The 60,948-nt window shown below is 41.2% G+C and overlaps 2 protein-coding genes across 2 annotated transcripts; one reads left to right on the forward strand and one right to left on the reverse strand.

Annotated features, from left to right (window-relative positions):
- Positions 1-12,867: 12,867 nt before the first annotated feature.
- On the forward strand, positions 12,868-15,242 carry LOC147899146 (uncharacterized). The gene has a single exon (XM_087378032.1). It carries the CDS (start codon positions 13,056-13,058, stop codon positions 15,078-15,080), a length of 2,025 nt encoding a protein of 674 aa, XP_087234158.1. The 5' UTR covers positions 12,868-13,055; the 3' UTR covers positions 15,081-15,242.
- Positions 15,243-35,268: 20,026 nt separating this feature from the next.
- On the reverse strand, positions 35,269-60,629 carry LOC147899147 (EAP30/Vps36 family protein). Its single transcript, XM_087378190.1, has 7 exons — positions 59,626-60,629; positions 57,250-57,453; positions 36,567-36,660; positions 36,426-36,483; positions 36,022-36,091; positions 35,767-35,902; positions 35,269-35,658 (listed from the first exon to the last, which is right to left on the reverse strand). Exons 1-7 carry the CDS (start codon positions 60,265-60,267, stop codon positions 35,564-35,566), a joined length of 1,299 nt encoding a protein of 432 aa, XP_087234316.1. The 5' UTR covers positions 60,268-60,629; the 3' UTR covers positions 35,269-35,563.
- Positions 60,630-60,948: the final 319 nt, after the last annotated feature.

Genomic DNA, 60,948 nt, shown 5'->3' on the forward strand with positions numbered 1-60,948 from the left:
TGGTGGGAAGGACTTACTTAGTCCTGGATTCTGGAGACTAGCACACTATTTCAACCCAGACAGAAGATGTTGCAGAGCAGTAGGATTATTGGGACCATGATATAGAGTATACATAGCTTGCATGCAGAGCTGCACTTGAGCGTATATATGCACAGCGAGTTCCTGGCTAACTCAGTCTTGGAAATTCATTCCCTACAATAGGAATTAAACTTTGAAAAGCTTGTGGCATCGTCATGAGCTGGTGCCTTGACCTCCCTGGCATTTTCTTACTAGGTCCTTGTTGAAGTAGGAAGGTAACGAATACTTGTGGATACATCTTCCTTGGCAAACTTCTTGCTTAGCATGCATGGCCACACCTTTCTGCCATGAAGCATTTGTTCCCTATACTCAGATGTGAGGGCTACAGTAGAGTAGCAGGCATTGTAAACTCTTGATAGTGTATTAAATCCATGAGGATGGTAGATTCCGTATCTGTTGAGAGTTGTGGTGCCATGAGCACATGTAGAGCAAAGGTATGAGCAAAGGGCAAGCTGCCACATGGCATGGAGGAGATATCCCACATGTGAGCAAGCAAATGGATGTAAGTACCCTCACCTATAAAAGGGAGGTTTATTTGAAGGAATATCAATCAAGCACTTTGCACTATCTCAAGATTCTCTTTATGAGTCCAAGCTAATCTATCTTGGAACCTAATTGACTTGAGGTACATGTCATGAGCACTCTCTTCATCATGTTTGCACTTAGGTTGCATCCTCCTTAGATTAGTGTTGTATTAGGATTTTGTCTCATGACTAGGAGAGCTCAATCCCCCGACTTGTCATGGTATCAGAGCAGGTTTAGCTATGTCTAGATTAGTTTCAGGTTCTTCAAAGTCTTGAGAGATTTCCGTTGAGAGATTTGTCTTCTCCTTAGAAAGAGGTTTAGGTCCATTTTGTTTGAGTGTGTTTTCGGTGACAGTATATTAGAAAGAAAGCAAGAGCTTGTGGAGCAGCCCCAAAGCTTGTAAGCAGCCAAACAGCTGACTCCATCTCCTACGATCTCCAACGGTTGTCTTTGTATGGCGACATCAAAGAAGATCTCTATTTGCAGCAGCTCGAGTATTTTCAAGTTCCTGGACAAGAACACAGCCTTTGTTTATTTGTTTGAAATCGTAGCTCGGTTGGCTCTTGTGAGTTATTTGTAGTGTTCTTCCTCCTAAGCCTCTAGCATCAGTGGTTGCCCACAAGAGATCCAGCACCGAGAGACCACCCGGCTTCCTAGTCTCCATCATCTCTCTACACAAGTGACTTCCTGACAGAAGGCAGATCTCCAAGGACCTACCGGCTCTTCTTCTCTAAGAGACTCTAGTCTTCTCTATAGCCGGCCCTCCTGCAACCAAGCTCCTACAACAGCACCTTCAAAACCTTTAGAACCAGCAGCGCCAGCTACCACCACAAATGTGAAGCCAACGAAGGCCGACCTCCCGCTCCTCCATGGGCTGTAGCTCCCTGAGCCCCAGCAACTCCAAGCCTCACAAGCCGGCCCGACCTTACAGTGGCTCCAAGCGTCTTGCCAAGCCTCTCCGTCGAGCCAATCTCTAAACCTACGACCTTCAACTAGACAGAGCCTCTCCTTCACAAGCGACGCCTCTACAAACTACTGACAACGCTCAGCGACTACAGCTACGACCTTCCACAGTTCCAGCTCCACCAAGCCTAAGCTAACTCCAACAACCATGGACAGCCTCCATCGACCCGGCTCAACACTCTACCTAAAGCTACACAACTGAAGCCTCTCTTGCATCATGGGCTCACGGGATGACTACCGACGACCAACGAGCGCCTCCTCGACGAACCTCTGCCATCAAGCTTCCGACAACCATAGCAGCAGTTCCTTATCAACCAGCTCCTCCAATCGATCTCCACCAGCCACGACGACATCCTCATTACATCGCAGACGAGATCTCTGCTGAATTATCTCTTCACAAAGTCCTAATGTCTCCACAATTGACACGTGTCAAAGATAAAACTTAATCACAGCTAGGGGTGGTTTAGTTAGTAGGGTTAGGTTCACTTACTTGGATCATAGTTAGGTTTGAACTCTGGGTTAATTCAGTTTAGTTAAAAGTGTGCCACGTGGCATAGGGCTACCTCAGCACAGTAAACTCTTGCCAAGCACAATTTTCAAGTTGCATGTGAATAGCCTATGACACATCATCAAGGGCCCTCTTCTTCACAAAAACTTCAACAAGCCATAACTTGCAATCCAGGAAGAATTTGCTTATGCTCCAAAAAGGAAAAGTGATCGTCTTTTCAAGCTCTATGCACCTATCAGATCAGAATCATTGTATGCAATTAGACACTGCCAATATTGAAAGAAATCAATTGGTAAGACCTTTGCAACAAATGAAAAAGCAACACATGAATGTAGAAAGAATGCCCAAAGCACAAGTGCATGAGATGACCATAGCAGAAAGCATGGCATCCACACACAAAGCATCAAGGCACATGGAAGTACAAAGCATCATGCATGAAGCTACATCAAGTGAAGAACCAAACGCCATCGACATGAAGCATTGAAAAACAAAAACCTTGCCAACCTTGCCTATGTTTTTGTAAATCAAGCCTGACCACCTGAGAGTAGCTATGAAAGCACCCAGGGGAGGTATTGACATGTAAACCACACTTGACCACCTTAAGTAGCAATGTATGCACTAAGGGGAGGTGATGGAATGTAACTCACATCTGACCACCTTGCAGTAGCCAAAGGATCATGGCACCAAGGGGAGGTGTTGAGAGTTGTGGTGCCATGAGCACATGTAGAGCAAAGGTATGAGCAACAGGGATGTTTTTATCGAAGCTATGCTTATATATTAATATAAAATCTTGGCGAAAGTTATCGAGATAGTTTTTTTAGTTTCACAATATTTGTATAATAGATTACACTTTTATATATTTTCTTTTGAATTTAGAGGAAAAAGTTGTAAATTATGGCGAAACTTTAAAATTTTTCTCATAAAAGTTTCAAATCTTGGCGAATTTTCAAACCTTTATTTTTATCAAGGCATACAAACTTTCGACACCAATATAAAAGTTTCGCTTCTTAACGAAACTAATAGGAAAAAATCATCCATGATGAGCAAAGGGCAAGCTGCCACATGGCATGGAGGAGATATCCCACATGTGAGAAAGCAAATGGATGTAAGTACCCTCACCTATAAAAGGAAGGTTCATTTGAAGGAATATCAATCAAGCACTTTGCATTATCTCAAGATTCTCTTTATGAGTCCACGCTAATCTATCTTGGAACCTAATTGACTTGAGGTACATGTCATGAGCACTCTCTTCATCATGTTTGCACTTAGGTTGCATCCTCCTTAGATTAGTGTTGTATTAGGATTTTGTCTCATGACTAGGAGAGCTCGATCCCCCGATTTGTCAATATCGCCCTCTAGGTCTCCACATATGTCCCATGCTAAAACTAACAATGTCATGCTTTTACTCTGTAGTATGAGTTTACTTACTGCCTGGCACTTGCTGGAATGCAACTTGACCTTTATAAAGATACATCAATGTTATCAACTCTCGATGATCCATATCCTTGCTAGCAAAGCATGGCGACACTTTGTCATTTTGAGTTCCCCTGATTATATCTTTTCTTTCAGAGATTATGTACAAGGGACGAATATGTAAACGTTAGAACTCAGATCTTCCTACTTGCACATGAGGCATCATATAAGCATTAGAACTCGAATCTTCCTACTTGCACATGAGGTATCATGTAAGCGTTAGAACTCGGATCTTCCTACTTGCACATGAGGTATCATGCTTTGGATAATCTGCCTGATAGATCATTTGTGCATTTCGTGTTTTGTATATGTTAACATTGTGTGGAAGGAGCGGATAACATGGCAAAGCCGAGTATGACTTTTATTCCCTATTCTTTTTCATCCTTAGTGCAATAATTGAAATAGCCAGACATATTAATGTATGCAAATTTTCATAATTTTTTTGGATCAGTAAAGGGGCACGAAAATAATGATATCCCTTTGGAATTTTTAAAGAAGGAATGTTTATAAGGGGACTTATGTATTAATTGCCTTGACCTATGACATAATTTTTAACTTGTCAAAGTTTTCTATTTTGTCCATGGGCATTACATGCAAAGGAACTAGATGAAGGACCTTACAAGCGCATGTTAGAGGCATGTTTGAGACCATATGCCTTAAGAGTTGAAGTTTGAAGCTTTAGTATATTCATGTCACACACTTATGACATAGTATTTTATGGGAAAATATCAGGAAGTTTTCTACATCGATTTGGCATATAAACACTGATAAAAGTAGGTTCTCCATAGAAAAACATTTAATAGGTGGATGGACTTAAAATGGTGATGGGAGCTATACATTTTCAAGATTACTCATGTAGGAAAATGGAGGAAGATCCCCTTGAGAACGTTTACACTTATAATTTTTTACACTGTGCTACACTTGGCATGTTCTTGGACAACAATCTCACTTATGGTTTGAGGTTGCTTCCTTGGGAAATCTCCTTTATGGTTTGAGGTTGATACCTCCCTTCCAAGTAGGTTGAATTTCGAATTAGACTTTCCCTTATGGTTACATGCCTTTCCAAGTAGTGTGGGAAGCATGGATTTCAGCAAGACTATGTTTAATAAGGATGCTTTTTATCTGGTATATGTATGTATAAGTATTTTTTAATGATTTGATTAAATAGAGGTGCATCCTCATCATTAAATATTGAGAAACTGCTAATGGCATAACAGGCATATGAGGTAAAAATCTTTGTTTTGTTTAGGACTTGGAATAGAAAAAGATGGAGTCTTGCTATATAATCTTTGAATGTAGACTCTTTGGGCTATTTGCTACTCAGTTTCTACTGCATTACGATAACCTTGGATAGTCCCTTTATTTGTTAGGCTCCCTTATATGCATTTTTATGCAGGGATGCACGTTCTATGGTGCTGGCAGAAAAGGTGGCACATTGGCTAGCCTAATGGAAAGGAGCATTTTCATTGATTACCCTTGAGCTAGGTTAATGCAAAAGGAGCATTTTCATTAATCCTTGATATAGTGATATATCTTATGGTCTCTTTGGTCATTAACTCCTCGTACATCTTACTTGTTTGCTTTATGCCATTCTCCATGGGCAAGTTTTAAGGGTCATTATTTTGAGGCTCCCATTAGCACTCCTTGGGGAATTTCTCGCAGAGCATTTGCTAAGTGGTTATTCATTATAAAATGCTAACTTTTGATCCTCTCAGGAACTTTACCTCACTTTGATGTGTACTTAGAGTTAATTGTAATGTTGAGAAATGGAAAATCCAAACAGCAGAATTGGAAACTCGCAATAGGAGATCAAGGGAAGCTATACGTACATTGAGGTTGTAATTGGATTTTTTAACCTTGGACATTCCCTTGGACTTGGTTGAAACACACAATTTTATGATTCACTTGAGACTTCCAGTTATTACTTGGATTACTCTAGCATTTTATAAAATATTTCTTTACTTGGAATCATCAACCATTTTATAAACACTTCTTTAATGTTATAAATGCCAACTGCTTCAAGGATGCCAAGATTTTATTAATGCTAATCTTGATTGAGTGACAGGGATAACAACTGTGTGCCGGCATTGAAGCCTGGGTACCACTTCAAAAATTTTTTATCCTAACTTTCATTTTGTTTGTGATGGTGCCAGGTCAGTCGGCATACCTCTCCATCAAGTTTGCATTAGAAAATCTAAGGCATGAAGACACGGTGTTAGCAACTTCGAGGAGCACTCTACAATGGATTTTCTCCAAGTACTGCTAAATAAGATTGAACTCTCTATTAGGGACTAATCATCTGTATCATTGTACTTTCTGCAATGTACTGATATAAATGAGAGTATAATAATTGACTCTCACTTTGACACCTTGTTAAGAGAAATGGTATGATATGAATTATTGTCACTTATGCGGTATTGAGAGGTTGGTTATTAATGGACTACTCTCACTAGGTGTTTGAAAAGGACAATAGTAGATGTTTGCAATTGGTTTACTTTGACATTGAAAATTGGTCTAGTAGTATAGTAGGATAGATGTTTGATAGGATAAACACACACTTGTATATCCATTGTAAGATAAGGAAAATCTTACGACTAATGGCTATACTTGGATTGACCTATTTCGGTTGATTGAAGTTTTAAGCCTGATTGTGGCACGAGGATTATGGGACCAAACCCTTTCCTTAGTTTCTATGCCATGATGCTTGGACCAACTTCAAGTTATTGGATGCATCCAATGGAAGATTGACAAAGAGATGCAATTCCTCTTCACATATTTGATATTCACATGAAGTCTCCATATGGCAGAGGTAATCTATCTAGAAGCTCAGAATGTTAATTATCATTAGAAGCATGTTATTTTGATACTTGGGACTGATACCCTCGACCAACTGGTCAACCATCTTACACTGGATACAATCTATGATTATCCCCAACCTATTAGTCTAAGGACTCTTCCATGACTATGGAAAGTGGACCACCCTCCACCGACTGGTTAGAGAGGATTGATACGTTCTTACTTTTCACTTACTGGTTAGAAAGGATTAATGAGACACTCGTATATCCATTTAAGTTTATGTTTTAGTTTATGACTTAATCTAGGGCAGTAGTCTGACCCAATCCATTGTGATGGGCAGACTACTGCCCTCACTTGGATTGTGTGTCAAACCTACGGGAATGCGGTCTGTGGGAAACACACACACACTTTGGGGATCCTTGTGTGCTTCACGATTGTCAACATACTGATGGACCATAAAGGTTGAAAATCATATTGAAGCCTTTCATAAAGAATATGATGTCCCACTTATGCACAGGCTTAGTCCCAGGAAGGTTATCACATCCTATAGGACTTGACAATACTTGTTATTATTGTTTTCTCCATAATGCTTTTTATTATTGATCATGGTACTAGCATAGTGGAATTAATCGAGGAACATGGCCAAGCCATTATTGATTTATTATTATGAACTTTACCCACTAATAGAGAAAAGTTATAGGGCTTATTATGCTTTAAAACACGTAATTATTACTAATAGGTGCCTTTATTTTATACCTAGGGGGTGAGAAAGAAATTGTCCTATAGGAATGAGATAAGACAAAAAGACCATGAATATTTGACAATTGGTCATGAAAAGGTTCCCCACTATGTCATTAATATGGAGGAAGGACATAACCTAGGCGCCCTAAGGAATATCCTAAGGTTTAGCTTGGACCACAAGAGGTACTACCATAGATAATGATGCACTAGAGAACTACCTTGAGAAATGGAGCATTGATGAGGAGAAGATCTCGAAGGTAGATATCTCCATGTGAACACAAGCAGAAAAATGGACTATATACATCCCATATGATTACATGAATTAATAGTTTGTTTTAATGAGGAACAGATTTAGGATGATAGAGGGGAGATATTAGATTTTTACTTTCACACTATACTTTATAATCTATGCTTTGGATCCCCTTGAAGTACATCTTCCCCTTTGGAATTGAATGCATGGGGATGTACATCTTCCCCTCCCTGCCAACCGCAAGAATGTCCATTGTAACACTCTAAACTGGGTTTTCGTTCCAATTTCCTCACAGGGACTGGCTGTTCATGGGAGCTTGAACACTTTGAACTTTCTAGTATGTCCATTGTACCACTTTGAGTAGGAGATGGAGTTGAGGAGCAGCTCGATCGCACACTTGGTGGATTTTTATCGTTCCTACTACGACTAAAATTCGAGTGTCCACTACGAAAATTCAAGTGCTCAAGCTTGAGTATATCTCTCAAAAGATCAGTGCCATTCCACTCAATTTTACATAGACCACTCGCTATACATAGACAATTATATATGGTTTACACGATCTAGGTTCCCTTTGAGCTCTCCTCATAGCAAGTTTTCAAGAGCATGCTCAAAGCGCCTGCCCTTGGAATCTGTCGGAGCAGTGAAGCAGAGCCGAGAATTTTGTCTACCGTTCAGACATTAGTCTCGCACGGATTTTGTTTACTGTTCTGACCCTGAGGATTCACTAGGCTTCACTGGACCGAGGGAAACTTGTCTAGGGAGGGCATCCCAAAATTTCAAGAGTTTGTTGGGTGGTCGTCTTCTTCTAAAATATAGTCTCCTTCCCTTTGGAAATATTTTTTTGAAAACTTCATGGTAGAAACTAGTGAGGTTCATTTTGCTGTATGGAATTTTTAGAAGGAGCAACAAATGAATTGCTTAGCTCCCCCACAATGGAAGGGACAATTATGGTCGTAAGGAACCTTTTGTCACACTGCCCTGCATTGTCATTTGCCCTTAAACCCAGTACTAAAATGGTTGAGGAAAGGCTCTTTGTTAATAGCGAGAAGAGGGCCTTCATCTTGGTGAGGGTCATGTCTATATGCCTAGTGGCCATCTTGTCGATTGTCTTAGAAGAAGTTCCATAATTTCTTTTGTACTATGACTCCTTACCACTGTATTACTTAGGAATAGTTCGAGGAGCAGGCAGCTTCGCATAGCTTCGGTATTAAATTTTGCAGTGACAAATGACTGTCATTTTTAGACTTGCTGCCTCAAAATTTGAGGTCGATAATAGCCAAAATTGGCAAGACAGAGAATGGAAAGCCTTGACGGCTCTTCTTTCATGCTTTGGTGGATTTAGAGATACCTTGGAATCACTCACGAACTATGGAGATAGCTACAGACTTAGACTATGGATATAGCTAAAGACTTAGGCATTTTAGAGTCCCTTTATTGATTCTTTGTTTCATATTAACATGAGTTTATTTATGGCACTATTTAGTGATAGTTTCCAAAAACTTAGTTTATTGAGAAAAGGAAATTAGATCTCCCTTTAATAATTTAAAATTATTGGTTTTCAAGAGCCATTCGAACACTTTTAAAGAGGGGTGAGTTTATATGGATGTTTATGGTCCCCAAGGATGTCTCAAAATGGGGGACAAGTAACCATGGACCTTTCTACCTCTTAGGAATGGGTATCTGTGAGGCAAGTTGCCATGGATATCTATGCATCTTAATTGGGACAACTTTTTACTAAATTTTCGCTGGATGTTTTACACTTGGAAAGGGCTTACTATGCCAAAAGAAAAGAAACTTCAGTTCCTTTAGGACAATTATTCACTATTGTATTTCAAAAATTAGAAAGGGAACAAGAATTGAATTATCTTGCATTTGTTGAGAACTTTGCATTATCTTGCATTTGTTGAGAACTTGGAATTGATAAGTATATGCAAGTGGGGCAAGTTTATTATGTTAAGAGGGAAATTTCACTCTTAATCACTCTCTTACTACAATTTGCTACTTGGGAATCATACACTTGCACTAAGGCACCCTTTTACTTGGGATTCCTACACTTTAGACATGAAGTCCATTGCTTGAAAAGAAGAGTATAAAGATGGCATTTCCTTTATTGTAGAGATTGATGACTTTGTTAGATTTAGGATTTGGATGACTTTGGTAGGATTGTATTTTGCAAAAGTACCTTTGGAATTCCCCTTGGGAATTTATTTCATTTTCTTTGTTGAGGGACAAGTACCAAGGTTAAGGAGGCATTAAGCCTAAATATTGATAATTGGGATTTTATAACACCTCATTTTCAAGGTATTTTCCATTGTTATAATTTTGATGTATGCATAAATTCAATTATGATACTGGTAATTGGAAAATTCCAACAGTAAATCAAGAAAAGGTGTAAGTATACTAAGGTTATATCTAGATTTTTCGACCTTGGGAATTCCCTTGGACTTGGTTGGAACTCCCATATTTATGGTTTATTTGAGATTCCCACTTATTACTTGGATTTTACTAACATTTTATATACATTTCTTCATATCTTTAATTGCCCACCTCTGATTACTATTGAATAGTAAAATTTGATTATGCTAATCTAGATCGACTGACATGGATAACAATTGTGTGCCGGCATTGAAGCCTGCAGTCCCACAATTCATAGTGTACATGTTCTAACGTGCTATGTTTGTGGATGGATGCAGGTGAGTCGGCATACCTCTCCATCAGATTTGCATTGAAAATTATATGGCAAAAAGATGGTGTTGGCAACTTCGAAGCGTACTCTACATCAGATTATCTCCAAGTATTATTAAATATGATTGAACATTCTATTGGAGACTAGCCATCAATATTGTTGTACTTTTTGCAATGTTGTGACATGAATATGAGTATAGAAATTGACTTTCACTTTGTAGCTTTGTCAAAAGGAACGATATTATATGAATTATTCTCACTTAGGCAGTATTAAGAGAGTGGTTAACAATGGATTACTCTCATTAAGTGTTTGAAAAGGGCAAGAGTGGATGTTTGCAATTGATTTATTTTGACATTGGAAATTGGTCTAGTAGTGTAGTAGGATAGTTGTTTGATAGGCAAAACACAAACACACACACACGCACACACATTGAGAGAGAGAAAGAGAGTGGTTGCACTGATAGGCATGCATCAACTATTTTATTTTGAGCCTAATATACAAATACTATGGGCACTATGCATTATGCTAACATATAATCGCTAGGGAAGGAACGCCCAAAAGCATGCTTCAGTTCGCAAAGAGAATGCTTGTATAGAAGTACCTAGAATAAGAAAACAAAAAAATGTGTGTTGGTTTTCTAATTGTGTGCATGTCATTGGTACATGCGTGTAGGCATATTAAAATGTGTGTTGTGACCACTACCATTCAAGAAAAGAGTTCTTCAAAAGTATGCACAAAAAAATTCCTTTTGAAGCTTAAAAAACAATGTTAAATTTCAATATGCAACTTTCAATGTCACATATAAGGTCCCCTACCCTTGAAGAATGGATTTTTTAAATAAATTCAAGAGATTACTTAAAAAGCCTTGTAAAAAGTTTATTAACTTTCAACACTCAACTTTCAATGTTACATCTAAGGTTTCCTACCCATGAAGAATGGATTTCTTTAATAAATTCAAGATATGATTTGAGAATACAAATACTTTGGGCACTATGCATTATACTAATAAATAATCACTAACATATAATTTGAGAAGCCTTTAAAAAATTTACTCTAGAAGCTTTAGAAATCTATTCAAAAAAAATATCAACATCACCAACTTGATGTGTAGGTGGTGGAGGGGATGTCCCTATAAGAAATCAATTTGAAAAGCATTATATATATATGTATATATATATATATATATATGTATGTGTGTGTGTGTGTGTGTGTGTGTGTGTGTAACGTCCCATATTTTGAATGCTATCACTTAGGTTTCAGCCACTCATATTTAACATTAAAAACAGTTTTTCCTTTCAACACTCAATCTTCATTCAGCCAAATCTAAGGACCCATAGCCATCAATAATATATATGTTTTAAACTCATATCGAAGGCCACGTATATTCTAAAAACTATAGAAATCAATTTGAGAAACCTCTTAGAATAATTATAAAGAGTTTTTAACAATTTGCTTTAGAAGCTATAAAAATGATTTGAGAATCCCTTTCAACATATGCTCTAAAAGCTTTAAGATGATTTTTGCTTTTGAAATTTTAGAGCAACACATGTGTGTGTCTTGGGCGGGGGGGATGTGTGCATGCGTGTGTGTGCTTTTACTCAGTGGTACCCATGAAGAAAAGAACTTGAGAAGCCTTTAAGATCCCCTATCAGAATACTTTTTAAAAAAAAGATCTTTAAAATACATTTCTTTAGGAGCTTTAAAAATAATTTCCACTTTCAACAATCAACTTTCGTTATAAGTCAGATCTAAGGTCCCCTACCCATCAAGAATATATATTTTTTAAACATAATTTCAAGAGCTTTAGAAATCAATTTGAGCAACCTTTAAATAATTAGAAACCAAATTTATTTGAAAATTCTTAAAAATGAATATAAAACTTTATTAAAGAAATTGCTCTAGAAGCTTGAAAGACAAACAAATAAACGTCACCAACCTGATGTGTGAGGATGTACTTGCTTTTTGTACTCATGATGCAAAAAGTTGGTGAATCCCTTTCAACATGTGCTCTAGAAGATTTAAAGACTATTTTCCCTTTTGATAAGATGTACTTGCTTTTGCACTCATGATGCAAAAAGTTGGTGAATCCCTTTCAACATGTGCTCTAGAAGATTTAAAGACTATTTTCCCTTTTGATAATTTGGAGCAATGTGTGTGTGTGTACGTGCATGTCCATGTGCATGTGTGTGCGTGTGCGTGTGCGTGTGTGCTTTTACTCATCACTAGTACCCATAAATAAAATACCTTGTGCTTTTACTCATCACTAGCCACTTTGCTTGCATGATGGGACAACCATCTAATCAATAAAGTTAGCAACTCTCTTGAGCCACCATGGTTACTGGAGGCTTGGTGGTGCCTATTATGGACCTTAAAGCTAATACTATCTCTTCGACCTAACCCTATCACTCCCCTCTCACGTGAACCTAATACTATGAGTTCCACCTAACCCTATCACTCCTCAGGTATGGGAACCACAATTCTTCTAAACTACCACCCTCCATCATAACCGCACACTATCCCCACTTGATACTAATCCATAAAAGTCCTTTAAACACCTTGCACAAGCCCCCTAAGCTTATGCCTTTGGCATGCCAACAAGGGAAATGGTTCTTAGTCTTCTACGCTAGTCTAAAGGCCACCTACTAAAGGCTGCCTCCCACGGTCCACCGACCCTCCTCGGGAGGCGGTTATTTGTATTTAATGTACCTTTACAAAAAGTCCTAACTTCTAAATCTTTACGGGCGATTGTCTGATGTAAGATATTCGTACTTTACAAAAAGTAACAACCAAGCCATCCCTCCTCTCGAATTCACTCTCACGCAATTGAGCGGCTGAAAGAAGGATCCGCATGAAATTAAGCAACTACGAGAACGATGAAGCAAAATCGACCCAGACGCACGTGAAAACTTCTGGAGCAAATCCACTGGAGCCGCGAATTCATTTTAGCAACGCTGTTTGTTTCAGCAAAAGCTGCAACTGCGCATTTTATCGATTTGAGCGGCGAAGATAGCCACTAAGACAATACTGAGCACGAGATGAGCAACTTCGAGCAACAGATTCTATCATTTGTGAACACATGGTGGATCACCGCACTGCTGCTGGGAAGTTTGTTGATGCAGCTGCTGCTTCTCCTCACCGGAGAAACAAGAAAATGGAGCTCCGTCAGTCGATTTGCAGCTTGGACTGCTTACAATTGGGCGGATTTCATCGCCACCAGTACCCTCGGAAGCTTAGCGCAAGCTGTGGGTACCGAAAAAGAAGTCTATGCCATTTGGGCGCCGATGTTATTGTTGCACCTCGGAGGTCCAGACAACATATGCGCCTACTCAACCGCCGATTCCGAGATCTGGTTGCGCCATGGGCTCAACATGCTCCTGCAAGTCCTCATTGCTGCTTACGTGATCGCCAATTGCGCCCGTGGATGGAAATTTATCGTCGTCAGTTGCTGCCTGGCCATCGTGGGCTCTCTCCAGTACGCAGAGCGCACCATAGCCTTGAAATATGCATCCAGTGAGGCTATCGTTCAACAATCTCAACCCATCTACGATTACATGCTTGGCGAGCCTGCAATTGGCGACCCCCAAACTCCTCGGTATTACTACATTATCACAGGAGAAAAGGAATGGTATCGGAACCACCAAAAGGAGGAACACCAAAATACCTATCAAAGTTTCCAATCCGCTTATTCCCTCACTCCAGAGCTCGTTACTTTCGACGATATCGTCAGCTCCGAGCAGCTGAGCGCCAGCACAACTTCAGGTGAAACGGCTCCTATCGTCTTGTTATGCCTCGGATACTCTCTATTTAAGATGTATAAGAGAAGAATCTCTCATCTTTACATGTATGAGTGGAGGGAAGACAAGACGCGTGAGCTGTTTCTAGGCAACCGTATTTTGAAAAACGAGAAAGAGGTTCTCTATGTCCTTGATGTGGAGCTGAGTTTTCTGTTCGACTCTTTGTATACAAAGGCAGCAGGAACTGCTTTCTCCTACCTTGGAGCTCTATTTAGATTCGTAGCTACTAGTTTGCTGGTACTATCTGCACTCTATACTTTCAGATTGATAGATTTTCGAGATCAAGATCGTGTCGTCTCACAAGCGAGCAATATTACAAAGGCTCTTCTAGCCTGTGCTCTTGCAGTGGAGCTATATCAATTAGTGAGATTGGCTACATCTAATTGGACGAGGGTTTGGTTGGCATCAGTTTACATATCAGTCGGTAAGCATCAGAGGTTTTACAGATCTTTCTTCCTCAAGATTCTTAACCGAATGCTGTACACTATGGGGAATAGAGAAATTGAAAGCAATTGGGGGAACAAGCTTGGGCAGCATGCCATGGTGCAAGAATCCACAAAGGAGAAAGCACCCCGATACGAGAAATCATCAAAAGTTGTCAAGGAGTTCAAGATCTATGTGCTCCAGAAAGTGTTGGCATCATGCCGGCAACTTGGACAACCTCATGGCCAGTTGCTTGATATCGCGTGGTATCAATTCAAGCACCAGAATTACAGAGCTATTTTATATGCTTCATTTGGAGCTGAGGAAGATGCACGAATGTTTGTGACAGATTTGGAGCACTTGATAGTGAATTGGCATGTTGCTACTTGTTTATGTGAGCTACTTGCTCCAGGTCTAGAGAACTCAACCACTGGAGAGGCCCTTGATTTCCATATGAGCAAGCTTTTGTCAAGGTACATCACATACCTTCTGGTACATAAGGCACAACTTTTGCCATTGCATGCTAATATTGGGAGGAAGGTGGCTGCAAATGCACAGAAAGACCTTCAAACTATACCTTGGGATCAAGTTTCAGTTTCACAGGCTTTGAGTAGAGGTATTATAGCTGATAATCTAATACATGGAATGAAAATGGCCAAGCTCCTACTGCAATTGCCAGGCCTAGAAAGATGGGCCCTGATTGCTGATATGTGGGTAGATTTGCTCTTGCATAGTGCTGCTTCCAATAAGCCCCAAGAACAACTAGAACAACTCAATGAAGGGGGAGAATTTTTGACATCTTTATGGGTACTCCTAGGTCACATGGGCTTTGGACAACAGTGACTCATGCTGATATACTATTGTTGCATACTTGAGTGCAATGTGTAGGGAGGATTTTCATTTTTTTTGTTGGTACCATCTTCAAATGGATACATGATGATAGGACATGGGAAAACATGATTGAAGTTGATGAGTTGAAAAACAAGGATTTGAGAGGATAAAATGGCAATAGGGTGAGGATATGAATTTGGAGTAGAAAATGATTTTGATGTGTACTATAGGTTAGAGAAAGCTTTTGAGGTTTTCAATGCCTTTTTTACTTTTTTGACACTTTAAAATTTTAAATGGAGTATTTAGGGAAAGGGATCCTCCAAGTAAGTAAAGAGGAGTACCTTTTGGGAATACAAAAGTTGCACTTCTTGGGAGCGATGGGAAAAAGCCAAGCCTAGGGAAGTGCAAGACCCTTCCTATGCCTTCTTAGTCTCTAGTCCATTTTCTTAAGCCATTACTTATGAGGCACTTTTTGAACCAAATCTCCCCTAATAGAAGGCTTTTGCGATCTTTGAGGTAATATTCACTATGTGCAAGTGTCTTTTTAAAACTTCATTGGACATTCTTCTTTGGGGTGGTAGTGTTAAGCTAGGGCAACTCCCTTTAGCTTTATGGGGATAGTCGTGCAAAAATGCTTCAATTTGTAAGGACATGTGTTGTAAGTTCCTTACCTAGCTTAAAATGCCTTTTACAAACTATAGCTGCCTCTAATAACGATCTAAAATATTTAAAGATTAGCTGTACTAGTTCAATATTTGCAAGTGCAAATATAAGTAATTCTTATAGCTATTACACAACTAACTTATCATCTACACTTAAATTTTGCATGACTAGCACTCTAGAACTAATTGCTACAGAACCAACTAGTACAATGTAGCTACTATAAAAACTAGCTACCTATGGCATAGATGAATAGCTTGACTAGCTATACTAGTTGAATTAGCTACTGTAAGCCTAAGTAGTTATTGCACAACTAACTAGTCCAGAACTGTTAGTTGAAGGGTCACTGCACAATCAGGTGTAGAAAAATGGCAGAACTATTTTAAGGGCAATTTTGGATCCCTAATGCAATGTGCTAATGGGCGATATTTTGAATTCGGCTAGACACACACTCTTGTTGGAATTTTTCTCAATGTAATGGTTGCCTCGTTGGGGTAGTAATGAGACGTAATGTGTCAAAACTTGCTATTCGAAACACCACAAAGCTCGGCACATGTCACTACAGAAGCAGCTTTGCCCTCCTTTGCACAATCTTTGGGATGCATCTTTGTGCATCAGCTATCCATAGTCTATCCTATCATCTACCGCACCTCTCCATCTTTCATCTACCCATACTTCGCCACCTATCATCTATGCGCAACTCTCCTATGTTGATCCAGGTTTGTTGATCTAGGTTCGCAACCATCGCGCTGACATTGGCTTCGTGCGACCATCGCGCTGGTTCTTGGAGGTGGGCGTAGCTACTCCTAATTAAACCAAAGAAAATGTATTTATGTTAATTGGCTTCAGACCCATGCTGGAGTCTCACAATTGATCATATACTTTGCATTGAGTTTTTAAAAAGTGGTGAAAAGTTAATCCTAAATGTTTTTCCTTATGCAACCACCGTGTTGGTTCTATTTTAGTGCGGGTTGCAGTTAATCCTAAACCAAGAAAAATGTATTTCCTTACAAACAACCACCATGTTGGTTCTATTTAAATGCAATGGTTGCACAAAGTTAAACATTTTCTTTCATTCTGTCTCTATGTTGCATCTTTGTACATCAAACACTGTCTTGTCATCTACCCACAGCTCGCTTGTCATCTACATGCAGCTTTTTCACATTGATGTAGATTTGTGACCACCATGTTAATGTTTGCTTGGTGGTTCTTGGAGTTATTTTAGGTGGCTGCTCCTAATTAAATCAAAGAAAATGTATTTACCTCAATTGGCTAAGATCCCCTTTCATGTCAATATGGCCCTTGAGGGGTCCCCTTTAGAGGCATGGGCCATATAGACATGCCACATACGTCCTATGGCATGCCACATATGTATATCCTTATGCAACCACCGTGATGGTTCTCGAAACTAAGGAATATGTATTTTCTAAACTAGCATTGAGATAGCAATGCATTTTAGAGACTATCTCTTTTGGTGGAACATGCTTTTCACCTTCCGTTTGAATGACTATATAGATTCAACCATAGCTTTGACCTGCTGAATTATCCTCACCTAAAGTACTTTCCCCCTCCATAAAGATACCGTCTTTTTGCTTATTCCACAATGTTTCTTGCGCTTTTCGAACGACATACACAAAGGCCTATTTTTATGAGAGAAGGATATATGCTTCTAAATGTCTAGTTCCCCATGCCTCTTTGCATCATGCCTTCCCTTGCAATGCTTGTTATCATCAATTGTGATGTTTGTAGTTCTACGCCTAATCTCAAGCCACACAATAATCTCTATGAATGCTATTTGGAAGGTGCAAGAGATGTCATGGGATAGGACAAGTGGGGCATATTATGGAGAAGGAGAAGACTTCATAGGAGGATAATTCTGGAGGTCAAACTATGGCCAACTCTAGAGATTCATTCAAACTAAAGGTGTAAAGCATTTTCCAACAACTATAATCTCTCAACTACATTGTTAGCTTGATCATTAAATTGTCTCTTTCTCTTGCCATTCACAAATACGGTTTGGTGGACAAGTTGTGTTCTTATACGGTTTGACTGAGATAAGTTAATCCTAAACCAAGAAAAATAAATTTCCTTCACACAAGAACTAGCCCAAAAATTAAACTAAACTAATTTAACCACTAGTAAACTAAACTAATTCAACTACTTGGAAAGACAACACTTTCAACCACTTGGCTGGTCATCAATTATTCTGGTTGTTAAATATATTTATGTTTTCGATTTGTATAATTAACAAAACTAAGTTTAGGACAATCACATTAACTAGCTGAATTATATATTATTATTAAAACCATTCGGCTAGTTTTGGATGACCACAGTCCAAGCCAGCATCGAGACTAAACTATTAAACTAATTTAACTACAAGTAAACAACCTAGGCTGAGACACGCATAGGTACCAGGACACTGCTTTGATGAATTCCCCACCCAGGTATAAGGGAGAGTGTATCCAACAATGGAAAGCGATCATGAACTCAAAGTTTGGTGGCATCTGGAGGCCAAGACTTGCAACTATTGCTAAGGAGGCAACAAGGGTAAGTGGAGCGCAAACTAGCACCAATCAAGAGTCGAGTGCAAGAGAAAAAAGTTGGGTAGCATGAATAAAGAGAACACGAATGAAGCACAAGGTGAATGTGGGTAAGTATAAAAGGTGGTGCCATGCAAGGCCAACCTACGATTAGCTTTTGAGATAGGTGAAACCAAACTATCAAATCTTAGAGCGATAACAACAGCAAAGGATGACAAAAGAACCAAGCAATGAAGACTAAATACGAAGGCACGCCAATGCTTTGGTGCAAATAAAAGTGAAGAGGACCCGACTGTGCTCTTAATTCATACTTGTGCAAAGTGCACCCTGATCCGAGTCGCAATTAAGTATAAGAAGAAGGAGACATGTGACAATTGTGATAACTAAGTGCAGACTAAGCTCCCGGCCAACTAAGCACTAGGTAGAAACAGTGAGAAGCGAAACAACAAAAAAGGGGAGCAACAAAAAGTTTTGAAGCAAATGCAAGCAAGACGCGGGTGAATGTAGGAGAGCTACAGATATCCAAAAGAGTCGTGGTAGGCACGTTAGTGACCAAGAGAGCAAAGAGAGCTCAATACATAGAGAAAAGACAAAGAAAGGTTACCAGCCAGCCAAAGCATGATCGGCTGGGACGAACAAAAGGGTGGCAGAAACTAAGCACAAGTTAGGAAAAGGGAAGTTCAACTGAGAGTGCTCTATGAACAGTATATAAAAGAGAATATGATCAACTTGAAGAGTTCGATGGAACAAAAGCGAAAGCCGATACAAATTCGATCAAAAGTGTTGCAGGATAGCTAGAAGACCCATTGGCAATGACCGCAGGGAACACTCCTTCGACGAAGAGAAGGTGCTAGTGCCAAGCAAGAGAAAAGAGCAAAGAAGAAGTCACTTTGGGACTTGTGAGAGGTAACCGAAGCATTAAACAAGGTGGGAGCTAACTTGCCAGTAGTGGCAATGTGAAGGCCTAAAAAAGACAAAGGCAAGTGAGACAATTACACAACCATACGACCAAGAAAAGAAAGAAGGCAAGGGAGCTGTAGTAATGAGAGAGGTATGTTGTGGCATTAAGTCCAGCAAGGTGGTGGGATGGTGTAAAAGCCATTGTTACGATGGCATTATCATGCCTACAATAAAGAAGAGGGTGGTGGTAACGGGCACATTAAAGGAAGGAGGTCTCAAGTGGGAATGGGCGGGTTTGTTTGAGTAAGGATTTAGGAGTTTTGGAGAGTTGAGGTTAGGGTGTGGAGGTGTAGTAAACCTGACAACCACTAGGGGGGAGGCGGGAATTAGAAGGTATAGTGAATATAACTGGCGGGAATTAGAAGGTATAATGATAAATGTAAAAAACACCAATAAAAATTTAAGAATTAAAGACAAAAAGACTAAATAAGAAATGCATGTGGGGAGGAAAGGGGAAAGTATTAAGGGGGGGGGAAATAAGTTAAAAAATACACATTAAAGAAGGGGAGGGAAATAGAATTATTAATGAATAAAAAGGGAAGGGGATAAAGAATGTGAGTTAAATCCTTTCATTTATAACTATACTTCATTTATGCTCCTCCAAACAACAATTTAGGCCTCTCTAAATATTTCAACAACCTTAATCTCTAAAGGCAAAAGTGAAAGCTACTTAAGCCAGGTAAATATTAGCATAGAAACATAAAGGGGGCTAGGGTGCCAACTATATATATATGCGAGGGTAGGAGGTGTCAGCACCCATAAATTAGGGGTACAAATTCTGCCAAAGAAAGAGAGTTTTTGTGTATGGCTGTGTGTATGAGTGTGTGTGCATGTGTGTCTTGTAAGCTGATGGCTCATGATTATTTGGATGGCACCGCCAAGCCTCCAGTCACCATGGTGGCTCAAGAGAGTTGCAAACTTTATTGATCAGATGGTTGTCCCATCATGCAAGCCAGGTGGCTATAGAAGCCGGATGGCTATTTAATTGGCTACAAGCCCAATGGCTAAAAGTAAGCGCCATTAAGTCATCACACTTTATCGTGATGGAGTTTTGAGGGCCGCTAGTTAGTCCTTGCCACACCATGTTTCTCTCTGCTCCATCATTATTATAAGTCTCCATTTTGTGCCTATTGAATGCTAGCATGGTGGCAATTGATGACCAGCTTGGTTGTGATGTTTTCCAAGTAGTGAGATTAGTTTAGTTTATGAGTAGCTAAATTAGTTTAGTTTAATTTCTAAGTTGTTTACTAGTAGTTAAATTAGTTTAATAGTTTAGTCTCAGTGTTGGCTTGGATTGTGGTCATCCAAAACTAGCCCAATGGTTTTAATAATAATATATAATTCAGCTGGTTAATGTGATTGTCCTAAACTTAGTTTTGTTGTTGTCTAATTATAAAAATTGAAAACATAAATATATTTCACAACCAGAATAATTGATGACCAGCCCAATGGTTGAAAGTGTTGTCTTTCCAAGTAGTTGAATTAGTTTAGTGGGTTAATGTGCTTAGAAAAAATTAAAATCTTAGTTAGAGCAAAATTTTCCCTTTAAATCACAACCCTAAACGGAGCTTAAGGGCAAATGAAATCAAATCAAGATGGGGGATGGCCTTCTCCCAATAAAGGTAATTAAGGGATACTACAATACACTTGACAACAATTAGACAAGAGGAAAGTCACTAGTAAATTAAAAAGAACTATTAAAGAGAAGGGGAAGTGACAATACTAGTTAAAAAATAACCAAAAGGGAACTTAATAACCCTTTATGAAAAAAATCTTACTAACCAGAGAAGGGATAGCAACTATGATCTTGACTGGCAATTAAAGGCCCACTACTTTCTTTAACAAGATGGGGTGTAAACCATAATCATAAATTTATACTTAGGGTGGAATATAAAATGGTTAGCACTAAGCAGCTAAATGAATACCCTTGCACACATGAATTAACAAGGTTTGAAGAAAAGAAAAGAAAGAAAAAAAAGGACTAAAGGAAAGTTATAAGTTTAAGCAAAGTAATAACATTAAGTACAACACTAAAAGAACCAATAAGGGGGGCAATCAACACACCATGTTGAGTGGGATAGTAAATCCTAGAGACCCAACAAAAGCCAAGGAAAGAGCCCAAGAAGGGGTAAATTAATTGTAAAATGTAATTTTTCAAATAAAGATGCAAGACACCAAAAATGAATATATTTTCCACTATACTTAAGCATAAACTAATGAAATCCATCATAATAAGCAAAGAAAAGGGTTTCTTTAACAACAAAATCTAAGTAATTACATATATATATATATATGTATATGTATATATATAGATGTGTGACTATACAGGTTAGAAAAAATGTGAGTCATGGGGCAGCTAAATGCAACTATATACATAACTGGTTGTGTAACTATGGTGCTCCATGAATGCATAGGGTGGTTAGAGTGGTCATAGGGTGGTCAAAGTCGAGCGCCTGAGTCAGGTGAAAGGAAGGTAAGAGGCAGTCGGCTGGTCAGCAAACACCCACAGAGGAGGGAGACAAAATAGTTATGTAGGAGCCAATTGCAAGATTTGTAGTAGCATTGTAAGGGAGTTTAGAGATTAAGGTTGTTGAAATATTTAGAGAAGCCTAAATTATTGTTTGGAGCAGCATAAATGAATTATAGTTATAAGTGAAAGGATTTAACTCACATTCTTTATCCCCTTCCCTTTTTATTTATTAATAATTCTATTTCCCCCCCCCTTTTTTAATGTGTATTTTTTAACTTATTCCCCCCCCCCCCCTTAATACTTTCCCCTTTCCTCCCCACATGCATTACTTATTTAGTCTTTTTGTCTTTGATTCTTAATTTTTTATTGGTGTTTTTTACATTTATCATTATACCTTCTAATTCCCACCAGTTATATTCACTATACCTTCTAATTCCCACCTCCCTCCCCTAGTGGTTGTTAGGTTTACTATAGGGAATATTCCTTGAATATTCCATGGATGACTAGTCGGTTCCACCGACTAGGTTGATTAGTCGGCTCCACCCACTAGATTGACTGGTCAGTTCCATCGACTACGTTGATCCAACTACTGCCCTCATAGCTATAAAGAGGCAATCTCCCCAGTCCATTGTATCAAATCAGTTCATATCAGATTAGATCTTCCAGCAAAGATCTTTTAGCTAGTAGCTCTTCACCTAGTATCTATCTAGATCGCCATCTAAGCTCCATTGTGGGAGCGCACGGGTGGACGGAGCCATCATCTGTACTACATCAATATTAAAGGAAAATTTTATTCCTCTCCAGTTTACTATGTACTCTCGATTCTTTATTCAGTTTCCGTTCCGCTATACAATTAATTCCATCAGTTGGATAAAAAGTAAAAATTAGGTAAACATATAAGGAAAAAATGTTTGAGACATCTAATTTGAAAAATGCAACAACTAGAGTTTGCAAAAATTTCAATCAACATTAAACATTTTTTATAATACTGAGTTTGACAAACACAATATTGAAAAAAGCTCTTTTCAAGCTCTTCTTTGGCTACCTACAAGCTATAAAATTTGACGTGATACCATCCCCAATCACAGCATATAAGAGGGGCTATCAGTCTGGCCAAGTGCTATTGTGCATCATCCTGGAGAGTGCCATCTGTGCCAATTTTCATGTAAGCCACCCTCTAGTATAAGACACAGTAGCGTCAAGTCCTCCAAACATGAGCACAACCACCAGTTGTGCGATCAACCATCGACCCCTATTAGTATGGTCTTTACAGAGGAGTATGAAGCCATACATAGAACCAATTTTAGAATATTGGCCTTGTATCGAACAGACTTTGTATAGTCTTGTTACATGCAAAGGATCCTTAGAAAAGTAGTAGAGGATCGAGTATAAAGAAGAGGCAAGGAACAAAAGCAGGGGCTGCACAGAGATACTTGGACTGATGGTGGGAAAAGGGCTTTGCGATGGTAGCGAATGCACAGAAGCCCCAAAGAAAAGGTTGGGTGGTAGCATGGAAGGTAGGGGCAGAGAGCTAGCATAAAAAACGTGCAACCAATCATCAGATATGGTTCTCATGGCAGCTAATATCGTGATACTCACATAAATTTCTCAAGTTATTCATGGTGGATGAAGGAGATATTGATAGGTGACCCTTTTATAGCTTGATCGAGGTCAGGAAGACCTAGTCGATAAGTGAGATCGATTGGCGATTCGTATGCCTAGTCGATGAATATGAACCGATGTAGTCAATTGCCATGCAATATACTATGGTTGAAATGTTTGCATTTTTTTACCCTTTGCTAAGGTTACCCTTTGCCATACCATAGAGCCCTTCTAAATTTTCCAACTCTAAAAGCGAAAAGTGGTGTGAAAACCAGCATCATCTAGCTGACCCACTGAAATAAGACTCTTGGTCAACTTAGGCACATGTCTCACATGTTTCAAGATAAATGCAGACCCATTTGCAGAAGAAAACTATATGTCACCTACTCCCACTATGTCACATGCATAGTCATTTCTAAGATGCACAAAACCTGTCTTTCCACTGTCATAAGTGGAGAACCATGCCCTATGGGGAGTAACATGGAATGAAGCACCAGAATCCAAAATCCAATCCTGGGAATATGCATCATCTGAAGTGGTAAGCAACTTTGCAGATAAACTAGACATGAAGAGAACATCATTGTCACTATCATGTGTGACTACATTGATCTCCTAGATCTTCACTTTTCCTTTGTCCTCCCTTGGACTCTCTTCCTTCTAATTTGCACCCCAATTTGCATTCTATTTCTTATCCTTTTGCTCTCTTTTCAGCTTGTAGCAATCCTTTTTCATATGGCCCTTCTTGCCACAGTGGTAACACTCAATGTTCCGTGCCCTGGATTTGCTACGAGACTTCCCTCTTTCTTGGGACTTCCCTCTAAACTGTGATCTGCTCCTTTGCACATTTAAGGCTGCATCCTGCTTGTTGCCATCCATAGACTTCCATCTAATCTCCTCAGCCAACAAGCTACCCAGAACATCATCAAAATTCAGTACTCCACCAGGTGCAGAGTTACTGACAGCTATACAGAAGGTATCCCATGAGGATGGCAATGAACATAAGAGAAATATTGCCTTAGTCTCCGCATCAAAATTCATCTTCTGAGCCTGAAGCTGGCTGAAAATAATATTGAATTCATTCAAGTGAGAAGCAATGGAGACCCCTTCCTTCATCTGCAACTCAAACAACCTCTTCATGAGGTAAACTTTATTAGAGGCAGTTTCCTTCTCATAAGTGGCACACAGTTTCTTCCACAAATCTTCTGTAGTCTGCTCATTTACTACTGTGAAATAAACTGACTCTGCAAGATGAAGTCTAAGAGTAGACTGTACTAATGCATCCTCTCTCTCTCTCTATCCACTTTACCATGGTATCAGAGCACTAAGTGCTCCCAAGCCCGTGCACCTTGTCAAGGCATGAAGCCCTCCTTCCACGAGGCATCTCCATCTCCAAGCTTTGTGAGACCTTTATCGAGAGAGTTTCCATGAGAGAGAGTGAAAGACCTTGTTCCATCAAGGCAACAAGCCCATGTTTGTAAGGCATATTTAGCTCTTCTTGTAGATCCCTTTCTCCTCCTCAATTTTCTTCAAAAAGATCGTCATTCTAAGCTATTGAGAGTGAGATGTGTTCTCTTTTAGTATTGTTGTTCATTTGTTGAGGTTCTTTTGTATGAACTTTGCAAGGTTTATTTGTGAAAATTCCATTTCATTATATTTTAAAATTTCTCAAAACTCAAGTTCCATGTCTGGTGAAATCTCCTAGAGCTGCAATTTTTGCTGCTCTTTTGCTGTGAGTACGGCAATCTCTATTTACAACGACTCTATCTACAACAAGGACTCGGAAACTCTATCATTTGCAAGTAAATGACACTCAGTTGGCACGTCAATCTGCCACAACTGGCACACCTTGGTCTAGTGCAATGGGGTCCAAAATACTCAAAGGTAGTGAACTAGGTAAGGAAACTGGCGTAGCACTCAACACAAGAAAATAGCACTTAAAAGATGTATGAGACTCAAATGAACTACTAACAATACCCACAACCAAGCTATAAATGCCTCTACAACCAGCCAACACTCAACACTAGCTACGACCAATGCTAGATCTACAACAATAGCATACTAACACAAGACAATGATTGCTAGCCAAGCTATGAAAGCCTCTACAATGAGCCAACACTCAACACTAGCTTACGACCAATGCTAGATCTACAACAACGGCATACTAAAGCAACACAAGATAATGATTGCCAACCTATGGCTCCACAACAACCCAATGCCTTAGCCCATCTATAGCTAGACAAGCAAGCAACACTTATTAGTAGATGTAACTACATGGACACTCCTAAAGCCTCTCAATGACCTGCAACAAGTACGACTGGTAGAATCTGGTAGTATCCTTGAAGATTTCATAACTTTACCACCACATGGCGGTTCATCCAACCACATTCTGAAGGGTCACCACATCCTCAAGCCTTGGTTAAAAAATAGACACATGGAACATTATCTAAAATTACCACATCAACACATTGACCTAGCCTGCCATCTCAATGTCAATCCCTTATCTTCCATGTACGTAAACCCTATAGTGCCACATGGCATTACAATCCTTTCTACCATGTATGTAGACTACCTACTAAGCAAGCCATGTCAGTTAACACATCATTCAGTCATCAATGCCACGTAAGCATTGAGTGCCACATGGGCATAGCTTTTGTAATCTTCATGTGTCCCATAGTGCCACATCAGCACATGCCACATGGTCGTTTTTCCTTCTTTCTTGTGATCAAAGTTTGGACATTCTTCGGAGAGCCATAACTTTTTATCTAGGTGGAATTCGGAGGAGCTGTAAAAAGCAAAATGATCAATAGATCATGTCTATGTAGTGAGCACCTCATATCTACTTTTTGACTTCTCTATAGGTTAGCAGCATTGGATCCTCATCATCAAAACCACCTCGTGATCCATTTCAGTCACCCAATACATAAAATGAACAAACTAAAAGTAATTTTTTTGCATTTGACACTCTAACGTGTAATCTAGTTGTAGACTAGCACATGCTTAGAGGAGATAAACTCCACCAAGCCAAGTAAGCCATTCCCACATTACGTGATAAGTTCCCACCAGCATCAGTCCCTTTGAATCTATCATCAGTATGCACATTCACACATCTCACATTAGCTCAGTCTCTTGGCATTTGATAGTTCAACGAGAGTTCAACACATCAGTGTGACACTCATCAGAGTGATCTTCCTCCTTGGATTTAGGATTGTTATTCATCTGGCACACACATACGCCACCCATGTATAGTCATATTTATTGACTATTTTCTAGCATTGGTTCCCTACACAAACCCATTAGCCTTGTACAGCCTCTTGCCTATTCCCATCACACAATTTTCATCTTTATTTTATAGGCTTGATCTTTGGCATACACATGTTCTCACATGACTTCGCTTTGACTATTTAGCATAAGCTCCTAGAAGTGAAATATCAAGCATAAGGCCCTAGTGGTGGCAGCTCTCATACAATGTTCTCATAGGTAGACACTCTTGTCGGTATACGCGTAAGCGTCTTTGCATAGGGCACCAGACTGCCTCCTGCATGGAGTTATTCAAATCACACAATTGATGTGATACATCAATCATGACTCCCAATGAGATCCCTAAATGGAAAGAAAACCTACTTTGACCATTCACTGCCATAGGGTTGTTGGGATATCTCAAGGTGTATGCCCTAGGCACACCTTGGTTTCTATGTGTGTGTGCTAGAGGCATAGTTAGGTGCCCATAAGGACTGTTAGGTGGTGGTAGAAGCCACATAGGATGATTGAGAGAATCTAGGAGCAGATTGAGGAGATGATTGTGGAGCTCAAAGGTCATCAGTGATGTCAGTGATCATGTAAGAGGTGCCTACATAAGGACCTCACCTTTCTTCATTCCATAAGTAAGAATTCTGAGATTGTGTTCACTCCATGCTTTCCTTTTAGTTTACCAACATGGTATCAGAGCCCTTTGATCCTCCTTGAGCCCATTTGTGCCACATCATCTTCTTCTTCTCCATCTTCTTCTTCATCATCTTCACCATTGCTTCCCCTTCTTCCCAAATCTTGCTAAAGCTTGTTCTCCTTCGTTTCTCCGCCATTCTCCAATCCCTTCCTGCTAGAGATACCTCTTGAAGGGGCGAACTTCCACCTATAAGCAATTGAGGAATCATCGTCGCTACTAGTCGCCATTCCACGAAAATCGACGAGCCTGTCTTCTATGATTTCTTTGTGTCTACTCCATCTCTCTCTAATTCCTTTCAAGGGAAGCTTCTCCATACTTGGGCTATCTTGTGTTGAAATCTGAGCAGCAATGGCTGCATATTCAAGGAGAAATCAAGCAAAAACCAGTCGACTTTGACGATGCTCCAACCAACAATATCATGCGCCATTTCGCCCAACCTCTGTTGGATCTTCTCTGGTATATGAGCTTTTTTTTGCTTTAGAAAAGCCCCTTTTTCTTTGCTTTGGAGAGTAAGATACAAGCCCTCCAAGTTCATGCCTCTGTTTTGGACAGTTTTGACAAGGTTGTGAGTGTGATGCTACATTAGATGCTACTTTAGCATTTCTAATGTTTTACCGTGTTAAATAGCATTAGTACAACTGTGGCTATAGCTTTGCTTTCAATTGCTATACCTAGATTTGCTTGGAATGCTTTCATTTAGCCACCTCTATGAAGTATGCAAGTGAAAACATCATGTTTTGTAGTATGGGATTTGATTGCAAGCCTTTGCTATTTTAAGTGCTTGTATTTTGAACCTCTTTAACTCTTTCTAGCCTTGTAAGAGAGTAGACACTGCCCATTCCGGGTTAGACCCTCTCATGGCTACCATCTTGAATATGGATAAGTTCAATGGTAAGGGCTTCCACACATGGCAGATGAAGGTCAAGTTTGCATTAATGAGGGAAAACCTCTGGGGGCTTGTCAAACTGGCTTCAACTTCTTCTTCAACAGCCTCCAATGCTGGAGAATCCTCAGCTCTGACACGCGGCAAGAGATCTTGCTAGAGAGGAGAAAGCCTATGGCATCATTGCTCTTGCCTTAGGAGATGACTATATTCATCACATCTCTGACTTAGAGTGACCTTCAGAAGCTTGGCAGAAGCTTGACATTATTTTTGGTGCTAGCTCTCACATCTCAAAATTGTCACTTAAGATTGCTTTCTTTGAATTGAAGATGGTTAGTGGCACTCCTTTGGCTGCCCATGTCAATTACATGTGGAGTCTCATGACTCAACTTGCTTCTATCAACTCTCCTATCACTACAAATGATGCTATGGCAGTGTTGCTCAAGAATATGCCTGAAGATTATGATCATGTTGTTACCACTTTGAAAAATCTTCCTAATCCTAATCTTGAAGGTCTTATCTCTGCTCTTCAAGAAGAAGAAAGGCACATGGAACTCCAGAGAGGCAATGACACAGCCTATGCCATAAAAATCTAGAAGGGCAAGTTTTCACCTTGCAATCATTGTGGGAAGACTAATCATCTCTCAAAAGACTACTTCAAGATCAATCCATGCAAACACTGTGGCAAAAACAATCATCATGAAAAGTTTTGTAGAGCCAAAAAGGAAGCAACTTCAAAGTCAGAAAATGCCAATCTACTTTCAGTTGATGTGCCTCCACAAGATGAGGCATCCTTTGAAGATTATGCTTTTTGAATCATCTCCATATATGCTCCAGATCTCTCTTTTTTATGTTGAGTCAAGGTACTCAGCCTGGATAGTCCTCCAAAATGAATGAAATAAACTATTGTGTTTTGTAAACACCTCTGGTCACCATATGATGTAGGCCATGTGTATGTGTTTTTGCTCCATGGTACCTCCTGCAGACATTGTGTGCATGTACATGCAGGAGAGATAACCATTGGAAGTTCTTTTGTATCCCTTTTGTTTACCTTACACCCATGGGAACCCTTGCTAGCTTGAGATCCTAGCCATTGATAGATCCATGACCACCATGAGATGGCATGTGACACCTTGTGCTAGCTGTATCCTTGACATAGCCTGAGGCATTCCCTTGAGGGAGGGTATGTTGGGATATCTCAAGGTGTATGCCTCAGGCACACCTTGGTTTCTATATGTGTAGAGGCAATAGTGGACTAGAAAGCCTAAAGACATTCATGAGTTATGATATTTTCTAGGTCTGTGTACATTTCAACAAAGATTTTTAAAGAATTTTGCACACAAGGCACATCCAGTGATTGAACTTCTATGTAAGACTCGTGATTTTTTTTTAGAAGAACAACACACTTTAGCCTTCTAGTGACTTAAAGAGGCAATGTCCTGAACACCAGTTTTGACCATGCCAGACTTAATGAGACCTTTCTTTGTCATGGTCATTGATGCTAGTGGGTAGTGTTTTGGGGTTGTGCTTATGCAATATAACCATACAATTGCATTTGAATCATGTAAGTTGAAACCAGTGGAGCTAAAATATTCCACATATGATAAAGAGTTGGCGGTTGTAGTCCATGCCCTTAAACTTTGGAAGCACTATCTTATGGATTCTAAATTACTTATTAAGAATGATTACCAAAGCCTTAGACATGTCCTTATTCAAGGTGATCTTTGATAGACACATAAAATGGGTTGCTTTTATTGACCATTTTAAATCGATGATCTAATACCAACTAGGCAAAGACAATGTAGTTGCTGATGCACTGAGCCGATAACCTAGTTTATATAATGTCTCAATCATCGAGAAAGACCCTTTTGAAAAGGATGCCTATGCCATTAATCAAGACTTTTCAAAAATTTGGCATAAAATTAAGCAAGCCAATGGTACCCTAAGGTCTCATATTCCATTCCTCATAATACAATCTAATACTAACTAAGGAAGAAGTCTTGGGGTTCCCAAATCTTCATTTTTGTCGAGGATGGCTTGCATGTTGATGTAGTAACACTTCAGTTGGCTCTCGTTTATGGTTATGTTGAATTGGACTCCATCCAATGTTTCTAGCCTGTTTCTAGTAGCACAACTCCGATGGGATTCATTTTTCTTACTCGGTAGGGTCCTTAATAGGCCTAGATACTTGAATTTTCCCTTGTGTGCTTTGGCGTTGTATAACAAGACTAGGTCACCTTTCTTGATGTCTTTGGCTTTAAGATTCTTGTCAAACCATGCCTTTCTTCTGTGTTTTTTTTTTGTTATGGCATGGTAGGTGACTAATCTGGTCTCTATATGCTTCTCCAATTGATAGAGTCTTTCTTTCAGGGATCCATGATCTCCCATGTGTTCCTGTACTATTATGCATAGGCTTGGTATTACAAATTCTAGTGGGATCACAACTTCAAGGCCATACACCATCTGCTAGAGGCACAGTTAGGTGCCCATAAGCACTGTTAGGTGGTGGTAGAAGCCACATAGGATGATTGAGAGAATCTAGGAGCAGATTGAGGAGATGATTGTGGAGCTCAAAGGTCATCAGTGATGTCAGTGATCATGTAAGAGGTGCCTACTTAAGGACCTCACCTTTCTTGATTCCATAAGTAAGAATTCTGAGTTTGTGTTCACTCCATGCTTTCCTTTCAGTTTACCAACAAGGGTATGTATGAGTTTATGATGCATACTTGAGCATCATTGGTCTCAAGAGCTTAGATGCAGATTTACCACATGTTAGCATGGATCAACCCATACTTTTTTATCATGCACATTTCTTGGTAACCCCTCAGCATGAGGCGCATTTGATGGTAAGCCCTCAACATGAGGCACTCCCATCTACATCAGCATAGTTTGATTCTAGTGAGTGATGTACATATATTGTCACAGCAGATGCCCATTCTCAACAAGAGTTCACCATGATTAATGATCATGCAGATTTCCAATAGGTAAGTCCTCAGTATGAGGCTCTCACATATCTAGCCACATGTGGAGATACATGCCACAATGCATTCAACTCCTTAGGTGATTCCATTCCAACATCTGTCTCTGATGCTTTCATGTCTGACATGGAGCATATCACATCTTTGGACATGGTTTCCACAAGCAGCTTAGATTAGCAGATCAGTCTTCAGGACATTCCAGCATCAACTCAATCATGCCACATTGTACCACCCTTGGATCCAGTTATCATCACCTCTTTCAATCAACAAATCGTTCCTCAACATGAGGACATTTATGCATCATTACAGTCCTACCCCAGTGCAATGGACATCATCAAGTTTAGCCATAGCACAGAACACCCTAATCTTCTATGCCATCCATATATATGTGTATTTGAGTATTGTACATAGCTGGGGCTAAGGTACAATGGCATTTAAACCCCCACAACCTCCCACTTAAAGGCCAATGTGCCTTTAAGGGAGAACAACCAGTGGACATACTATCCAATACACAACAATACTCAAATCGCTGAGTAGGTAGACTCTTCGTCAGCATATCTGCAGGATTTGTATGAACCTAAGTTGACAAGCTCTATGCACTTGTCCTCAAGTACCTCCATGATGAAATGGTACCTGACCTCAATGTGTTTGGTCTTTGCATGAAAGACCGGATTTGATGCTAGCTGAATAGCATCGAATCACTATGCAATGTCAGTACACCTATATGTATCCCTAAATCTCCCACTAGCCGATCAAGCCATATAGCCTCGTTGCAATGCCAGTACACCTGTATGAATCCCCAAATCACTCATGGAATCACTATGCAATGTCAGTACACCTGTATGAATCCCCAAATCTCCCACTAGCCGATCAAGCCATATAGCCTCGTTGCAACCCTTTGTGTGGCTGCTACAACATACTTGGCCTTTATGGTAGACAAAGCAACGCACTTGTGTGTGAGACATCCACGACACTGCACCACCCGCAAAGGTGAACACATAACCAGAAGTGGATCTCCTGCTATCCACATGCCCTGCATAGTATGAATCTGTGTACCCAAGTACACGCATCTCTCCTCTCCCATATGGGTCTCCTTCCCCTAAGAACTTGGTGATTAACTTGTAGATTATGACGAGTTTACTTCTAGAAGGCTTTTGGTTTCTACCCATAAATGTTGGAGGCATGACCGCCCTTCCTAGTGCTTCCACTACGATCCTCACCTGATCCTCATTGCCTTATCAGTAAGTACCATTTGTGAAGTAGGCGGAGGTTAGCTTCTAAGGATATAGAGCTGGGTGGGTAGAGGGTATTTGAGACACTATCCTCAACCTCAAGGTTGGCTCCTAGGACTCTTATTGATCTCAAGTGCATGTGTTGATCAGCACAATTGAGGCCTCAATTCTAAGTTGATTTTGCTTCAACGCGGGGTCAAGGGACGGCAGTCTGCATGCAAATTTGATCATTTTCTTCTAAATCTGAAGCTAGCCAACTACAAATTTTTGGTCACCGCATTAATGCTAACGTAACAACTTGCTAATGCAGCAGGTCGATAATGCAACGGGTCAGATATAGCAGTGACTTGGATAACATAGTGGGTCAAATATAGCAATCACTTGGATAATGTATTGACTACCTAACCCGGTGACTTCTTAACGCAGCAACTAGCTAACGCAATGAGTCAATAATACAATGGGCTAATAATGCAACGACTCAATTAACGCAGTGACTGTTGCATTATTATAGCAATGACTTGAGGACTCGCTACGTTAAGCATAATGTAGGGATGCATAGACACGTAGTTTTGCCAATTGATTTTTGGACATTTCCTTGATTTTTGGAGTTTTTGTTCAAGATTTTTTGTGTGGCGGGTGCTATACTACCCGATCTACCTACTCAATGCATAAAACAACAAGAAAAAAAAATGAAGGACAAAGGGTGTTTTGCAAAAAGTGACAATTTTTCCCATTCAAACCACTTCGAAAATCACTCCTACCATCATTTCTTAGTGTTTTTGTTGGAATTTGCTCTATCACGTGCACCTTAGCAATCACTTGATTTAGCTTTCTACAAACTTTAAACACTAAAAAACGCCAAAATCACTCCAAATGACTTTCAACACCTCTCTTTCACTCACACTTTCCTATAAACCAAAACCAACAGCTTTTCTCTACAATACCCAGCATTGGGCAATGGGTGGGTAACGAGAGCAATGCAAAAGTGCACCTAGAACTCCCTAGAAAAACGGTGCCAAAAATGTGTGGTCTCTGGCGCTGACTCATGTGTCATGGGGGTCTTGCAAGAATGTTGATGGAGTACTCCTCCAAGCTACTCTCTGTTGAGAGCAATGCATGCAAATGCCGTCCACTAGTGTCACTATGACGATCTCGGCTTGTTGCAATCATAAATCCATAAGGAGAAGAAGATGGAGAGAAGAGGGGACGGAGAGGAGGAGGAGAAGAACAAAAGAGGAGAAGAGAACATGGCATTCACAAAAGAGACTATGAGGGAACAAGAGACAACTCCAAGAGCAGGAGGAGAGCTTGTATTCCAATATGTGCAACCAACAAGTATACCACTCTCTTTCCTCATTCTTTACAATCCTCTTAGGCCCATTTGGCTCCAAGGAGCAATCCTAGCTTTACGGCCTTCCCACTCTCCATCAAATGACAATGCCAACTAATGTAGTTAACAACATGCTAAGTGTATGTCAAGGAATTTAGGCTTTCTCTCTTCAGGACAAAGTGCACATTAAGAAACTTAGTCTTTCCCTCTCTAGCACAAAGTGTTGTGTCAAGGAGTTTTGGTCTTTATCTCTCCAGTACAAAATGTAAGTCAAGAATTTTCAAACTCTGAATGCATGCATAGGCAATTAAAAGAATATCGAACATAAAAAGAGCATATGTATGAAAAGAAAAAACATTGCACACAATTGAAAAACGTTGAGACAATATTTGAAAGGTTTTGTATTATATTAAACACGTGTACATGTTGAAATATTTTGGCATGTGGCAAAAACTTGTGGAGCTGTGTATTGGAGGTGGCAAGAGACCTCATCCCCTTAAACCCACCTAGCCACTCCAAGATACCTCATCCCCTTAAAATGATACGGGTGTTGAGGACTCCTATCATCAAGGCATTACATGCCTTCAACATTAGGCCCCTAAATTTGTATATCGGATTAAGCATATTGTACAATTGTCAGAAGTGATTGAGAGGCGAGGTTACATTTTAACCCTCTCCTTTATTAGCAATTTGCACCATTCATGCACTCATGATTGTGCACATTTCAATCACCCCCCTTACTCATGAGTCAATTTCTAACTTGCCCTTGAATATGTCCTCATGTGGTCCATTTTTGTGATCCATGGGCTCTAAATTTATCATTAGCTTCATGCTACGTGGCTCTTTCCCTCAGGTGATCTATCTTTTCAAAGTGTGTGGCTTCTTGGTACTTTTTCATAGCTTTCATTCTAACCTCAGTTGCATGTATGTGTTAATGTACCCGTGATGTGGGCATCTCTTGAATGCACCTTCAGTTAGTCCAATATAAGTCCCCTGCACATTTTGATATATGAGCCACATCTCCTACAAGCTCAAAGTCATGTCCATGACTTCAGCAATTTCTTCTTAAGAACCACTTAAAACGAATTGACATGTGAAAACCTCCACACCTTTAACTTATGACAACCCCTTTCGCCGTACTTCCTTTTCTCGAGATTGCCATGTCATCGTTTTTGAAACCTCAAATTTTAGTTGAAAGGAGCACAATGGCTTAGCTGTAAGCCAAACTCTCTTACACCCAATGTTACACCAAGATTCAGCTCATACCACCCCTGGTTGAGATATTTTTTCACCACTTTGTGCATACAACTCCCTAGTACGAACATTAGTTGTTCAACTCAAACAAATTTGGGGCGGCTACGCAATATTTAACCTAAGCATTCCTACAATAACAAGCCAAATGTTGTCACACTATCATCAAAAGCAAGATCCACCATTATTTCAGCAGTTACTCTCTAAATAATTTGCTACGTTGACTACTATAGTATCAAGAATGTGTGACCTTAGGAGCCTGCTGGCTGCTATATAAGGTGTAGCACATACTTTTTCCGACTTGCACATTGAAATAGACATTAAGAATGACTAGGAGTAAATGGCAACACGACTCAAAACAAACTTCTTAAATCCAATTTAGATTCCATCGTGTCATTTGTTCATAAAAGCACTGTGTCCCATGAGAATCCATCTGGTTGCAGTAAGATCAAAGATGACAGACTGAATAAAAACCTATCAATATAATAGAATGGCTGCTTCAGGGAGCTCGAGCAGTGCAATCTTCAAAATGTGTGCTTTTTTGCATGCATGTTATACAGACAACCTTTATGTACTTCTCTGCTGCCAAAAAGGACTAAATGAGAAACTGGACTAGAGAGGGCAACATAAGCTGTGATACATTATTTCAAGAGTGATAGGAGATATCTCCAATGTCCACTTCTTTGAAAAAATTCAGGGAAAATCGAAGGCCCTCAGGGCCATCATCACGGCAAAGGTAACCTGTGATAACCATGCAAATAGTCAAACTTTTGTGCATAAAAGTTGGACAAACTCTTGGAGAATTACCAAAGGACAGCAGCATCATGGACAATACAGTAAATGACACACCCTTATTCTCAGCAGCAAGAAGCTGTTCCTTAGCAAGAATCGGAGCCATGCCAAGAGCTCTGGCGGCATCACTGGCACTTATCCCAACTCTCATAGTCCCAGGTTTCTCCAAAATAGACCTTAATCTCGAAAAAACCTGCATTACAAGAAAAGCACTGCATGAAAAATATGTCATCTTGAAGTAGAGACACTGAAGGACATCAACTTTAACAATACATATGCAATTCAAAACTTGAACCGACATTGTACCCAGACCTCTTCATCACTTTGGGATTTTGATTGAATGACCATAACACCACTGTCGAAACGCCGTAGCATCACATGCCTGCAGTTCTCCTCACCCAATCATAACTAAGAATCTAAAAAGATGGGAACATACATTTCTCTACACAATAAAATGTATCTACATCGACCCATTCATCACACATTCAGATAGAATGTATCGCACTTCACTTTAAATTTCGTTGAGCTAGAATTCATGCTCTGAGATTACGACAGGATCTAAGTTCTTGTCCTTAATCTTTATAAGATTAAAATACCAAGCATGAGAGAGAGAGAGAGAGGAAAAGGATTTGGGCGCCGGGGGGGGGGGGGGGGGGCGGGGGGCACGGGGGGGAGCGCAGTTGGAGGGTGGAATTGCCTTGGTTATTGTATCTTACACATCAATTTTTTCCCAAATTGTGCAAGCCTGAAGCAAGTCCTCTGGAGAGATGAGTTCTGCAACACCCAAACAGTTTGGTTGGCAAAAAATTGGACTTTCAAAAATTTTCTAGTACTAGAATACTCCAACTTGAGCATACCTGTCCCTCGAGCTCGATTGAACAAGCAATACACGTCAACCAACGCCAACATCCCTCCAGCTTTTTGCAGGGGTTCCCTCACAAAGTCTGCCAGCTGAACAGCAAAATATGAACTCCACTTCAGATCTCTCTCTCTCTCTCTCTCTCTCTCTCTCTGCAGAGCCTCTTTGGGCAGCCAGCCAATATATTGGGATCCTACAAATAAGTCTTGGAACACCATAGTAGGAGCTTGGAGAGGGTTCCCACACTCGCAAGCTTGATCATGAGCATCACATGAAAAATGTGCAGTTGACAGCTAAATATAGAGCTGCAACTTATGATCTTTAATACAAGACCATAAACATAATATCTTCTCTCTCTCTCTCTCTCTCTCTCTCTCTCTCTCTCTCTCTCCATATGTGCAAAGCAATGCAAGGAGATTCACATAGTCAAAGAGACAAGTCTACTTTGTATCACCGACTACCCCTTGGATGTATGGCCTGGGCATCAGGTTTGGAAAAAAAATGGATGGCAGAGAACCCACCTAGCTGGAACCCGCGCAGTTAGGGAGAGTGGCACGGCTTTCTAGGCGAATCATGGAGCAGGTGTTGGCCTACGGACTGCATCAGCAGCCCAGAAAAAAGGTGGAAATTCTCAAGAACTAGAATATGCCCAAATATATGATGACACTACAGGGAAATTGAAAGCTGGAACTTTAAAACAAACTAGTTTTGTTCCTGAGTTCAACAAATTTCCTATCTTAAAAGAAAGGGGCACTTCAAGAGGGAGGCTTCTCAGGCACCACCTAAGAAACCTCAAACTCAAAGATATCCTCTCCTGAAAAAAGAGGAGTCCAAGAAGGCCAACCAGGAAATTCTTTGCTTTAAATGTTTAGGCAAAGATCTTGCTGCTTGGAACTGCCCTAAAAATAAATAGGTAGGAGCTAAACCCCAAATAGACCCCCACAAAAACAAATACATGCGGTGCAAGTGTTTCCGCTTAAAAAGTACACAGAGGTAGAGATTTATCATGAGGATAGCATCCACATGTGTTGCCTATCATTGGCAATGTGGCAGCCCACTTTTGGTCCTCATGATTTAATGAGGATGCATGGAAAGATTAAGGGGCAAAAAGTAATAGTTATGGTTAATGATAGCGCAACACATAATTTCTTAAACTATTCATTAGTCAAGAAATTGAAGTTGCCAGAGAGTCCAAGTGCCCATAAATATGTGGTCTCTCTAACAAAGGGCAATGATAAGAAGGTTTGGGACACCATGATTCATGGTGTAGAGATTGACATTCAAGACTATTAGGACGCCTTGTATTTCCATCTTGATAGAACAGCTATTGTTCTTGGTCAAGAGTGGTTGTAAAGTCTTGGGCATAGTTTAGAGCGAAGTTATTTAAATAACTCCATTATATTTGAAAAGATGGTAGTCTTCCAAATTCAAGGAGAACATGATGTACCCAACTCTCCCCTTATTTGTTTGATGGAATTGAAACAACTTCTACACCACCAACAATGCCAGGTATATCTCTGTGAACTTACTTTTATTAATGATTTTATTTTTGCTACATCTGAAAAGAGTAAATTTTCTCTTGATGCTGTTAAAAAGTATGAATCTTCTATTAATGATTTAACGGCTGAATTTAAAGATGTTTTTTCTGTCTAATTTGGCTGATGGTTTACCCCCTGAGAGAGATGTAGATAACAAAATAGACATAATTCTTGGATCTACCCTTGTCAAGTGGAAGAATGTTAGGTTGAAAGACAATGAACTGAGTACCTTAGGAATGGCCCAATTCAACCTAGTAACTCACCTTGGTCTTCACCAGTTTTAATGATTTTAAAAAAATGATGGCACTATGCACTCGTGCATAGACTATCAAAAATTAAATAAAATCACAATAAAGAATAAGTATCCTATGCCTCACATTGATGAGCTCTTTGATCAACTACAAGAGGAAAAATATCTTATAAATCAAGTGCGAATCAGAGGAGAAGATATCCCTAAGAAATCTTTCGTACTAGGTCCGGGCATTATCAGTTTAGAGTAATGCCATTTGGTTTAACAAATGCTCCAACAACTTTTATGACACTTATGAATAGTGTCTTGAGGCCAAATTCGTTGTAGTATTCTTAGATGATAGTCATCTATAGTAAAAAGAGAGAAAAAAAAACTTGAATATTTGAGAAAAGTGTTCCAATTGCTTAGAGATAACTCTCTTTTTGCAAAAGAATCCAAGTGTGAATTCTTTGCAAAAGAAGTGAAGTATTTTAGTCATGTTTGTACTGGATCCCAACAAGGTAAGGGCCATATTATAAAGGCCACAAGAATTGCTGACATTCTTAGGTTTGCCTCGATTTTATAGGAGATTCATCCAAGACTATGCTAAGAGTGTTGTTCCGATAATGTACCAACTTAAGGGGAAGGAAAGTACCTTCATATGGGAAGAACCTCAAAAGAATAGCTTTGAGAAATCAAAAGTGGCTATGGCATCTACTCCTGCCGTAAAGGTAGTGGATCCCTCGTGGTTGAAACAGGCGCCAATGATTTTGATGTTGGGATAGTACTTTTATAAAAGGGTCAACCAATGACTTTTGAAAGCAAAAAGTTAGATCGTACCCAATGAAATTTGAGAAGGAACTATATGCAATAGTCTATGCTTTGAAGAAATGGAGGCACTATTTGTATAGTGCCAAATTTGAGATAATTTTTTATCAACAAAGCATTAAGTGGATATGCGATTAGCCAGAGCTTAAAAGACAAAAATCTAGGTGGGCTGAAATAATGCAAGAGTTTGATATCCAATTGACATAACAGAAGGGAAAGTTCAATGTGGTAGTAGACTACCTAAGCCAAATGCCAATTGTTGATGAATTGAGTTTTACTCAATTCTAAAATGATTTCTAAAGTCCTTAAAAGAATAATGTGAGTTTAATCCTCACTTTTCTGAAATATGGAAAGCAATAATTAGGAGGGATCCAACTGATTGAGGGCTTTCATTGAGGAGTCACATGGAAATAGTGACACACCACAGGCTAGTGACTGAAAAAAATATACTATAGAGAATGGCTACCTACTCTACAAGGCTAGAGTATGTGTCCCAAACAATAATTACATTAGGCACCAAAAGTCTTTTAGAGAGTCATGATAGTCCAAGTGCTCGACGCTCGGGAATTCAGAAGTTTCTGAAGAGGCAATTCTAATAGATAAGAACGTCAGATTATGGATTGAAGTGCCAAAAATGCCAAGTCAATAAGGCTGAATTTCTTAAGGTAGGAGGTCTCTTACACCTATTGGAGATTCCATCTAGCAAATGGAAAGGTATCTCAATGGATTTTATTATTGGATTACCTAGGACATAGAGGAGGCACAATAGACTGCTACAAAGCTTGCCTTGTTAAGGATATGGTCAACAACATGGCACTGACTTTGAAGAAACCTTTGCTTCCACTACCATTCAGTATTGCGAGGTTCATCAACTTGATGTTAGGATTGCTTTCCTTCACAATGATTTGATTGAGGAAGTCTGTCAGCCAACCTCCAAGTTTTGAGGTTGAAAGTTCTGAAAATTAACATATGCCGGCTAACAAAAGTCCCTTATGGATTGAAGCAGGCACCCGGGGCATGGTATGCCAAAGTACATTAACATTTGTTATGCCTTGGTTTTTAGGACAGCCCCACAAAGGCCCCTCTTTATGTCCAAAGCAGTGGATTTAATCCTTTACATGGATGACATGCTTATTATTGGGCCAAATACACAGCAAATTGCAAACTTCAACTTCAAAGCTGATTTGCATAAATCATTCACCATGACAGATATAAATCACTTGCATTACTCTCTGGCCTCTACCGTGACCCAAGTTGAAGCTTTTCGACACGCTTTACACTTTATACCTTTTGTCACATGATTTTGCTTTTCTTGTACTATCATAAGTTGCTATATCGGATATCCATAACGGATGAATATTGTACAATCATAATTCAATTTCTAGGTACTTCTAAGATGTAACCACGATACTTCAACCATACAGTGGAGGGTGTATTGTTGCCACTTTAGCCCTGATATGGCCTTGTAGGCCAGTTAGGATATTTAGTCCACTTGGGACACCTACAACATCTAGGTAGGACACTTGGTCCACCTACGACACTAGGCTGCACTTGGGCCATACAGGTCCCCTATCTTGTACTTTTTAAGGATCCATTTGCAAGTACGCTCCATTGTATTGTTGCGCTTGCATTCTAGCTTTGCTTCCATTGTTTCCTTCATTTCATTTCATCCAACATTTTGGTGTTGGTTCCAACCTCCAATACCAACAAGGTATTTTCCAATATGCTGCCCACATGGCAGCCTAATTGTTGCCCATGTGGCCGCCCTTCTTTTATTTTCATCTCTGCCCCCATGGAGTGAGCCCTAGATCACAAGAGAGAGAATAGAGAGAACACTCATTGCTCACGCATGTAGAGAGAACACTTAAGATATGGAGAGAATGCACATAGATGTACAGCCAAACAAAATCTCACAGATTGAGGAACTAACTTGTGACAACACCTTCAGCAAACAATCGCTGATGTAAGCCACCAAGAATAGGTACTGTTTGCTGATGCTTCTACTGTAGACCTCTCCTAGATCACCACGTGTCCAGAATAGACTTCAGTGGCTGCTCTAGATAGATCTGATATATACCTTTGTAAGACTAGAATAAGTCCAATCATACAAATTGAGAATTTTTGTTGTTCTAAAGAATGAGAATAAGATTATCTGTTGGGGCTTCTGCACCCGCGTAAGATAAAACGATGTAGTTGAACAGCTGATCACCACTTGGACGAAAATTCAAAGAATTTGCATGTCCGCTAAGGTGATAGAAAAAAATACCTTTGTAAGACTAGAATAAGTCCAATCATACAAATTTAGAATTTTTGTTGTTCTAAAGAATGAGAATAAGATTAGCTGTTGGGGCTTCTGCACCCGCGTAAGATAAAACGATGTAGTTGAACAGCTGATCACCACTAGATAGATCTGAACTGCTCTTCTTGTGCCGGCTCTTCTTCTCTGGGTAGATCTGCCCCTTCGAGTGCTGTTGCAACATCCAAAGACTCTATCTTGAGCTGCAATCAGCCTCTCCTCTGCATCCACCAGATGGCTGGTCTGCTCCCTGGAGTGGACTGGATTGCCCAAAGACTCAAGTGAGGAATGAGCCCCAAAGGGACCCTTTTATAGGGCTTGAACTCCCGTGGACTGGCCCAGTCTGCCAGTCAACCAACTGGTTTAACAGACTGGCCGACCAGTTTGTTGGATGTCTTTGGTCCTTGCAGGTCTGTTTCTGCCTGTCTACTGGTCCTACGCCAGCCAATCTGCACCTGCTACATCATCTCTCCATGCCTATACAGATGCACCATCTGCTCCAGAATATGCAGCATCCTTCAGTCACTGCCCCGACCTTATAAGCCCTAATGGATCTTGTCCAAACCGCTCCAGACTTCAGCGCAACCTGCTCCAGCCCTCTGCCTAGTCTGCAGAACCTTCCACGAGCTGCCTGACATGTGGAGCTGTCCCAGACATGCTGCCAATTTGATCCCTGTGCTTCTGTTCCGTACAGTTCTAACCACCAGATCATCTCCAATCAGGTCCCTAACCTCTGCGCAGCCTCGACCGTACACGGAATCCCCTGGGGTTCCCCTCAGCCCATCGCTTGCCTAGCGGCTCCTCTCACGCCTCTCCTACAATCCTCTCCACTCTCTCCAAGCTACACCTCTCACTCTCTCTCATCTAACCCCTCTTATCAGCCTCAAGTTCACCCTCTCTCTCTTCCTCCTTCCTTCTTTCCCAATCTTAAACCACAGCCCTTAACGATGAACCAATCAAGCACTTGCAGGGCATAAATATGAATTTCGAAATTGAGGCATACCTGGAGAAAAATTCGTCCAGATTTCTCATAACAGAGATTCCTACCTCAGGATTTGGCTCTAATACCAACTGACACGACCGCAGCACTCCTGAAACCTCTAATCTGCAGGCAAACACAAGAACACACCAACATGAGGAAACTAAGCAGGCTGCTCACCAACCAACCATGACTTCTACGGGATACGATCCCGAATCAAGAGATGTCCCCTCCGAGCCATGAGCTGAGCTACTGGCACGAACTCCCGACCAGATCCTAACCAGCCTGGTGTCCCATACCATCAGGTGGTGCTGTGAAGCCTGGGATCTGCTGTTGGGCCTTGGGCTACGCTATGATGCAGGTGCGCGTCCACGACTCAATCTAGGATCAGACCTAGCACCTGGGACAAGACTTGCTCCCATCGGCCCCCTGAGCATTGAACCTCTAGGCCCCTTATATAGACTCGGGTCCCATGCGCCAAAAATAGCGAAGACCTATAACTGGTTCGTACCCTTGCCACTCAACCCGAAAATCAAGCCTACCTAGCCCTAAGCCTCCCCAGGCTACCTGAGCTAGTCTTGTGTACCCAGTACACGTCAAATACCAATCCGAGCACATGATAGTCACCATCTGGCACAATTTGCAAACTCCATCGAAAGATCCTAAGCAAAGAAATCTATGCAGCTCCTCCACATAGATCCCCTCCATTAGGAATCCATCCAAAAACTCTAAAATTACATCCAATTGTTTCCAGGCTTTTGACATAAATTCCATATACCACGAAATGGCCTTCCAATTCTCTGCCTCTGTTACCATCGGATGGAAAATGGGCAGTATATCATGAGGGCATAGGAGTTTAAATCCAAACCAAAAGACTCTCAATCTTAAACTAATGTATGGTCAATTATATATCTAGATGAATCTAGGAACATGCCCAAACTCGTCCTCTAAAAACACAACACATAGTGCTGTTCCATAGACATGTTGGTCTCGCGTAGACATTAACAGACTCTCTCTCTCTCTCTCTCTCTCTCTCTCTCTCTCTCTCTCTCTCTCTCTCTATATATATATATATATATATATATATACCTTTGTAAGACTAGAATATGTCCAACCATACAAATTTAGATTTTTTTGTTGTTCTAAAGTCCGAAAATCTACACAGAAAATAAAAGAAAAAACGGAAGAAAAAAGAGGTAACAAAAACTTTTTTGAAAAACAAAAGAAAGACATACTTAGCAAGCAAAGCAACACTTATGTCGGCATCAGTGCCCAAAGCAAAGCAACACTTATGTCGTCATCAGTGCCCAAGCGTGTTATAGACTGATGGGCATTATGTGTGTACACAAGCACACAAACACACCCCATATAATATCTATATCTATATCCGTATCTATACCTCTCTCTCTCTCTCTCTCTCTCTCTCTCTCTCTCTCTCTGTGTGTCCCCGCGCACGTGTGCATATGTTACGCTCAAGTCGAGGTCACATGACCTTGGAAGGATTGGTCGACATTTTCCTTGAAAGGATCAATGTTTGGATTATATTTGTTTGGGCTTCATGTAAATGATCGAAAAGGAATCAAGGTCAAGGTCCTTGGTAAGGGTTACATGGCACTAGACTAGGTGGATCTAAGACTAAGGGACCTAAATGCATGAAATGTGCCAAGGGGCAAATGGTTTTAATGATATCCCAAGAGAGGCGTAAATGATGCATTAAGGAAGGACCCTAAAATGAAGACATGTCGCATACTAGATCCATCTAGGGAATTTTGGAGCTTGGTGGAAATCAAGTAAGAAAAAAAGCTTCAACGTAACGACTTGAAAGAAGAGAGAACTTACGACCACCGAGATTGGCTGGGAGGTGATTTAGTTGACAGGCTATCGTTGGATTGAGGAAGGATTTGGCAACGGACAATATGGAACTGGGATTTTTTCTAACAGGATCAAAGAAAAAAAACTAAGCTGGTAAATTGTTGCGTCGTCTGGTTCAGGCCATCAGGCAGTTTGTTAGTTTGGGTCGACGTTGAACATCAGGGTGGCGCACGCGCTAGTCACGACTTGTTGACTGACGAACAGATGCGCGAAGCAATTCTATTCCCAAACGAGTCCAACAGTTGCTTCAATACTTCCTGTTGATCATATAGGAACCAAAGCCGAACCATGGATGAAAAGCCTTCAAATTTTCTTCTAAGTCTCCTGAACGGGCAGCTTTTTCACCCATTTGTTGCAGTGGCCACGTTTGGTTGCTACCTATGGGTCGATTGCAAAAGAAGTCCATGTGGAAAAGCTACGTATTTTTGAATTGGGCTGGCTGCTGCCTTCATACGTAGGGCTCTCTTCATTTGAAGGCGAGATTACTGGAGTTATGACTACCTGCAGAGAGTTACTGGGTCATCACGAGACTTACTTGTGACATTTCATTATTTGGAGAGTTCGGTTATCAACAAGTATTATGCAGATAACAGAAGATAACTGTTGAAGCGAGAGCTAGGGTGTTTTGGATCTCCAACGAGGGTGTAGCTGAGCCACAGCAGAAACAACTTGATCTATCCATGCAGCATGAATGACCAGGGAGCTTTCTATGCCTTTTACGTTTTGTTGTGATATATGCTAGTTTATTTGCCTCCGTGTTTGAGTTATTTCAGATTGCAGGAGTTTCCCTAGTATAGGAAAAAGTGGGGTTTGGTTACAGTGTGATATATGCCTAGTTAGCTGTAAATTTGGAAGTTGGACTTTCGAATTGTAATTAAAGTTTCAAGCGGTGTTTTTTTTTTTTTTTTTTTTTAACACACCCATCGACCTAAATGGAAGTAGAAGAACCTTCTAGGATGGATCCCGTAGAGTCGGAAGTCCGGCCGACCCCGCAGGTGTCGCGCCCAGCAGGTCATACACTATCTGGTAGAATTGCAATGTTAGAGGATGCCTTGCAACAGATTTTAGCACTGCAGTTACAAGCAAATGTAGGGCAATCTCAGCTCAAGAAAATGGTACATAGTATGTCTGCTAGACCATCCCGTGAAGAGAAAGGTAAATCTGCAATGGAACCAGAGTCCAGTGTTCATACAGTCGAGCCTAGGAGGGCTAAGGTGCCTAATATTGCCAATTATAGGCCAGAAAAGTATTCTGATCGGATGTCTAACCGTAGTTCCGATATCATTGAGAGCTGGTTACACAAATGGGACGAGGCATTCGCCATTTGTGAAATCATGAATGATATGAAGAAAATCCGCGAGGCCACCCATATGTTTGATGAGGCAACGGATAGGTGGTGGATAAAACAGCAGAAAGATAGAGTAGCATCCACTACTTGGGAGGGGTTAAAAAAAGAATTTAGAAAACACTTCTTACCTCCTGACGAAGCATCCCGAGCTTGGGATCAGTATCAAAACCTTCATTAGAGAAATTTGTCAGTGGCGGAATACACTGATAAGTTCAGAGAAATTGTAATGAAGGTTAATGAACCCCTACCTCAGTCAATCCAAGTAAAAGATTTTATCTTTGGATTGAATAATCGAATCAAGATGGAAGTTCAGGCTAAGTATGCAAACACGCTAGATGAAGCAATTGCCATAGCCCTGAACTATGAGGATGCAAAAGGGAACAGACCAAGTCGGTTTGTGCAGGTTGGGACTCAGTATGGATACCCGAGCTTGGGATCACTATCAAAACCTTCGTTAGAGAAATTTGTCAGTGGCGGAATATACTGATAAGTTCAGAGAAATTGTAATGAAGGTTAATGAACCCCTACCTCAGTCAATCCAAGTAAAAGATTTTATCTTTGGATTGAATAATCGAATCAAGATGGAAGTTCGGGCTAAGTATGCGAACACGCTAGATGAAGCAATTGCCATAGCCCTGAACTATGAGGATGCAAAAGGGAACAGACCAAGTCGGTTTGTGCAGGTTGGGACTCAGTATGGATACCCGAAGAAAATTGGGTTTAAGAAGAAGTGGATTGGTAAAGGGAGTGCCTCACAACCTAGTGGTCAAGCCAAGCAGGCGAAACCAGTTGAGACTCCTAAATCAAGTACCACCATTGGAATGAAAAGAAAAGTAACACTAATGGCAGCCCTGTTGGGGTAAAGGCACTGGCCACCCTATGTAAATAGTACTTTATGTTGTACTTTAGTGTAGGACACTTAAGTACGCTAAGTACACATTTGTACTTAGCTGTACTTAAGGGTTACTACCTTATCCATAATATAAAAAGTGTGTACTTGGGGAGGTACCACTCACTCATTGTGATTATCCCCACAAGTGTGCGTCTACAGTGAGTTACTCCCTACTCCCTACTCTCTCCCTCCAAACTATCAACTGGTATCAGAGCCAACGGGCTCTCCCCCCCCTCTGATCATCCTTCATCCTCACGGGCTTTTCACCGCGCCATCTCCCTCAGCCAAGTGGCTGGGACTAGCTTCGTCGCGGGATTCTCTGCGTGAGAACGGTCCCCATCTCTCAGCCTTCGACGCAGGCCTCCAAACGACGGCTGGCAGCAAAGTCTGCACGAAGATTATCAAGCAGCTGCACTCAGCTGCTGCGCGAGAAGGTGCGAGCAGGCTGTGCATGAGAGGCGGGCGAGGCGCGCGCGCGAGCGACGGCAGGAAGGCGGGCGAGGAGGCACGGGCGCGAGGCGATCTGCTGCAGCTCGCTGCCGACAGCAGTCGGCCACAAGGCCAACCACAGTCGGCCAAGGGCCGACATCAGTCGGCCACAAGGCCAACACCTTCGTCGGCCAAGTGCTGACACTCGGCTACCACATCGCTCTTCCGATTTCGACACTTGCGCATCCAGGGCCAAGCCGGCTGACAGGGGTTCTACGAGCTCTCCGGGCGAGCGTGTGCAAGGCGGAGAAGCGGCGGTGAAGGCGTGGGCGAACGAAGCTGCAAGGCGCAGCATCAAGAGCTAGCTGCAGCGTAAGAGCTGCAGGTGGGCGAGCTACAGCCGATCAAGGTCAGCTGCAGCCCCGCAGCTGACCATTTTCGGCCAAAGGCCTACATACGTCGGCCACATCGCCACGAACAGCAGCACAGGCAGGGTACCGTGCAAAGGTACGCAGGGTACGGGTGCATCCTGTGCAAGGGCACACATGCTGTTCTTTTCTTGCACTTCGACAGCAGATTTTTTATTTTTTGTGCTTTCCCGCACATCGAGGAGGATCTTTGAGTCGCACTGGGCTCATACATTGAGGAGAAATTCTTTTCTGTTTATTCGTTGTCCACGGGACAACATTGTACTTCGCCATTGGCATATGCGCCAGTGTTGAGACAGGTGTTATTCACTTGGCCAGTGACGGGTTACACAGCGTATGCATTGACAGATTTGCAGTGTGCATGCCTATTACTTGAGCAGAAGTCTATGCCATCTTGATGCGGTGTATGCATTGTCACTTGCAGTGTGTATGCTTATTCGTTGACAGAAACAGATGCATTAGTCCGGGGTGTTACCCACACATGCAGTAAATGCAGGCAGTCTACAAAATGTTGTAAAAAATGCCATTCTAGAGCACAGCAGTACTCTAAAATTTGGGGCTTTGCACCTGCTCCAGTGTATTACTGTTTGGGGGGAAGCTAATGCTCTTCTCATTCTACATTGGAACCCGTGCATTTCTAAAATTGTGACAAAATCCCTCAAAATCCCTGTTCAAACAAGGGGCTTTTGTTGGCTTCCAATCCTATACCGTATAATTGCAGTAGAAGGACTGTTCCAAGTCAATACGGGTCACTTTACAGCAGTTTTTTTTTGGGGCAACCGTGTCATAATGCAGGTCTGAATATTACATGACAGTTTTGGAACTGTTATGACAGTCAAATCAGTTCTGTAATCACTGTTATAACAGTGTCATTTGCCTCCAAAATAATCCATAAAGTTGCTGGACTGTTCGAAGGCTGTTTTATTACAGCTGTACTGTTTTATTACAGCTGTACTGTTTTATTACAGCTGTACTGTTTTATTACAGCTGTACTGTTTTATTGCAGCAAGGGGGAAGAGTGGTTTATGCCACAAAAACAGAGTTCTTTTCATTGAAGCTTCCGCTTGCGGGAGAGATCTTTTATTTGTGCTTCACTGCACATACATTCAAGGAGTCAGGCAGTTCCATTGAGGAACAAACTCTTCTTTCTTTACCATGAGTTCCAGCAGCGACGTGTCGTCCTTGTTCCAGATAAAGAAGCTCGAAGGAGCTAAAAACTACGACATATGGAGGACACAGTGCTACAATGTGTTGATGCAAAAGGACCAGTACAAACCTATAAAGGAGAAGGGTGTTAAGCCCTCCAACGTTACTGATGAGCAGTGGGAGAAGATGGACAACTTGGCCATGTCTACCATTATGCTTACAGTTGTTGATTCACTGGTCGTAGGCATCAGGGATGAACCTACTGCGTGGAAGATGTGGAAACGCCTTGAGGATACTTATGCCAAGAAAAGTGCCACGGGAAAAGCTTACTGGCTGAAAAAGCTTGTTGGTCTTCAAATGAAGGAGGGGACACCTATGTCCACTCATATTATTGAGTTTAACAGCATATTCAGCCAGGTGATCAACCAGGGGTTGAAGCTCGATGATGAGCTGAAAGCTACACTCATCCTATGTTCTCTACCTGAGTCATGGGACACATTCAGGACTTCTACCAGCAACTCAAATGCCATTCTGTTATTTGCAGATGTGGAGAGTGCTCTTCTACAGGAAGAGATGAATAGAAAGAACAATTCTATTGGGAAGTCAAATGCTTTGAATGCACGCAGCAGGTCCAAAACACGTGGAAAAGACAAAGAAAGAGAAAGGAGCAAGTCCCGCTCTAAAAGTGATCTTGTATGCAACTATTGCGGCAAGAAGGGACATATTGAGAAAAAGTGTTTTAAAAAGAAGAACGACCTAAGAGCCAAAGAAGGCAAGTCTAAGAGCAAGGAAAAAGAGGAGCTGCATGTTACTTATGTTAGTGACAGTGACAGTGGACGTGAGATATGTTTCACCTCTACACTGGAGGCTCATACACTTCATGCTGGTGATGGATCAGATATGCTTTCCTGGATTATAGATTCAGGTGCTTCCTTTCATGTTACACCCTACAGAGATCTGTTTGTCAGATATGCAGGAGGGCAGAAGGGAGTTGTCTTTCTTGGTGATAACCATGCATGTTCGATCATTGGCATAGGTGATGTCAGGCTTGTTCTTGAAAATGGCCAACAGTTAATGCTCAAAGGAGTCAGGCATGTCCCTGAAGTGAAGAAGAACTTGATTTCCACAGGTTTATTGGATGACGATGGTTATCAGACCACCTTTGGCAGTCAGAAATGGAAAATCAGCAAAGGGGCAATGGCTATTGCCAGGGGTCCTAAGGTTGATACTTTGTACTCACTTCATGCTGGACATTGTACGCATTCCGATGTAAATGCCGCCGAGCTGCCAAAGATTTCATTGTGGCATAGCCGGCTTGGCCATATGAGTATTAAGGGAATGGAGCAATTGGCTCATTTTGGTTACTTGCCGAGTCTAAAATTTTCAGATTTAAAGAAATGTGAATTTTGTCTCTACGGTCGTCAAGTACAAATACCTCATAAGAGAAGGTCAGATCAGAAATTACAGCTCTTGGAGCTTGTACATACAGATGTGTGTGAGATGCCTACACTCTCTTTAGGAGGTTCTAAGTACATATTGTCATTCACAGATGACGCCACCCGCAAAGTGTGGGTTTACACTCTCAAAAAGAAGAGTGACACGTTCAAGGCTTTCACTAAGTTTGTTGCACTGGTCGAAAATGAGACAGGCAATAAACTGAAAGCTTTACGATCTGACAATGGTGGAGAATATTTGTCCAAAGAGTTTCAGGAATTCTGTGAGGCAAAGGGTATTCAAAGGGTGTTGTCTGCACCATATGATCCTCCACAGAATGGTACCGCTGAAAAAATGTTCAGGACCATTCAAGAGAAAGTCAGATCCATGTTGTCACATGCTGCACTGCCCCACACATTTTGGGCTGAAGCTGTAAAGACAGCTGTGCACCTTATTAATAGGTCACCAAACAAGAGACTATGTGGCGGTGTTCCTGAACAGGCATGGACGGGTAAGCCTCCGTCTTACAAACACCTACGGGTCTTTGGTTGTGTCGCGTATGTGCATGTACGCAGGGAGGACAGAACTAAACTGGATCCAAAGTCTCTTAAATGCATATTCCTAGGTTACGGTGACAAAGGTGAGATGGGCTACAGGATTTGGGATCCCAAGAACAGAAAACTTATACGCAGCAATGATGTCGTGTTTGATGAAACCATCATGTTCAAGGAACCTGTTGTACAGCAGGGACCTTTAAAAGTAACTATTGATGATGACAGGCATCATGGGCAACACAAACAGGCTGTAAATCAGCCACAACAGCAGCATAACCAGCCATTAAATGATGCTGCAGCAGGTCCTAATGGACAGCCAGGTATGGCAGAAGACATCCAAATGGATGAAGCACAGTTAGGTGATCTTCCTGACATGCAAATGCAGCCAAGAGACATGGGACAGCCACCTTATCTGGGTGATGAACAGGCTGGACAGCCAGCTCAAGACGATGGTCATTGGGTTAGAAGGTCAACCAGACCGACGCGGCAGCCAGAAAGATTTGTTCCAGGCATTGATTATTTAATGCTCACTGATTGTGGAGAGCCTTCATGCTACAGAGAGGCTAGGCAGAGGGCAGACAAGGTTCAATGGGATCTTGCTATGAAGGCTGAAATGGACAGCCTTCACAAGCAGGCACCCAGGGAATGGTATCATAAGTTTGATACATTCATGCGAACCCAGGGTTACAGGAGAAGTGACATTGATCACTGCTTATATACCAAGAAAGCTTCAGATGGGAGTTTACTGATCCTCATCTTGTATGTGGATGACATGTTAATTGCTGGAAAATCTCATAAGGAGATGAATGCCTTAAAAAAGCGATAGCACCAAACCTTTGATATGAAAGATCTTGGTGATGCCAACCATATATTGGGTATGCGGATACTTCGGGATAACGAAAAGCGGATGCTATATTTGTCCCAGAAGGAATACATTGGCAAAGTCTTGCAGAGATTTCACATGGAGGGGGGGAAGAGTATTGGTACTCCATTGCCTCCTTATGTGAAAATCAGTGCTTTGGACAGCCCTCAGACAGATGCTGAGAGAGCTGAGATGTCAAAGATCCCGTATGCATCAGCGTGTGGCAGTCTCATGTATGCTATGGTTGCAACCAGGCCCGATATTGCGTTTGCAGTGGGAGTGGTTAGTAGATACATGGCAAACCCCGGCAAGAAGCATTGGAATGCAGTGAAAGGTATCATGAGATACCTGAAGGGTACACAAGATTTGTGTATATGTTTCGACAGTCAAGATGCAAAAGTGCAAGGTTATACAGACTCTGATTATGCCGGTCACCCTGATACCCGGAAGTCTACTACCGGATACGTTTTCACTTTCACTGGAGGTGCAGTGTCGTGGGTATCTAGAATGCAGCAATGCGTTGCATTGTCTACCACAGAAGCTGAATATATTGCAGCCACTGAGGCATGCAAGGAGGCTATATGGCTATCTCGGTTAGTGGCAGATTTGGGTTATCCATTGGAGATTCCATTGTTGCATTGTGACAGTCAGAGTGCCATACAGTTGGCACGTAATCCTATCTTTCATGCAAAGACGAAGCACATAGATGTGAAATATCACTTCATCAGGGAGGTGCTTGAAAACAAGCAAATTCAGCTTGTTAAGGTGCATACAGATGACAATCCGGCAGATCTGTTAACCAAAGGGTTAGCTGCAGAGAGGTTTGCACACTGCAGATCTCTTATGGGTATTGGTTGAGGCCAATATTCTTTCTCTCCTTGAGGGCACACTGCCTTTAAGTGGGAGGTTGTTGGGGTAAAGGCACTGGCCACCCTATGTAAATAGTACTTTATGTTGTACTTTAGTGTAGGACACTTAAGTACGCTAAGTACACATTTGTACTTAGCTGTACTTAAGGGTTACTACCTTATCCATAATATAAAAAGTGTGTACTTGGGGAGGTACCACTCACTCATTGTGATTATCCCCACAAGTGTGTGTCTACAGTGAGTTACTCCCTACTCCCTACTCTCTCCCTCCAAACTATCAAGCCCCAGCTTGATTGAAGTCTTCTTTGAACCTAGAGCAAAGGGAGAAAGCGAGGAGAGAAGGCTTGTGTTTTGGATGCCTTCAGCCTCATCAGTGGAAAGATTGTCCAGGAAACAAAGATCCTCGGATGGCTGAGATGGTGGTCTCAGAATGCGACGTGGAAATGGAGGGAAATCCCACAGCAAAACAGACGCAGATTCAGCTAGCGGAATCTGCTCGAAGGTCAGTACCTGTTTTGTTATGTGTGTCTGTTGCTAAGTTAGTAACTAGTGCACCTAATAATATCCTATCAAAGCCCGCAGCAACAGGGTATACAGCCTTCAATGATACGGAGTTAATTAAGATGAAAGGGCACGTAGCTAATCATGATGTCATTGTGTTGTTTGACTCAGCGTCAACACACAATGTAATTAACTCCAAGCTTGTAAAGAGGCTGAAACTAAAGACTAGCCCATCTGACTATGCATATATAGTCAGAATGGCAGATGGAAGTTCAACTGAAGTATGGGACCAAAGGGTTACCCAGTTGGAGCTTCGAATTCAGGACTATGTTGAGAAGCTTGATTTTGAAATGACTAAGCTTGCTCATGCAGACATAGCCTTGGGTAAGGCTTGGCATTCTAGGAAGAATCCAACCATAGATTGGAAAAAGCACATTTATCAATTCAAGATGAATGATGTGATGTATGTCTTACGAGGTGAAAAAAATATGCCTCAAGATGAAAATTCGAAAAGCTCAAGAAGAGTTTTTGTTTCTTTGTACAGCATCAGTGCAGCCGATTGATGATTCTTCGGTTAGCACTGATGTTGCTCAAAATGGAGAGATGGCCAAGCTGGCTCATCAAATAGTAGAGGAGTTCTCTGATTGTTTTAGAGATGAGCCGCCTTATGGGTTGCCTCCAGAGCGGAATGTTCAGCATAAGATTGAACTAATCCCGAGGGCAGAACCTGTAAATAGACCTCCCTATAGGTTGAGTTTTACTGAAGAGACGGAGGTGCGAAGACAGCTGGAAGAATACCTCAAGTTGGGGCAGATTCAACCAAGTTTCTCACCTTTTGCTTCGCCAGTGATATTAAAGAAGAAGAAAGATGATACTTTTCGCCGTTGTATAGATTATAGAGCATTGAATAATATCACTACTAAGCACAAGTATCCGATGGCTCGGATCGATGATTTACTAGATGCATTACATGGGGCCGTAATTTTCAATAAGATAGATCTAAAATGTGGCTACCATCAGATCCATATTAGAGCCGAGGATGTGCATGAAACCGCTTTTAGAAGCAGATTTAGACATTATGAGTTTTTGGTAATGCCCTTTGGACTTACCAATGCTCCAGCTACATTTGTCATGCTTATGAACGATTTACTACATCCGTATATCGGAAAGTTTGTAGTACACTTTATTGACGATATTCTAGTATTCAGTAAAAGTATTACTGAGCTTCATGAACACTTAAGAATAGTGTTCAGTACTTTGAGGAAAGCCAGTCTTTATGTAAATAAAAAGAAAACTATACTATGTATGATAAGACTTAAATATTTAGGATTCATAATTACTCCTGAGGGGGTAGAAATAGATCCAAAGAAAGTGGCTGCGATACTGACTTAGCCAATCCCTCAGAGTCTGACCGCTTTGCGATCATTCTTGGGATTTGTCCAATTTTATCGAAGGCATATCAAAGGATATATCGCCATTGACTAATCTCATCTCAGATAAAGTACCTTTTATATGGGGATAGAATCAACAGGAGAGTTTTAACACCATACAACAAGCTGTGGTCTCAGGACCAGTGTTAAAATTAGTTGATCCCCAGAAACCGTTTTTTCTTGAAACCGATGCAAGTGGCATTGTGGTAGGAGCAGCTCTCCTCCAAGAGGGAAGGCCAGTAGCCTTTGAAAGCAAGAAGCTTTCTCCCTCTCAATGAAATTCGCCACCTCATGAATTAGAGTTGTATGCTGTTGTCCATGCTCTGAAAACATGGAGACATTATTTATATGGATCAGAGTTTTATGTTGATGATGATCATGATACTATGAAACATTTTTGTAAACAACCTGACTTGAGAGGCCGCCAAGCTAGGTGGGCAGAACTCATGCAGGAGTTTGACTTGACAATTCGGTACTTAAGAGGGAAGGATAATAAAGTTGCTGATGCGTTGTCACGCATTATGCATAATATGAGTTTCACGGTATTAGAGAGTGCTCTAATGACCCAGATTAGAGAAACTCAAAAGGTGGACGAGTTCGTCCAAAGTCTTTGGCCTAAGGCTCATGTATTCAAACCCGGGGAAAAGGATGACTTGGCATCCAGAAAAGGCCAAACTTATGCAAGATATGCCATAAGGGATGGTATGCTGAAAAGAAATGGGAAGGTACTAGTACCTAATCAGAATGATCTCAGACAGAGAGTCATTTGACAATGCCATGATAGCCCATATGCGGGACATTCAAGAGTTAAGAAGACATATGATCTCGTGAAGTGAGATTTCTTTTGGCCAAAGATGAAAAAGCATATTCATGAATATGTGACATGTTTTTCGTGTCAAGTAAGGCAGAACGGGTGAAGCCACCCGGACCTTTACAGCCCTTGGAAATACCACTAGGTAGGTGGGAGAGCATTTCCATGGACTTTATTGTAAGGTCTGCTCACGACACAAGGGGGATATGATTTTAGCCTTGTAATGGTTGATCGTCTTACCAAGATGGCTCACTTCATTCCAACTAGAGAGTCTATTAGTGCCCCGCAAGTGGCGGATTTGTTTATTAGACATATATATTTCGTTTGCATGGATTACCCAAATCCATAGTGTCAGACAGAGATGTCAGATTTACCGGTCATTTTTGGACTGCAGTGTTTGAGACACTAAGGACTGAGTTGGGAATGGGTAGTGGAGATCATCCAGAAACGGATGGTCAGACGGAAAGAATCAACCAAATTTTAGAAGATATGCTTAGAGCATATGTGTCATTGAGGCAACATACATGGAACAAGTGGTTGTCATTGTTAGAGTTTGCCTACAATGATAGAAAGCATTCCTCTATAGGGTTCAGTCCGTTTGAGCTTGAACTATGGTTATAGACCAGCGAATCCAACTATAGTTGGAGTACCTCAGAAAGTGCCTAGTGCTGCGAACTTTGTGGTTCAGATGCGGGAGATGCTAGCACTTGCGAGAGCTAACATCCACCAAGCTATAGATAGAGCTAAGGCGTATGCGGATGAAAACCGATCCGCTAGAGAATGTAAGGAAGGAGAAAAAGTTTTTCTCAGAGTTTCCTTCACACTCTAAGTCTTTTGACTGCAGGAGAGTGTGCTAAGTTATCACCTCTAAGTCAAGAATACGCAAGGTAGCCTATAAATTAGAATTGCCACAGGGTTGTAAGGTGCACCCAGTGTTTCATGTTTCTTGTTTAAAGAAATTTTTGCATACAGGCGACTCACTAATCGAGGGTGTTGTTTTGTTTCAAGAGATAGAGGATAATGCAAGACACAAACCAACAGGAATCCTGGACCGAGGAACAATGCAAGTACGCAATCAGAAGAAACCCACGGTGTTGGTTGCATGGCATGGTTTACCTCTATCAGAAGCTACCTGGGAATCCGTATATCAGTTACGCAGAGTATTCCCAGACTTTATCATCAAGGACGCTGATGCCTGAAGAGGGAAGGAATGTTACGCTCAAGTCGAGGTAACATGACCTAGGAAGGGTCGGTCGACATTTTCCTTGAAAGGATCAATGTTTGGATTATATTTGTTTGGGCTTCATGTAAATGATCAAAAAGGAATCAAGGTCAAGGTCCTTGGTGAGGGTGACATGGCACTAGACTAGGTGGATCTAAGGCTAAGGGACCTAAATGCATGAAATGTGCCAAGGGGCAAATGGTTTTAATGATATCCCAAGAGAGGGGTAAATGATGCATTAAGGAAGGACCCTAAAATGAAGACATGTGGCATACTAGATCCATCTAGGGAATTTTGGGGCTTGGTGGAAATCAAGTAAGAAAAAAAGCTTCAACGTAACGACTTGAAATAAGAGAGAACTTACGACCACCGAGATTGGCTGGGAGGTGATTTAGTGTGCCTGTGCCCGTGATTCGACGTAACAAGCTAGGAGAAAACAAGTTTTCATGTAATAGCATATATGCCTGGTCTTCTGCCCTATCTCCATTCTTACAAAAATTCAGAATCTCAAACATCACAACAGTCGGTGGTTGGCCGAGAAAACTTTCATCTCCCAAGAAAAGTACTGCAAAGAGATCCTGAAGCGGTTTCAAATGGTAGCAGCCTCCAATTGTTGGTCGGCTTCGAACTGCAGGAGCTAGCTAACCAAATAGTAGTGGGTTTTTGCTGTTACAAGCCATGTGCAGATAACCCCTGAGTAGAAAGACGAGAACAGAAATATTGCGATTTTGATCTTCCTTTTTTATATTGTTGTGCTGAGGTTGTAAAACGACACCGTGGGGCCCTGAATTCTGTCTCCTCCCAAAAAGTGGAAGAAAGGGTGCCCAGGAGCTAAAACAGAATATACATGAACAGCCTTGCATGAATTTTTTATACTTAAGTCCATTTATGTACACATGCATATCTACTTACAAGCCAACCATATCATTTCCTACAATCATCTGAATTGATACTTGGCCACACCTTTGCATATGAGTGTTGCAGGCCGGCTAGCACAGCACTAAGGGAAGCACCTGACGGGACAGCTGCTGATGGTAGAGAGCACCAGCTGTCTCCTTTGTTACAGGTGATGCTATGCCGACACTGAGAAGCCAGTCCTGCATTTCTTGTTTGGACCCCAGCTCTTCCTCGTCCATAGATCCTGATTGACCACCTTGTACTGCTGACAATTTTGCCCTCATTTTCTCTGCCAAGATCACCATCTCTTTGGCTTTACTCTGCACATAATTCCCAATTCAGGTCAATACCTTCTAAAACAAAATGCTTCTGCACAAAATTCAAAGCTGTTTTACTTAGCAGCTAAACAAACTTCAGCTGTAATTCCTCCATAGCATTCCCATCCCCTGCACATGCTAATGCTTGCTTTTTCTAATTGTCATGTTCACCAAAACTAGAAAAGCTGACACCATTAACAAGCAATGGAAAAACCTAGCATAAGGAAAACAGCCATGCACCATAAAGAGAGAAAAATACCACATACAATTATTGTAACATACAAGGACATCAATTAAAAGAGGCATGTTTTCAGCACAAGACTGAAACAACTCCCTGAAACTCACAAAAGTTTTCATGATCAGGGGTCAACATGAGTCATGCATGCATGTATTAACTAGGTGTAGGCATGCACCTGTGCGTGCACATACTTATATATAATATCTAGATGAATCCAGGAACATGCCATCCTCTAAAAACACAAAACATAGTGCAGTTTCAATCTCATGATAGTCACTCATAAGGTTGAAAACCATAAACTCCATCACGCATAGCAAGGACTAGCTACTATGATATCCCCACTGGCATCATCAGCGCCCAACAGTGGGTGTAGGCCATAGTATAAACGTATGCTCTTACACATAAAAATCCACACACCCACACATACTTGAGCATCCATTCGTACAAAGGTCTTTGTACTGAGTTTCTGTCGGCAGTCCGGAGAAGAAGGGCAGACTCATACCTGACAAAGTCTAGCACTAAAGGAGAAGGCTAATAAAAAAGTAGTCGACACAAGCTAAAACTGCTTCTAAAGACTATACAATTTCATTTTGGTCTCTGCTAGACGAGCATCTAAGCAAAAAAAAAGCTTAGACAATCTATCTGATAGGGTAACGCACCACTTAAGATAGAAAGAATTTATCACAATATCAGCAAGCCGCAACATGGACAAAAACAGAAGGTGAAATTTGCATGTCCGCTAACATGGCAGAAGCATATATCTAGATGAATCCAAGAACATGCCCAAACTCATGCTCTAAAAACAAAACACATAGTGCAGTTTCAATAGATATAAATATGCACATGTGTATGTAGATATATAAAGACACACATTCACATACACGGATGTAAATATGCACATGTGTATGTACATGAATACAAAGAATTGTATGCATATCTACACAATACATATCCACACAGCCACACACACTTGAGCATTCATTTACACAAAGGCCTTTTCCCAATGAGTTTTTGAAAGCATGCTAGAGGTGAAGAGCAGACTCAGCCGTGACAAAAGCTTGCACTAATCCACATTCTTGTCATCCAAGCTATGCCTGCCTCTAAAGACGAGGGTATTTCATTTTCGTCTATATATGGACTAGCCTGGGTCCTACCTCACGTGAACCAGGGTCATTTCATGTGGCAAAGCCAAAGGCAAGTCCCGAACAAGAATGTGTTCCTCTCCACCAGCATAAGGCATATGATATCAAAGACATCAAAGAATGACTAAGAACTCATTTAACTTTAGCCTTCAACAAGCTACCACAGCCTTGAAAATTATAGCTGCTGAATGATTCTTGCCAGCATAACGTAGAAGTCTCTGGTCTGGCAAAAATAGCATCCTTGCACAAACCACAAAGAGGATGGTAGCTTGACATGAACTTGGCAAATACCAAAAAATTTGAGTTCACCGCCCAGCCCCTTTAGAGCTCTCAGGTCTCAGGTTTACAGGCTCTCTCAGACAGTTCAGACAGTTTAGGGCAGCACCTAACTCTGGGTTGGGCTGAACTCCCAGCAACTCGGGGGTTAGTCCCAGCAAGGGGGTGCCCAATCCACACCGGCCACCCTGGATGTCATTGATGTTACATTTCTGTATAGCGCTCTCTCATTTCCAACACTGTGCCATGCCAGATGGGAAAACTTCAGAATTATGATTCTCATTAATCTACATTTCTTTATAGCCCTCTCTCGTTTTCCCTTTCACATTACGTCATGGACTAGGGGAAATTACGCTCTTCCAAAGGAAAAACATCGAAATAAGTCCGTCCCTATTTCCCCTCTTCACATAAGCCGTCAGGCATTAAGTGCACCTTTTATTAGCAAAAGAAGAGTTTGATGACCTCATACTGTAATCTTTACATCCCGTGTGCATGGTTGGGTCTTTGTGCGAGACTCACCATTAAAGCATTCAAATCGAGAAATGCATCGTGTAGATTTTTGTCCGTCTCGTCCCATTGCTCTTGCTCCTTCCGCAGGATGCCCGATACTCCGGCCATGGCTGGCTTCATTCGGCTCGGCCCAGAGGAAGCTGTGGATGCCGACGAATGATTCGCATCTTGATTGTTCAAAGGCTGCCCAGCATTCGCTTGTTGAGATGCCTCCCAAGCTTTCATCTGCAGAAGTTCTACCAATCTTGCAATGAAAGAATCTGAAGTAGATTGACCTCTGAGAACAAGCGATATGACAAGAGAAGAGACCGCCGTTTTGGGGCCTTGCAATGAAGGAGTGCCATCAGAAGTCATCAGCAGCTGCAATTTGATCCGAGGGGAGGAGAACATAGTTTTGATGGTCTTCTTAGGGGGGGAAACTTGCGCAACTGCAGCCAGAGGGATGAATCCTCCTGTGCGGTGATGCTCATCGAGCCAGAGGATGCGATGAGTAGTGATAGTGATCAGGCCAGTTTTGAGAGGGGGAAAGCCATCAGCTTCGAGGTCAGCATTGTCCAGAAGATGGCACTCGACCTCTCCGGCGAGCAGCTGAGGTCTTCCACTGCTGGTGAGTTTGAGGGGTTGAAGCAGCTTCGTCCATCGACCTTCCATACCAATCCTCTCTCTTCCCCTGCCCCTCTTATCACTGCTGCTGCTTGCTCTTACGCCATAACCCACCTCTTTTCCCTCCTCACGACTGCTGCTTGCTTGCTCTCTCTCTCTCTCTCTCTCTCTGTCTCAACCTCCTCCCCCTCTTCACGGCGGCTGCTGCTGCTGCCCTCTCTCTCTCTCTCTCTCTCTCTCTCTCTCTCTTTTAACAACGAATCGATATCATCATCTCCTGAACATACAAACAGGCACACCAACGAATCAACATCATCCTCTCCTTCACATACAACGAAGAAAACCCACAGATCGCTGAATTCGCATCTGCCCAAATCCCCATCTTTCAAGCATATTTGGCAGCTTCACATGCTCATCTCTCTCTCTCTCTCACTCTCTCACACACACACACCCGCCTGGACCTTCTGCTTTCGCTTAAATTACGAGTATCAACCTTCTCTCACTAAACAAGGGGTATACGAGTCAATTGTATATGATATGCAATACCCAGGTTCAGACATTATTTCAATTGACCTAGCAGGTTCCTAGTAATAATAGGGAGCTGATTTTCATTCTTTAACTTTTACTAACTAGATTGCTTGATGAATACTTCTCTCTTTTGCTATCTTGTTGAGGTTCACATGAGTCACGTTGTCAGAAATGATGCAGAAGATTGATGTTCAATTGCAT

This window comes from Dipteris shenzhenensis, chromosome 8 (genome assembly GCF_047967505.1).
Source record: "Dipteris shenzhenensis isolate YYH24624 ecotype China chromosome 8, Dip_SZ_1.0, whole genome shotgun sequence".
Classification (NCBI taxonomy): Eukaryota; Viridiplantae; Streptophyta; class Polypodiopsida; order Gleicheniales; family Dipteridaceae; genus Dipteris; species Dipteris shenzhenensis.

Coding starts and splice junctions, on each gene's coding strand:
- LOC147899147 (XM_087378190.1), bottom strand. CDS start 60,267: ATGGAAGGTCGATGGACGAAGCTGCTTCAACCCCTCAAACTCACCAGC. Junction 36,661..57,249: donor ATCAGCAGCTGTCCCGTCAG/GTGCTTCCCTTA, acceptor TTTGCTGTTCAG/CTGGCAGACTTTGTGAGGGA. Junction 36,092..36,425: donor ATTTGGGAAAAAATTGATGT/GTAAGATACAAT, acceptor GGAGAACTGCAG/GCATGTGATGCTACGGCGTT.
- LOC147899146 (XM_087378032.1), top strand. CDS start 13,056: ATGAGCAACTTCGAGCAACAGATTCTATCATTTGTGAACACATGGTGG.